The sequence below is a fragment of the Cibotium barometz genome, chromosome 49 (genome assembly GCF_041138505.1).
Source record: "Cibotium barometz isolate CiBa-2024 chromosome 49, ASM4113850v1, whole genome shotgun sequence".
Classification (NCBI taxonomy): Eukaryota; Viridiplantae; Streptophyta; class Polypodiopsida; order Cyatheales; family Cibotiaceae; genus Cibotium; species Cibotium barometz.
Genome location: NC_141094.1, coordinates 2,520,523 through 2,592,611, shown reverse-complemented (window position 1 = coordinate 2,592,611; position 72,089 = coordinate 2,520,523). Strand labels below are relative to the sequence as shown.

At 43.5% G+C, this 72,089-nt stretch overlaps 2 protein-coding genes across 3 annotated transcripts in view; both read left to right on the top strand.

Moving 5' to 3' along the window:
• LOC147610200 (uncharacterized) overlaps positions 1-168 on the top strand; it is a 4,452-nt gene extending 4,284 nt beyond the window's left edge. Inside the window, exon 4 of the mRNA XM_086785996.1 lies at positions 1-168. This exon is cut by the window's left edge and continues 507 nt beyond it. The gene's annotated coding sequence lies outside the window, so the exon portion shown is untranslated.
• Positions 169-31,779: 31,611 nt separating this feature from the next.
• Positions 31,780-66,601, top strand: LOC147610199 (S-adenosyl-L-methionine-dependent methyltransferases superfamily protein). Of its 2 annotated transcripts, XM_086786609.1 has the most exons (16): positions 31,780-32,487; positions 44,407-44,511; positions 44,636-44,702; positions 44,827-45,014; positions 45,749-45,997; positions 46,084-46,167; positions 46,273-46,320; positions 46,485-46,549; positions 46,749-46,797; positions 46,880-47,120; positions 47,470-47,585; positions 47,676-47,756; positions 47,837-47,911; positions 65,610-65,782; positions 65,864-66,014; positions 66,378-66,601. In XM_086786609.1, the coding sequence occupies exons 1-16, from the start codon at positions 32,149-32,151 to the stop codon at positions 66,576-66,578; spliced, it is 2,232 nt and encodes a 743-aa protein (XP_086642735.1). In that variant the 5' UTR covers positions 31,780-32,148; the 3' UTR covers positions 66,579-66,601. The 2 variants fall into 2 exon arrangements, with proteins under 2 accessions (XP_086642735.1, XP_086642736.1); XM_086786610.1 differs by lacking the exons at positions 65,864-66,014; positions 66,378-66,601 and having other exon boundaries at positions 31,781-32,487; positions 47,837-47,930; positions 65,610-65,746.
• Positions 66,602-72,089: the final 5,488 nt, after the last annotated feature.

The window sequence follows — 72,089 nt, the reverse complement described above, 5'->3', positions numbered from 1 at the left end:
GCTGGGCTGCCCGTACCTGCACGTGACTTCATATGTTATTAGCAGGGGGCTTGACTATATATCCAAGTAATATGTATGCCCAAAAAGACTACCTTACTTTTGGTTGAGGATTGTGCAGCATCAAGTACACCATAGGTTATTGCAACCAGCACAACCTTTTCCTTTCTACACCGTTGTCCACCTGCCCATGTGAACGTCATTGGTGCAATGCTTTTCTCTTTAGGCTGCCGTGTTAGGCAACCGATATCTTTGGGTTCTAAATCTTCAAGGTGGTTTTGCAGCAACTTTGCTTCAGCTTTGGGGATAAAAAATCAACATCTGTAATCTAGAGTTGCATGAAACTCATCTTAAAAATGATCCACTGTTGTATGAAAATGTTGCTATGTAATGAGTCTTGTTACCATGGAGGGGGAGTCAGCTGTAATTTTCTTATAGTTGAAAGGTTGGGTAGCCATCGTTTGTGGAAAGACCTGGAAGATGGAGAGTTGCTACCTTTATGTAGTGATGGGTTGAGCAGTAGAGAGGACCTCAAGGGCTTCTGGTGTGGGGTGTTTTCTACTGTACAGAGGTGTTTAAGTGATGGTTCTCATAGTGGTTCATGTTACTGAATGGAATTTAGGGTTCCATGGCTTGAAAAATTAGGGTTTAGGTGTTACTTAGCTTGTGGACTGGTTGTTTGCCCTCACTCCAGCTTAACTCCAACAATTAAGTGGTGTTTCTTAAACTGTTTTTTTTTTATTTTCTGACACCACGTAGTGTCCTTCCAGACTCATCGTTTCAAGTGTCTCCACTGTGCATGCTTGTCAGCTTCAACTCTTCTTAACCTGCACATTTTTGCACTTCCACATATCTAGTGTGATACTTGATGCTTGTGGCTCTTCTTTTAGTTATGATCTACATTTGCTGGGCTATTTGCTATATGCAGCATCCCTAGCATGGATGCATGTACCATTGGGATATGTATGATTGAATAGATGAGGTACTAAGCCCTCTTGATGGACAAAGTGATTGTAGGTTTAGGGATTAAATTTGGATCTTGGGCCAAGTTTGCTAAAAGACCGTATTGGTCTCCTTGCAATTTCTTTCTTTATTTGTGGAGGAGAAGACATATTTTCAAAGTTGTGTAAAGAACTGGACGCTCAACAAATCGGTTGTGGAGATTATGTTTTGGATGTTTCACATCTTGAGCACCTTGCAATCCATGGCCACAATCCATCCCCTTCCAAGGATGCTGCTCTCTTTCAATGTGCCTCTAAGCAAGGGTCACATAGAACTTACACGAAGCAGGTTTGGATCTGATAAAAAAACTCCACTTCAAAACAATCGATGGTCATAGATTGGGAATTATTTCCTACAATAATGGTTATTGCTGATGGTGTGGGGGGGCGGGTGGTCTGTGTCTCCCAAGACAACATGTTGCGGGGACAGCCTCGGTGTCAACCAAGGCGAGCCACGTAGCTAGGTGGTCTTCTTGGAGGAACTCTAGCTCAAGTCAAGCAAGTTCCACAGGTAATTTTGTTTCAGCCACATTGTGGAGATTGGTTGCATGTACAGGGATCTGTACGCTTGGGGGTCTACAACTACTTTCGGTCTTTTTTTTGTCAAGTGACTGCCTCGAGGAGTGTCCTCCGTTTTTTTTTTATCAACCTCTCACGTATGTTTTTTTCCTATGAGGGTGTCCTAGGTGAGAGGTCCATAGTAGTGTTCCAGCTTGCTATCATTAAAGTAACCTTCCATCTCAATCCCATCTAAGGTGGTCTTTATCTTAATTGCACCTTGAGGAGCGATTTTCGTCACTCGGTAATAGGGACCTTGGTCTCTGTACTTTAGTTTTTGTTTGATGTTCTTGACACTGTACACAAACACCATGTCTCCTACCTTTACAGACTTATCCTTGAGTTGGTCATCAACCCACTACTTGTACCTTAGTTTTTCAACCATCAATCCATAAGTGGATTACACTCTTTGCTTACTAAGTTGCTCTAAGACAACTAACCTCTTTGTGAGAGGATTTCTCTTAAGGTTATTATGTTTGGCCGCCGCAATTCAGAGACTTGGAACCAAGTTTTCCATTGGCATGACTCTGCTAAGCCCAAACGCGAGCTAAAAAGGTGTGTTGTTGATAGCCACCTTGTATGTCGTGTGGTAGGCCCATAGATCAGAGTGCAACTTATGCTCCTAAACACTCCTTAATGCTTCTACCTTCTTAGTGAAATAGTGCACAAAGTCTTATTTGTGCTTTCGGTGTGGCCGTTCGTTTGTGGTAGTAAGTTGTCAACTTTCTATACACCACAAGAAATTCCTTGAGGAAGAACTCCACCACTTCATTAATAAAATGTATACCACGATTGTGCACTATTTCTAGTGGGCGACTGAAAACGAGTAATCACATTCTCATAAAGGAACTTGGCAGTAGCTCTCAGATTTTTGCATTGCTTTAGCCTTGGCCCATTTTGTGAAATAGTCTATGGCAACAAATGCAGCAACATGGTTAATGGGACCAGTGAAATCTAAACCCATTTTTTAAAGAGTTGTTCCAAAAAAACTACTGGGGTTAGGGGCATTTAGTCCTTCTCGTGAACTTTGACAAACCTTTGGCATTTGCAAACTCAACTGCATCTCCAAAGAGTGTAGGCCACCAAATTCCACCTTCAAGAACTTTGCAAGCGGTCATATCCTTGGCAAAGTGTCCACCACCTATGTGAGACTCTGAGCTTATTCAAGAACAATAACAAAGTCATTTTCATGAATGGATTTTATCACTGGTTTTCCATTGACTATGAACCATAATGATATGATTTGGACCATTGTTGATAGGTTTAGCAAACAAACATATTTTCTTCCTTGTAAAAAGACTCTTACTGCACATCAAGCTGCACATTTGTTTGTTGAACAAATTTTCACACATCATGGTTTACCACAAGTGATTATTTTTTATAGAGATTCTAAGTTTTGCAGTGATTTCTGGACTACATTGTTTGATAATCTAGGCACTAAATTGGATTTTTTCACTGCATTTCATCCTGAATCTAATGGTCAAACAGAAGTGACAAATAGCACAATATTGGATATCACAACCTAAACAATGGGATAAGTATATCCATATTTTGCAATTTGCATATAACAACACACCGCATTCATCCACTGGAAAGGCACATTTTGCAATTATGTATGGAAAAGTTTTACCTACTCCTATTACTCGTTTGTCACACACTATTGAAGAGCTGCAGATCAATTCACCATTGATTTCACTTCCATTCATAATCATATTCGTAAAGCTATTTCTAATGAACAAGAGAAATACACTAAACAAGCTAATCAGAAAAGGAAGCACATGGTTTTTCAAGAAGGTCAATATGTTTTGCTTCGTATTAAAAAGAAACGTCGTAAAAGTATTGAGACTAATCCTGTTGTTAAGTTAGCTCGTTGTTTTTATGGTCCTTTTAAAATTACTCATAAGATTAATAACCTAGCATATAGACTTTCACTTCCTTCTCATTGGAGAATTCATAATTCTTTTCATATTAGTCTTTTGAGGCCTTATAGGAGACCAATTCCTACACATCCTGTATATGAGGAAGCACCTAGTCTTGTTGACCAAGTAGAAGAACTTCAACCTGAGGCTATTATTGACCATGAGACCACTACTACTTGCACAGGTACTGTATATAATAGATAACTTTGGACCTTCAAAAATCATCCTCGTGAAAATGCTAAATGGATGCTTGAGCGGTTTTTTCGCACCTATCCCAACATCATCCAATCTTACTTTCAAACACAGGCCGGTTGATATGATGCAACTGAGGACAGTTGCTATCCCGAGGAGGAGGGATGTCATGGTTTGTTCATCCATCCTTTTGTGGTTAATTGGGGACGCCTAATTACCACTATGTTCAAAGCATGGCACTTGGGTAATTCCAAATATTCCATGTATAGGACATATGAAATTAGGGATAGCTAGAGCTAAGTGTTGGATTTATTACTTATGTGCTGTCGTGGACTTGTAGCATGTGTTGCTAACTCGTAGTGTGTTTGAATGGACAACCTTGTAGGTTGGTGAGATTGATGAACCTTGTGCTCGTAAGCTGGATTAGCTGGGACGTGATGGCGGAGATATGGTGCGAGCTATTACCGGGATGGCTTACCGTAGTGTCTACTACGAGATTTTGTATTTGGTTGGCCCATTTTGATGTATTCGGGCATGGACCTATTGAGCCGCCCACTTTTGTTATATTGGGCGTGAATTTATTTATTTGCACGTGAATTAGCCCTTGGGGTTCTTTTTGTAATTAACCTTAGTGTTTGGATAGGAACACTTTACCTAAGCTTGTGTTAAAAGCAATCCCCATTTTTGTAAAAGGGCAAGCCCATTCATAAGCGTGCATCTATTTTTGGGCTATTTTTTATTAATAAAGCATAAATACTCAGGAAGTGGAAGGAAGCCGACACTTCTTGAGGAGGGATAGATTGCACCCAATGATTCTCTCTTGTGTTTTTATGCTATGTTATGCTTTTATGATTATTTATTAATTTTTCGGTTATGGTGGTAATTGGATTAAAGTGATGAACCAGTTGGTATTTGGTTGGACCTAGTGGTTTCACATACATTAGTATTATAACAAGTTTACAATACCGCTATTTTTTGAAGGTTACACATTTCATACAAGTGCAAAAGGTTTTTTGCAAGCACTGCTAGGTAAGTTGTCGTAAACAAAGAAGTCTAACAATCTATCATAGATTGTGAGAGAGAAGCTAGACAAGAATAACTTCCAAGTATGAAAGCTCAAGATGACCAAGTTTCTTATGGGAAAAGGATATTGGGAGTTTATCTTACAGGTGATGAAAAGGAGCCGGAGATTACTGAAGAAAAGTCGACCCCTCAGCAAGTGCATGTATATAAAGCATGGCATGAAAAATCTAGAAAAGTACTATATTAGTTGTTTTTCAGTGTGACAGATTCTAAGAATGTGCATATACAGGATGCACAAATACCTAAGGAGGCTTAGGAAACCTTGGTGAAGATGTATAGCACAAACACTTAAGCTCAAAAGATGTAGCTATAGTAGGATCCCCATAATGTGACTAAAGGAAAGCTAAGTATAAATGATTACAAGGGCTTGCAGATGCCCTTGCTTCTATTGGATCACCAATAGATGATGATGATATGTTGTTTTCTGTGACCTTGAATGGCCTTGGCAAGCATCACCAATGGGGACACCGTGGAGGAAGAGCTAGACAAATGTCATGAAGAATGTGTTGGCATCCATATGATCACGCATGAAGCTATGAAGGATGAAATATCATCATCATAGTAGAGTGTGTAAAAGAGAGAGAGAGAGAGAGAGAGAGAGAGAGAGAGAGAGAGAGAGAGAGATTGAACAACTTGAATGGTACTCATATTGTGAGAATAAAGGACCCAAATTGTTACAGGACTAAGGTACACAAAGAATTGATTAATCCACAAATTGATAAATAACAAAAATAAACCATAGATACCATAGCATAACTCAAGAGCATAAAATCAAAGAACACAACATTGGGTGCAATCTCCCCCCTCATGCATGTAGCTCCACTTCCACGACATGAGTATTTTAAGAATTGTATTCAATAAATAGCCCCAATGAGCTAACAATAGTTTTGCATACAAAATTGGGCTTGCTTTTCCACTTTTACAAAAATAGCTCAAATACTAGAGCTTGTTCACACACTAAGTGTAAATAACTAAACTCTTCTAAAATATGTGCTAATAATATAGCAACGCCATGCACAAGCGTGTATAAATAATATGTACAATCTTTTGGCACGTGGCCAACAAAATAATATCAGATAATAATATTCTGAGATGATATAGATAAGATCCTCCATGTACAACACGCGCACTACTCATCACCTATCTTACAAACGTAAGCACATTAGTTGTTTCAATTAATTACCCTTCTTTACAAGTAATCCCAATATAAAACATGGATAGGCATAAAAACAACTACACTTACCACTTGTTTCACTACGATGAGAGTATCATTAACACATCATCTAGCATGGTGTGTATTACCACTTATTACACTTTCAATTAACATGGCACATCAGTTGCATAAACCACTTGTTATGCTTCGACCGTATGCAGTTGTCTAGCATAGTCCACTGGTTTCACTTGACCACAATACAGTTGTCAAGCATGGCACTACTTGTTACACCTCAACAACATACACCCGTCAAACATGGTCTCAAGCTATGCCAATAACACTAGGTAACCAGTATTTAATGTGGGATATGATACCAATTCACTAGGATGGCACACTAGTGTGCAAGTGTCCACGTACAACTAAAGGGTAGACATTATGTAACACAAGTACATGCTTTTATAGGCACCAAGGCCTTTGTCTTTTGACCCTAAATAAGAGGATGTTCACACCTAATGTGTTCACACCATAAAGGACACTAGACTAGACTCCAGACTAACTCTGAAATATCCAACAAACCCCACTTTGGAGTGATGGTGGAGTTGCATGCATTACCTTCAATAGTCTCGTACACCAACTCAAGCAAAGACACAACGTGTTCCTCGCTTTAGACTCAAAGGCCAGTAAGCGTGGCTCAGAGGCCAATGGGCATGGCACAAAAGGCTCGGAGGCTCAACAAGCATGGCACAAAAGGCTTAACAAGCATGGTCTTGGCGAAAGACTCAGAGGTTAGGTCCTGCCTTAGGCGACAAAGATAGCCTACATTGGCATACCGAAACAACTCCCCCTCACCTAAAGCAGAGGCAAAAAGGGTATGATGGAGAGGAGCCTTTTAAATAAAGTATTACATAATCCAAAAGGATCCAAAATAAATAACTTAGATTTTGGGGGACTACCCGAGTAGAGAACCCTTGACTCAAACATAATGGGAAATATATAATTATATAATTATGGAGAGATTAAGATCCTTCCCTTGAGTCAGGAGCTCAAGCATGAATATAGAAGATGTTGAAGAAGATCTCATAGCAAAAAAGACGGGCGCTCGAGTGATGGATCTCATATGCGGAAATCCAAGCACATAAAAGGTGTCCATGTGCGAGCTTTGACGAAAACACCTGCGTTTTTTGGGTTTTCCTTTTGTTTTGTTGACGAAGAGAACCGGAATCTCTTGTTTTGTGAGGGGGCTGAGGCTAGTGTACCTGGCGGGCCAGTCGAGAGCGCAGGCGGGCAAGCACACGGAAGCGAGCCAGGCGGGCGGCGGCGGCACGGGAGCCCAGCCCCGAGAGCAGGTGGCTCAGCCAGCGTGCGGAGCACGGGGCAATCGTGCCGCCTAGTCTGGTAGGCTGAGAAGGCTACGTGTGGGCGACGGCAGAGCCCTCAAAACTAGTGCCACCGGGTTGCGCAGGAAAAAAACGCAGAGGTGTGCAGGATACTGGTTGAGAGGTCAGAGCCACCAAGATGAAAATGTTGCTACTGCTGGCGATGGTTGTAGCATGAAAACGCAAGACTTCACTTCAAAGAAAACGTACGAACGATGATAATGACAATCACAATAGATAACCATGTTGGCATCCACAGGATCACACATGAAGGTGTGAGAGACAGAGACACAGAGAGAGCGCACGCGCTCAAGTGTGAGAGAGAGATTGCATAACTTGAATGGTACTCATATTGTGAGAATTAAGGACTCAAGTACATACTTTTATAGGCACCAAGGCCTTTGTCTTTTGACCCTAAATAAACGGGTGTTCACACCTAGTGTGTTCACACCACAAAGGACGATAGACAAGACTCCAGTCTACTAACTCTAAAATATCCAATAGAATGGTCCTGTCAGGAGTCATGTGAGTAGTACACCCACTATATATCACCCAATCTGTAAGGTGTGATGTGGAAGGAATAGGAGAGTCAGAGGGAAGCTCCACAATACCAATGAAGACAGTCAGTCTCCTTGGTGGAAGAGGATTTTTGAGTTTGGTTGGTGGATGAAGAGGTTTAATTGGGGGGTCTCTTAGCAGAACCACATTCTCTCTTCTTCTTCTTGCAACAGTCAGGCTGAATGTGACCTTTGAGACCACAATAATGATAAGTAAGCTCCTTGTGAGAGGCATTGTTGGCAGATTTGTGGTCAGCTTTGTTCCTCGTGGAAACCTGGGACTGCCATTTTCTTTTGCCCTTAGGCTAAAGAAGGGTCTCAGAAGTACCCTGGCTGGTCTTGACTCTTCTTTCTCATGGCCCTATCCTAAAGCATACCAGCAATGGTATGTAGATCAAGAGTAGAAGGAAGAAGTGATATAGTAAAAGAAGAGAAAGTCTCGGTGGGCAATTTAGCGAGGAGCGATTGACAAAGTCCTCGTCGTCGTGGTAGCTTTGATCCCCCCAAAGAGACCAACTGCTTCTGAATGGTTAGGAACTCCATTAACAGAATCCATGATGTTAGCAGTATCGACAATCTTCAAGTTGGAGATCTGATTCTCCAAGGCTACGTTTTGAGTAGAGTTCTCATGGTGATACCTCGCTAGATGGTATCCTATAATTCTTCTGCAGTTTCCTGATCATTGTCATCAAATTAACGAGCAATAGAGGGTTTTATGTTAAAAAAGATAAAGACGTGAGCCCTTGCATCTTTGTCATCCTAGGCATCAATCGAGCCTTAGGAGAAGTAGCATCGGGAGAGGTATTAGTACCAAAAACAATACCCCATAGCCGATGATATCGAAGGAGAGTCTTCATCTGTAGTTCCCAATCAAGATAATTGGTTCCATCTAAGATGGATTCCTTCGGAAGTTGAGGAATGGATGAAGAGATGGCAGTCGATGTAGAAGCCATGGAATCCTCCTCTTAAATTTATAGCAGAAAGGCTGCAAGTAGGTACCGGGATGGTGCTCACTCCTCCCTAGACACTAGGTGAGGTGAAAGAAAGATATAGAAATGTACTCCTTTCAGAGATCAAAGCACAAGGGTGAAGATGGTAGCTAACCCGATGCACTATAAAGTAAGATACCACTAGTCCTCCAGGGTAGGGATAGAATGCAAAACAAAACGCAGCAAGGTACCACAGGAGAAATGCAGCAAGGTACCACAGGAGAAACGCAACAAAGAAGTGCTATCCAAAAGGCAAAAAATAGCCCCAAATTAATGTAGAAAACGTTGATTGGTGCTCGAAGTAAATCTCCAAAATGCAGCCACCAAGGGACCATAGGAGAAAAAAAATACAGGCTGAAAACTCTTCTTGCTTATCTAGAAGCACAATATCTCTGATACCATGTGAGAATAGGTGAAGGAATATTTCATTGGCACCTCAAATGACCAAAGAAAAAGAAAGAGAAGGAATAGCAATCCGAGAAAAACATTTGGTGGTTGGTTGCATTTGAGGTGCCGATGAAATCACACGATAAACTCAAATGGTACTTTGAAAGGAGTTCAAACCCAAATGTGATTAAACAACAATCTACAGAGATGGATCTAGAGGTGGATGGCATCAGCACATTCAATGTTAAGTGGCACTTCGCAGGTAATCTAAAGACATTGAAGTGCATGCATGGGTGTAAACATGGGGCAAACTCAAAATTCACATGCATGTACTGTTGCCACACTAGAGTTAAAGATGATAAAGGAAAAAACAAAGTTGATGCAAAGAAGAAGAAAAGAAAGGAATGAATGTAAAGAAAATGAGCAAGAAAGAGGGAAACACAAAGGCAAAAAGAGAAGGCAAAGCATGCACCAAATGGGCCAACAGGATCAATAGCTGCAATCAAAGTCTTCCCCCAGATTGGCATAAGACTGGGACACAATTCTTGATATCCCTCTTTGTCGTGTCCATCCATGTACGCTACATGCAAGGCTTAGGATACTAGACAAGCTTCTCATGTTGCACGTCAACTATGCATGGAACACGGAGCCGAAAGAGAGATGTGTGGAGTCTATTGCCAATTTTGTCAAAAGTGGGCTTACATGGAGGATCACTTAAATTCACAAATTATGCTAAGACCTCTAGGCCAAACACAAGATTGGCCTAGTAAAATTTGCATTGGTGGCTCAAAGGCAAGGCATCTCCTATCAAACCATGCGAATGTTGAAAGTCGTACAGAGTTTGAGGTGTGGAAGAAATGTGTGACTGCACGACACAAAGAAAACGAGGCTAAAATGGGATTAAAGCACACAAAGGTAGGGGTTTGCCTTTATGCTATTATTCCTCCACTTGAGAAAGCAAGACTTATAGAAGAGGAAGAGGTGAACACCTTCAAGAAGAGGATGGACGAGTTTATTACGGCCATGGTCGATGCATGGGAAGAAATGCATATTACATGGTAAGAAAGATCTTGCTAACACATGTACATCAAAATAAATTTATTTATTTTCCTTTTTTGGTGTTTTCCAACATATATTGTACACATATGTCCCTTTTTCTCAATGAATCCGGGTCACTAGCTCTTTGGAGCACACAAGGAATGGAGCGATCCCATTACCTCACAAAAGCAGTCTTCTTCAATAACACCAGGCATGTGGGGGAATCAGGAAGAGTAACGCCCTCCATGAGATGTTCAATTGGTTCTTTACAAGTCTGGGTGGAAGGAACACATGCAATCACAAAAAACAAAATCCCCCCTTACGTTCTATTGTAAAAAAGGTCATAAGTTAGTGAAGAAGCTCTACATGGGTAGCCTCACATGTGCGGGAAGGCTAGTGGTGGCGATGGTTTGCAATACGGTGTCGACACGGCAAGAAGTGGTTGCCAATGAACTCCATGGAATAAATTTTTGTCAAGAGTTATGGAGATGCATCAATAATAACTTCTAAATGGGTCTACTTATAGATAAGCCACTTATAGAGTTGTGATTTCTTTTCTTTTCTTTTTGGGACCAATAATTATGTATATATTATTGCAAAACCCACTTTACATCAAGATCCTTTTTACAGCAAAACAAACCCTTCTTGACCACACACCTCCCAATCACTACCCTTTACTTGTTAGCAGTTTACATAACAAGTTCCATCTATCTTCCTCCGTTACAAAAGAGGACTATGCCCAAAAAATCTGGTAACTGAACTGGATGCAATCTTCCATCATAGCTTTAGTAGTACACCCTCTAGGAGTTTGCTTCTCCAACACATCCCCTTTCTTAGACCAGATTCTGACTATAGGCCTTGTCCCCACAAGATATTCTACGAAGGCCTTCCATCATGGCTTCAGTAGTACACCCTCTAGGAGTTTGCTTCTCCAACACATCCCCTTTCTTAGACTAGATTCTGACTGTAGGCCTTGTTCCCACATGATTCTTTATGAAGGCCACAAATGTGTGATCCATCTGTTTCTCCTTAAGATACCATCTGTTTCTCCTTAAGATACCATCTCCTGGTTTTAGGGCCAAATTTAACCTGTTTAGGCTTCACATCCAAACAAACCTGCATCATATCAATCATATGTTAGGTTTCCCTAGTATGCACCCCAGGCAAATACAGAAATCAAGTGATGTCATTCTGCAGCCTCTGTATCATCTGAACCATTCCATCTTTATCCAGCTTATTCACAACATAGACCACATACCAGCACTTGTACACACACTTATGCATCAATTCTGTCACATCTAATCCAAAAGACAAAGCATTCTGAAACACAGTGCAATTCCTAGAAACCCAGATTTCCCACACAGATAGTAGGCTTTGATAATACTGAACAGTACATCTGCAACCTCCCCATTAGAAGGAGGCTACATATTTCCCACAGAAAGCAGGCTCTAATAATACTGAATAGTACATCTGCACCCTCCCCATTAGAGGACCATTTTCCCATAATCCAGTCCCCCCACTGAGTCTCCATACCATGCTCAACCCACCTGGCAATTTTCCCAGAAAGCATGCTTACCATCCTCCAAAGCAGTTCTACATCTAGGGCTGCATCCAGTGGTAAAGTTTTTCTACATTAGTTTAACCCCAATAGACAAGGCCCACATACATACTCTCCATAGGAACACCTAAAATTTAACAAGAATATGACACCCCAAAGCTCCTTCTATCTCTTTTTCCGGTAGCCAGGGCTCCACCTTACCTTCCAATATTTATTGCAATATTCCACATTCATTTCCCCTTTCCTTAGTTTGGTATACAGATCCTTAGTTTTACCTTTTACCAGTTTAGCCCCATTGACCCAAGCCCAGTCTTTAATCCAACAAGATCCAACAAGACTCATCAAAAGCAGTAGAGAACCACCCCAACTGATATGCATCAGCACTTGTCTCATTACGTCCCTTTCCCTTGTAGACAAATCAAATTCTAGGTGCAATTGATCAAGTTCTTTCCATCCCACAGCTATCCAATCCTAGCAGTCTTCCAGCCTCTTTAACCCTCTACTATTCAGTTTCCTTGCTGAGTAAGTATGCAGAATCCCTAATGGTGGGTTGAATTTATGAGACCACCATAAGCCCAAGCTGAGCATTGAATTCCCTGAGACCCTACATCCCCAATTCCAAGTCATTAAACTCAAAGATTCCTTCCAGTTGTTACACAACCTCTTGCATAAAGGGGAACCTATCACTTTCAAGGGGGCATAGGAGAACAATTTGTCCTTCCACCCCAATCCTTGCCAATTTCCTTTTGATTGATTGAACCAAAGGAAGCCTCCATTAATTCTCTTACCACCATCACTATCCATATTTCTTCTTGGAGTAGGCATTTGGGAAGGCACAGGGCAATCTTGCTGAAGTTTGAGTAGGTAAATGCACAATACCAATCAATCCCCCCTTCACTCTTAGGTACATACAACTTACCTCAAGCTAACCAAGTTAGAAATTTCCTAGTAACTTTGCCATTCCTCCACAAAAAATCTCTTATAGGACCCAGTATTCTCTTCCCGTGGCATTTTCCAAATGGGCATAAGAACATTATACTGGCATTCATCACAATGTTGCATATAGCTATTCTATCATGAAAAGGAATTTTGAACCCCTCCCATTTCTTTAACTTCCCAATGAATTTGTCTATGGCCCATTGTCTATGGCCACTGTCTATGGCCCAATCCACCAGTTGTTTATTTGTGACATCATCCCCAAATTGGACTCCCAGGTGCCTAACAATCTACCCTTTTCTAACAACCTCGTGCACCCCCACCTTTCTAAATCAAAGTCATTGTCTTCAGAGAGGCTTATGATTCTGGATTTTTAAATATTGCACCTGGATCCATAAGCCGTTGCAAACTCTTGTATGATGATTAAATCTTGCCTCATATTATCATTATTAGCCTTCAAGAAAAGTAATGAAACATCAACAAAGCATTGAATGACTAGCTGCTCACTATTTCTCAGCCTCAGCCCAATCACTTTCCATTTTAAACAGGCATCTTCCAAGGCTACTATCAAAGGATGAGAAGCAATAGCAAAAAGAAGGGGGGCAATATGGCAGCCTTGTCTCACAGACCTATTAATAGCAAATCCTCCAATCACTATACCATTCAACAAGACATTAGACTGACTTCCCCAGGTAAGAGTTCAAATACAAGTAGCCATTTTGGTTCCAAACCCAAGTTTTTCCATTACTCTTGCCACAAAAGACCAGTGAACTCTATCATAGGCTTTTTCCAGTTCAAGTTATAGCATGACACATTTCTAATGGGTTTTTTGGGCAATGTCTCTCCCCAGCATAGCTACAAATTTATTTTCATAAATTGATCTGCCTTTAATAAACCCATGTTGCCTTCTAGAGATAACCTCTTGCAATACAGGAGTGATCCTGATGGCAATAACCTTGGCAAGGATTTTATAGATAACAATTAATAGGGTGATTGGTCTCCAATGCCCAAATCTACTACATGCAATTTGTTCAGGTATCAACTTTACTAACCCTTTGAAGTCTTTATCCTAAATGCTAGCCAAATGCCTTGTTACAGACTTCCTAGACTATATACTTCAAAGAAGGCCAAAAGGCAATACAGAACTCCACAGTCAAACCATCCCAGCCTGGGGCTTTCTCCCTACCCAACTTCAAAAGTGCCACCCAACATTCTTCAATATCCACATCTCTCTCCAGCCATCTGGCTTTGTCAAAATCCACACTATGCTTAAACAGCCCAAGGAGTTTATTCTTAGCTTGAAACCTTCTCTGAGAGCAGTTTTCTTTAAGACTAAGAGTAGAGCCAAGAAATTCTACCCATTTTTTGGCAATTTTCTCAATACCCTCCAGTTGTTTCCCTCTCTCATCTAAGATCTTACTCATGACTTCTTTACTATTTTTCCCACTAGCAAGTTTAAATAGAAATATCTCATTCATTGTATGGAAAGGAGAAATCAAAATGCACGTTGTGTTATATCTGCACTAACTAATATTACGTTACAAAGCAGATCATCTAGTAAGTTATGCACGTTCAGGTTCACATAGGCAGTGTAGATGTATATCTAGGTCAGAAACCTCATCAACAACCTTGAGCACTAGCCTTGATAACCCACCATCTCCTAATCGTAATCTTCTGGTAGATAAGTCTTTTGTAGAGGATCTCCTGAACCCCCCCATCCCTATCGTCCCCATTATTACATAATCCACCTCTATTATTCTAATCACCACAGTTGAGGACCCCCTATCCCTAACCCTATCATTACCCCTCATCCCAAACCTACCAAGCCAGTGATTGAGTCTAATATGGTGGTTCCCCCATTGTGGAGGCTTGGAAATAATTACGATGATTGAAGCCACAAGTGAGGAGAACCACCTAGAGCAATATGGACTACACTCTCCATACTAGTCCCAGTAAGTGCACACATGACATCTTTTAAGGCCTCGCTTTTTTATTCAAAACCTAGGGAACATTGAGGAGACAAGGCAAGAATAGCCAGCACCAGCTCAAGCTATACGTCGAAGAGTGAAGATGAAAGCAAGCAAGCACAAAGTATCCAAAATGACCGAGGAAGAGGGCAAGGAAAGAATGTAAGCAATTAGAAGCAGCAACATGCCAAGCAAAGGAAGAAGAGGCCCGACAAGAAGAGAAGTGGTGTAAGAAGGAAGAAGAAGCTTGCCAAATTGAGGAAGAGCAGAATCGGAAGGAGGAAGACTTCCACCAAGGCACAGAAGGCGAAGCTGGCTTGGGGTCAAAGCACTCCAAGAGATACCAAAATATCAAAAAAGCATAGATTTATTGATGCCGAAGGCATCTTTCACAAGAGTAGTAAAAACGAGGTCATAGGCTTGGAAGACCATAAAAATGCCGTAAATCAGGAGGCCTCTGAAGAAATTTCGGTAGGGCTATTTAAGGACTCCGTCTTGTGCCACACCCATGCCAAGAAGGTCACTCTAATGCCCAAGGATCTATAGTTAGCTAAGCGTCTCTGCACTAATAGGTCTTTAAATCCCTACTCTTTCTAGTTGTAATGCAAACCTGGTCTCCTTCATGGGTAGTTACTATAAAAACAAAACAAGGCCATGCTCTTAAGTTCTAACAATGCCTTGTTGGAATTCTTAGTGAAGCCTTCTTTGCACATGCTTTTGTTGAGTGCTTTGCACTTTAGAAGCTCTCCAGCTGCATGGCTTGTGTAGTGGGCATGGACCACTCACAGCACTGAAGGTGAGAAGCTACCTAGGTAGTGTCCAAGTGCAGCATCTCTTCCAAACTTTTCTCAAGCTCCTCCTTTCCTCCCTAAAAAGGAGTCAATAAGCAAAGAGACGTGCAACCATATGAGTTTGTGAGTTTATGTTTCCACATCTGACATTGTAGTAGGAGAAGCTACATAAAGAAATTTACAACTAAGTCTTCATCTTTTTCAATGACTTTCATCTTGCTGATGTCGATGCTTCTCAAGCCATATTGGGACCCAGAGGTGAAACAACCACCTGTTTGTTAGTCACATCACTAAGTAATCTTCTATTCTTGTCAAGCTCTTGTGTAGACACCTGACCATAAAAAGGCTCTACTTCTTTGATCGTCGCGACCAACATAGAAGCAACTACCTCCTCAATAGAACGACTACCACCATATAATAGGTACTCCATAGACTTTGCAAAGTCACTATCATTGTAGTTGATGTTGAGTTAACCTATTGTGTTGGTGAGGATTGAAAGTGCTTCATCCTCCCTGAGGCCCATGGCCTTCTGAATATCATCCAAAAATAAAAACTCTTTCCCATCCACGATGATAGAGCTCAAGAGTTTGATATCAAGCTCCGGGAGAAGATCAACGATCTTCTCCCCCTCTAGCACACGGTTCTCCTCACGTAATTCTTCAACGTTTTCCTCTCAAACTCAGGATCACCTCCTCCAGCACACAGTTCTCCTTAGTTGGTTCTTCAACATTCGCCGCTCAAACACAAGTGCTAGGGTGCTCTTAGTTGTAGGATCCAAGATCTCCTTGCCATTCTGGTATCTCAACATCTTGAACTAGCTACACTGCTAGGTGATACTTGTTTTTTGCTTTCCCTTTAAGGATGTCATAAAGAGAATGCAGGGGTGAGAGAGAGCTTGAGTTCCTTGCAAGCAAACACTGCTAGGTGATACTTGTTTTTTGCTTTCCCTTTAAGGATGTCATAAAGAGAATGCAGGGGTGAGAGAGAGCTTGAGTTCCTTGCAAGCAAACACACACACACAACAAGAGAGAGCAAGACACAAGAGAGAGAGAGATGGATGGCTAAATTTTCTTCTATCTTCTTCTCTTCTCTATATCCATATAACTAAAAGATAATAGTACATACATAAAGGAAAAGTACTCTCCTACAATAACATACAAAATGGTCGGTCCATAGTATGAACCCAACTATATGAGCTGGTGTTATAACTATGCCAGAACTATAGTACTTTGAAGTGGTTGTCACACAACCTGTCATCCACTAGCGGCATATCAACCATAATCTCACCAACCGTGCTAGTGGCATAATTACGAAAGCTATCACCCAGGCGGGTCATCAATGTCCACCATGGCACTAGTTGATCTCGATATCTCAACACTCCCCCTTGAGCTCAACTCCACACACTACACTCCAAGTAAGCTCCTAAACCTACGGAGCTTCTCTGTGCCCAATGTCTTCATAAAGATAACCACCTAATCCTCTATGCTAACATATACAAGATCTACATCATCTGCTAGAACCTTCTTCCTCACAAAGTGATAGTGCACCTCAATGTGCTTTGTTCTAGCATGGTATACTGGGTTTTACTAGCCAACTATATGCTGCTCATATTGTCACAATAAATGACAAATTCCCTATCCACGGGCTCACCCATATCACGAAGTAGCTTCTAAAACCAAGCTACCATAATAGTACCCTTGTACTTTACCTCTGTACTCAATAAGACAACTATTGGTGGGCTACTTCTTACTGCTCCAACTCACATCAGCACTCCCAAATGAGAACATAAAACCACTGGTAGATCTTCTATCTGCAACACTACCAACCCAATCAACATCTGTGTACCCATGTAGATGTATCTCTATACTAGCCTTATAGAAAAGTCCATAATCAACTATTGACTTTATGTAACTAAGAAACCATCTAGCCGCATCTAATTGTGGCTTCCTAGGGTCCAGCATAAACTAACTTACAAGTCCAACACTATAGCTCAAGTCTGGCCTAGTAATGGTCATGTAGATCTAGCTACCCACTATGTGCCTATATGTAGTGGGGTCGTCCAAAAGCTCACTTGCATATGCGGGGCGGAAAGCTTTGTGTTCTACTCCAATGGCACTGAAATAGGCTTACAACCTATCATACCATACTTGACAACATGTCCAAGCCATATTGCCTCTGCAATAATAAAATGCCATGAGGTGATCTCACCACCTCTATGGCCAAGAAATACCGCAGCTCACCCAAATCCTTCATCTCAAACTTTTGCTTCAAAATCCTCCTGACATCATGTATGTTAGTTTGCATCACTATCACCAGTATTATCAAGTCATCCACATAGATAACTAATAGCATGATCCCTCTATCTGTCTTTTTCACATAAAGTGAAAAATCTGCATTGGCTATCTAAAATCCAATGGTAACAAGACACTTCCCGATCTTGTTTAACCATGCTCTAGGTGCCTACTTCAAGCCATACAAGGCCTTGCATAACCTGCACACAAAATCTGAGTGTGCATCACTCTCATAACCTAGTGGTTGCATCATGTATACTTCTTCTTGTAAATCACCATGTAAGAAGGCATTCTTTACATCCATCTGATGTAAAGACCAACCCTTTGCTGTAGCCATAGCAATGATAGCTCTCACGGTTGCCATTCTTACAACTAGGCTGAATGTCTCCTCATAGTCAATGCCATAAGTCTGCACATAGCCCTTGGCAACCAATCTTGCCTTATACCTACTTACTAAACCATTAGCGTTATGCTTGACTTTATACACCCACTTACATCCGATTGCATTCTTTTCCTTAGGCAAAGGCACTAACTCCCATGTTGCATTTGCATCCAATGATGACATCTCCTCATTCATGGCATCTTCCCATTTCTTATTTCCAAGTGCTTGCTCAAAACAAGTGGATTCCAACTCCTCTATCGCTTTAACCATGTAAGCATAATAATGGGTTATATATCCATCATATCTCAACATGTCACAACAGGGTACCTAACCCTTGTAGACCTACATACACCTAGATCACTACCAGGTATCCTCAAAACAGCCTTGGTTCTCCTTACACCAACAGTAACCACAGACGGAATGCCAAGCTCCTCTCATATGTGGCTCTGCTTTAGAGCCACATATGAGTGACCTAGTGACAAATCAGGCACAAAAGGTTGATCTACCTTTTCCTTCCCTTTATGTGTATCTACATCTCTCCTCAATCTGCCTGACCATGGACTGACATTGGATCCACTGCTAGAGGACCCTCCAAGTCCACTAAGCACCTGTGATTTACTGTTGTACATGTGGTGCAGCATTAACACTTCTTACATCTACATCTTTTGTTACCTTTATCGTCGGTGCATACCAACTACTCATCTCGTCAAAGAAGACATCTCTACTTACTCGCATCTCATGAGTGGTAGCATTAAAACATCTATGACCTTTATGCTCCATAACATAACCAATAAAGATGCATTTCTCTGCAATTGGATCCAACTTTATTCTTACTTCATCTGGAACATGCACATATGCAATACACCCAAACATCTTCAAGTGAGACACATCCGGTCTTATGCCTGTAAACTTATGTTTCTGTGTCATACCATGAAAGGCTGCAGTGGGTGTCCTGTTCATAATGTACATAGCAGTTGCTACTGCTTCTACCAAAAAATAATGTGGCATATTCTTTTCAGCCCTTAAGACGTGCCACTTCTGCAATATGCCTATTTTTTCTTTCTGCAACACCATTCTATTGGCGGAGTGTACCTGCATATAAACTGTCTCTTGATTCCGTTCTTTCTCAAAATCATTGAACTCATTGGAGAAATATTCTCCCCCACTATTTGATCTCAGGCATTTTGTTTACATGCCTTTTTCCTTCTCGACCAAGGCTTTAAATCTCTGAAAGTGAGGAAATACCTCACTTTTCTTCTTCATGAAATAAACCCACACTTTCCTAGTGTGGTCATCAATGAATGTAACATAATACCTGCAACTTGCAATTGTTATAGTCTTGACCGGTCTCCATACATCTGAATGTATAACATTTAATGGCCTTGCACTGACATGATTTTCATACATGTGGGAAAGCATGTTTGGCCTGCTTTTACCAAGCTACTCCCAAGTTGGCATGCTTCATAATTTATGCATACCATCAACCTTAAACTTTGGCAAACCTGAGAAAAATTTTGGGCCTTCATAGACTTCAGCCGCGCTATATATTCACATGATTAATCTGCTTATGCCATATGTCAATATATGCAATGACACCTGTTCCATGTATAAACATGGCTATCTTTACCTCATGCATGTTCACATCCAAAGTAAACATCCTGCCATTTCTGGTACACCCTTTGCAACTAAGTGACACTAATTTTTGAAGTCTTCCACAAAACGTCCTTGAGGATTAAACCTCACTTACAAACTCTGCTCAACCATCTACCCAAAAGAAACCAGGTTCTTTGCAATATTTGGAACATGAAGTACATCTTCCAAGTACTTCTTCATTTTGCCATCCTGCATAGAGAATGGCACTTTACTAACATGCATAATGGGATGTGCAGTATCATCACATGTTTCTACTGCTAACCCATTCCTAGGGTTAACAAGAGCTACCACCATTATCTCACATCAAGGAGTCAAGGTAGATACACCAAAGGGTCATACATTCAAGATATGAAGCAATGGTGTCCAAAGCTACAACTTGGATAGGTGCCCGTAATAACTAATGGTGTGACTTGAGTATTTAGTGATTCCTCAGTGATTCCCGCTTCAAGAGCTTGTGGTAGCAAGTTAGGATAAAGTCCTAAGTGATGTACTTCATGTATATATTATGAGAGTAGTCATTTTAATAGCATTAGGCCTCTTATGAGCCTAAAGTGCCCGAAAGGCCACAGTTTAAGTGAGTGTAAACACTTATGGCCATATATATAAGTGAATATCTCTCATAATACAATATACTCTCCCATTGTGCAATTGAGTCTTGCTCTTGCTAATATCTCTCCCTAATGCATATGCTAGTGAGTGTGTGTGAGTGAAGTGAGGTGAGAGGAGGGATGAGTACCCGTAGTGCAACGCGGAGGTGTGACAACGCTCGCGGGTTATGCATAAACATGCAAATCTAGGCATATACTCATCCACGCGACCACCCTCGAGCCCTAGGGTGCACTCATAAATACAGTGAAGTACCACATACCTTACCTTAATGTCCCATACCACCAAGAGATATGACTTCACTCCAATAGCACATAGCCCTAGCATGAAATGGCAAGAGACTATACACAATGCTCTATACAAGAGTACTTCCCTTGAGAGTGCCCCATGCCCCTATTATATAGGAGGGCCCTTAAGTGACTTTTGACTCTCCATTTCCATGTGTGACCCTTGGTTGCCTAACCCTAAACTCAAACCAAGGTTAGACCTAACCCTTGCCCCACTAGTGCATGTTCCCATGCTCCCATGTTCACATGCCTAGGGTAGGTTAGCCTCCTAGTATATGCACATAACATCAAGTGTCAAAGTAGCAACCACGAGCTGGGAGAGAAGGTGAGCCACACGGTGCCAAAAGCCCTACACTGTGGCTTTAGAGGTTGCAGTCATTGATGGATGCCCGGAATGATAATGGCATTAGAATAGGCAGATATTGTGACCAAATTGCAAAGATAGCCTCGCTTCTCGTGCTGAGCTCTCTTTTTTTGCCATTAGAATAGGCAGATATTGTGACCAAATTGCAAAGATAGCCTCGCTTCTCGTGCTGAGCTCTCTTTTTTTGCCACCTTTACTAGTTCCCCTGCCCAAGCTGCTAGTGTCGAGGACATTGCCAAACAGACGAACCAGCAATCGCAATTGAGAGGAGGCAATAGCGCAGTTGTGAGACACTAACCTTAGTGAGAAATTGTAGCTAATCATAGAGAGAGGAAGCAAGGCCTCGAGACACAAGTAATGATGCACGAAAGAAGAAATTGTAGCTAATCATAGAGAGAGGAAGCAAGGCCTCGAGACACAAGTAATGATGCACAAGCGTGTCATCAGGTTTTACACCCCCTGTCACCTCGATCCCACTGGGCTTTGGTTCCTTACGTAACATTCCTACCAATCTTATAGGTATCAACCCTTTCAACCCATGGATGCCCACACCTTGTTATACTGACTTGTCTAGGAAGGGAGGTTGCCCAAGGACTCAGTGAGTCTCTCCCAACAAGAGCACTCACATATGGCAACAGTAACTCATATAGAAATACGACCATACAAATTTCCAAAATTATGGGCAAATATGATGGCACAACTGATCTTGTTCAATTCATACAAATGTTTGAACAGAGATGTGAAGCCTTTGGAAACCCAAACTGCCCCACCAAGGTACATGTGTTAAACCTATGCTTAGAGGGAAAATCTAGTTGATGGTCCATCACCTTGATGTCGGTGATCAAGACCAACTTCAGAACCTTGAAACCAGCCTTTATCCATGGCTTTTCAAGATAAGGTGATCGGTGGAGTGCAGCAAAAGAACTCTATTCAATTGAGCATAACCCAAAAGAAACCATTAGAAACTTTATCCTTCAGATAAAACTCTTGGACTCACGATGTGAGTCATGGGAGAAATTAAATGATTCTCAATTGAAGAGATCTTTCATGATGGGCTTAAAGAAAAACAGCTTACACAACTTGATCATTGTATCCAATCCGAAAACATTCGATCAATGTTGTAACGAAGCAGTACGTTTAGATGACAACATGCCGGAAGATGATCATGCTAACGAGATGTTCCTCATCTAAACCAAGTGAATCAATTGCAAAAAAAAGATTGATCTCGGAATTTTCATTCCCCAAATTCTATGCAGTCTGACTTAAAGGCTTTTAATCAACATCTCTAAAAGAAGATGAGCTCCTTTAAAATGCCTCTACAAGTGAGGAGCGAAATGCCTTGTGCACTATGACCATCCCAATCCCCACTGTCCATACAAGGCACCTGTTTTCTATACTGCATATATTGTAAATCCTTTTGATCATGATACTAAAAAGTGTCCCAATTCATCAACAATTGACTCAAAACCTCCATCTCTCGTGCACCAAACAGAAACAATCCAAAGAGTAAAAATTGCTCAGGAAGCAGTTAATCAAACACTTCAATGTTTCTATTATCATGGACCTTACAAAGTGGCAGACTGCACAATTTGGAATACTTCCATGCCCATAGTCACTGACACTTTGCAACCCATGTGTGAACGATGTGGCATTGATCACATGTTCCAAGATTGCCCAAGACGAGTTGCGTCAATGCAACTAGTCTCACAAAAATACAACTCTTAACATCTTGAGTGTACAAAACGGGCAATTGTCCATGGTACCCTTGAATGTGCTTACAAGCTTACAAGCCAAGGCCCGAGAAATGAAAAAAAAGAACGCAAAAGACATTACCTCAACATGGGTAGAAGAACATGCTTTAAAGCAGAACCCAAAACAGAAAACAAAACCTTCTAAACCCAAGAAAAATAAGGGACAACAAACTATCAAAACCAAGGTTGAAGTAAAGGACACGGAAAAGGAGCCTGTGGAGGTCATAAACCCAAAAGAGCCAAAAGCTACACATGATGCAGAAGCAATATGTGACACAGGGTACAAAAGTCCAAAAGAAAATTTGATCTCGTCGCATGGGCAAACATAATGAAAAACTGACGATCCAAAGAAAGTTAAAAAATGAAACAAGTTCTAGTACGTCACTAAGTGAGGATGAAATAAGTTTTAACTCTTCACTCTGTGCATCTCATAGATCAATCAACCACCCCAAATTGAGAATCATTATCATATAACATATGTAGAATGCAAAAGGCAAGCTCAGGAGAGCATGCTTAGCTTGGTTGAATGTCTTACATGATCACTGGTTGTGATTGAGCCTAATAATGCCAAACCTAAAAAAGCAACCAAAATACAAAACCAAGAGGAGTACCACTTCCCCTTTCAAGAGGAAGACATACTCTCTACTACAGAAGAGTCATGCGAGACAGATTGCACGAATTATGCGGTTGAGAAAGCACGTAAGGAATTCAATAATTCCCTTACAAAATTAAAGCAGTCTCTCAAAACCTCATTTGGAGGAATACTCTTCTCTCATGGTGAAGCCAACATAACATCAGCACTTGCACCTTTAAGAGTTCAACATGAATTATACCAAGACATAAAGAGCTCCATAGAATAGGATTGTGAGGATTCGCAAGTTTCCAAACAAACCTCATTTAGAACTGTCAGAGGGTCAAGTGTGCCAGTGTACACATTGGGTACTCTTGAAAAAACTGAGAGCCAAAAAGAGGATGAAAGTGAATGGGAATATGAAACTGATACGGGATCTGAAGCTGAAACAAAAACTGAAACATCCATGGTTCCTCTAGAAGATTTTATCATGGTATGGTTTCCCTACAGGCAATGATATTAAGCGTAAATGCACGTTGATTAGCTCTCGAGTTAGTCATAACATCATGATGACAAATAGACACTTGGGTGTCATTCGGACAACATAAACTCATCCCTACGGACAATGGTCTTGCAAGAGCAGGCAATGGACAAAACATTGAAGTTCCAGGTTACTTTAGCTACGCTACTCAAACAATCGGTGGGGAGATGTGGAATTTACATTCTTACCCTACGATCTGGTTGGATTGGAATTTTCCAATAAAATCACCACAGCTCAAGCACAGCTTCATCCAACATGAGAACACAATCTCATGACTCTCAAGTTATGGGATTTGTTAGGTCAACCAACACTCACGGATCATCGTGAAAGGATTCCCTAGATTTGAACATGCCATGTTTGGGGTGCTTTGAACATATAATGTATATTGAAACTAACCCCCTTACTTGTAAGTTTTTTGCGGTTGAGTATGTGTTGGAAGTAGATTGGATCTAACTACTCCCTCTGGAGTTTCATGATCCGTAATTTGCTGGTAGCCAGAGGGCTTTGGGGCATCGTGTGTGCAACACCTCGCAATCAACAACCATTCCTGAAGAAGTTCCCCCCGCTTAACCATCTATCTCTAACAAGGAACTCAAAGGAAAAGCCCCGGAGCCTTGTCTCTTCATCGACAAACCTCACCAAAGGAGAAAACCGCATGCTCGAAAGCCTCATCATCGACAGCCACTCCACAAGAGACTCTAACCTCATCATCATCAATAATACCCATGAGTCTCAAACCTGCGACCTCATCGCCAACCAATGTGAAGGAGGTCCCAAAAACTTCCACTTTAACCAAAAAGAAAACTCTACCAAGACAGCCAAGATCAAGGTATCTTAATGGTATCAAGATGTGGGTGGAGAAGCAGATACTTGTAGCTCAAGGCTACTACAAAGGTTCCATTCAAATTTGGGTGCCTCAACAGTCAAAGCCTCTTCCTCAACGCAGCACTCAGAGACCAAGGAAAAAGAAAAGTACACAACACTGTCCACAAAAGCCTATGCGAGTTCCTCAAAGAACTCCACTAAGTCAACAAGTGTGGGTGCCAAAAAGATTACTACTACAAGCATACTACTAAAAGCACAAGGGTACTACCAAGGAAATACTTAATGTAGCAGCTGCTCTATTAGTACATATCCATACTCATGCACTCGAGAACATTTGCACCAAAGCCTCACCACAAGGGTACTACCAAGGAAATACTTAATGTAGCAGCTGCTCTATTAGTACATATCCATACTCATGCACTCGAGAACATTTGCACCAAAGCCTCACCATATCGACAACTTCCAGGTACGTCTCTGGATGGGGGGGCCATGGTGGGCAATGGTACAACCCATCGCCCGAAATTTTCCTTCAAATTACAAACCTCTCCAAACGACGCTATCATCTTCACAAATAAATGATCTTCAATCCTTAGTGAAGATATCTATATTAACCTCGTAAGTCGACGTAATTCTTTCAATCCTCGCTAACAAGTGGCTCCTTCAACATAGAGCAGTTCAATAAGAGTCTATATGACTCACTTCTTGTACTTCATGTATCTACTTCATAAGAGCACTTAAATATACATAAAAACATAAATAGCACATGGGAAGAAGCATGCAGGAAGAGGTCCTACTCAACAACATTTGACAAGAATCCTGCCACACAAAGGGACATCATCGAAGGCCAATTTCTTCAAATAATGAATGTCGCTTCAATGAATCAAATGAGGAACTGAGAATCACCATCTCGTTTTGATGATTATGTCTATGTTCCTCCGGATCTTCCCCTCTCTTCTCTCCCATTAATAACATCTCTTACCGTCCCCACTAACCTTGCTTATGATTGCAAAAAACAAAGTGAGCAAAAAATCCAAAAATAGAAAAAGAAAAATGCTCACACACATAAAAATGCAATCATTCGCAAAAAACCCCACCCCCCACCCCGTTTTTAGGAATTCCCAATAAACCACTAACCTTTTCATTCACTAACTAGCTTTTCTTATTTCTTCTGGAGGGACAAAGACCATTGAGCGTCAATCAACATTAAAGCCATCGACAAACCTTATCCATTTTCCCCACACAAAGGTCTTTAACGCGATCACGTAGGCACAATCGCCATCAAGAAGGGGGGGATGTTAACCCATTCCTAGGGTTAACAAGAGCTACCACCATTATCTCACATCAAGGAGTCAAGGTAGATACACCAAAGGGTCATACATTCAAGATATGAAGCAATGATGTCCAAAGTTACAGCTTGGACGGGCGCCCGTAATGGTGTGACGGAGTATTTATGGTGATTCCCGTCTCAAGGGTGTGTGGTAGCAAGTTAGGATAAAGTCCTAAGTGATGTACTTCATGGATATATTATGAGAGTAGTCATTGTAATAGCATTAGGCCTCTTATGAGCCTAAAGTGCCCGGCTGGCCACAGTTTAAGTGAGTGTAAACACTTATGGCCATATATATAAGTGAATCTCTCCTAACACAACATACTCTCCCATTGTGCAATTAAGTCTTGATTTTGCTAATCTCTCTCCCTAATGCATGCTAGTGAGTGTGTGTGAGTGAAGTGAGGTGAGAGGAGGGATGAGTACCCATAGTGCAACGCAACAGTGTGACAACGCTCACGAGGAAGCACGGTGGAATTGCTTCTCAAGGAGTTGTAGAGCTTGGAGGTTACGAGCTTGGCCATTGGAAAGATCCTCACGACGATAGTTATGGTTCACCAGGTAATCTCTTATTGGATGTGTTTCAAGGAGGGTTAGGGTGAGCCATAATATCTACATAACCTGGTTTTTTCATTTTTTACATATTTGTAAACCACTTAACCATGACTGGTAATGTGGTTAGAGGCGTAGAATCCACATACCATATATCTTGAGATCCTAACACGTACCTGCAACAATATTTTGGGCTTGCATAGACTTTAGCCACTATATATTCACATGACCAATGCACTTGTGCCATATGTCAATATTTGCAATGACACATATTCCATGCATAAACATGGATGCCTTTACCTCACGCATGTTCACATCCAAAGTAAGCATCCTGCCATTTCTGTTACCCTTTACAACCAAGCGACACTGATTTTTGAAGTCTTCCACAAAACATCTTTATGGATTAAACCTTACTTGCAGACGTTGCTCAACCATCTATCCAATAGAAACCAAGTTCTTTGTAATATTTGGAACATGAAGTACATCTACCAAGTACTTCATTTTGCCATTCTACATAGACAATGATACTTTACCAACATGCGTAATGGGATGCACAGTATCATCACCTATTTTTAAATAACTTGGTTTTTCAAATTTCTATGTCTCTAAAAACCACTCACCCCATGACTGGTCATGTGGTTAGAGGCACCAGAATCCACATACCATATATCTTTAGATCCCAACACATCTCCTGTTGTGGAACTAAGTATGTGCTGCATCACAAACAGTTGTTTGCTTCTATCATTACCACCCTCTTTACTTGATGGTACATAGTTGCCTTAAAGCAACTTTCCACATTTAATGTCATTTTGCTTTTTAAAGCAGTCCTTTTCCATGTGCCCTGATTTACCACAATAATAGCACTCTATGCTATTTGCACTTTAATTTCTTTGCCAACCACCTCAGCCTGTTATACTGTCACTGTATATGAACCAGTGACATATGTATACATTTTCCAACACTTGTAACATTTAGATTCTCTGCACAGATTGTCTTACAAGCCAAATTTTTATAGCAACTTTGCACCGAACCAGAAAGCCGAAATTGACACTTCACAAAGTGCCAGCAAAAAACTTACAGAGCCAAAACGAGGCCCGAAACATGCCAAAATGCGCAAAATTCAATTAACAAAGTTAACTGCACATAATATGGTCTTCTTCCTTTACCCAGAAGGATGCATCAATCTAAGACAATGAATTTCCTATCTGCCTATAGCTCTCATAGCTACCAAAGTTATTGCTCCAAAATCAAAGAGGAAAAGAGATAGAGATACCCTTACCCATGTACCGTATCCTTGCTTGCTTTGTTCTTGCCTCTTGCTTGCCTCCTTAGCTCTCACACGAACTAGAGCTCTGATACCATAAAGAGAATGTGAGGGAGAGGGAAAGCTTGAGTTCCTTGCAAGAAAATGCACACACACAAGAGAGAGCAAGGCACAAGAGAAATGGATTGTTGAATTTTCTTTTATCTTCTTCTCTTCTCTTCTCTACAACCATACAACTAAAAAGATAAGAGTACATACTATAAGGGAAAGTACTTTCCTACAATAACATACAATGGTTGATTCATAGTGTGAACCTAACTATATGAGCTAGCATTATAACTATGCTATAGCCAAGCAGTTCATCAATGTCTGCAACACTATTTGAGCTTTATATCTCAACACTAATGCAATAAGCTTTAAAACAAAATAAAAAACCATAAAGCTAACACATCCAAAGCTCTAAAATATTTTGTTTTTCAGTGTGTGACCTCTTAATCAACATCAGGAAATATTGGGTAATCCCAATACAGAATGAAGAGTAGAGTTAAGCCCTAGACTATTCCCCATCGGATACCAAATATATTCAACTCAAGAGCTTACTTAGCCTTTGTTAAAACAAGTGTCGTTTAGTCTTGCCTTAGAGTAGATATTGTAATTTACAGATGTGGGTGTGCTAGCTCATTTGTTGCGTCCTCACTCTATTGTCACACTGGAATGCTTCCTTTTCTAAGAGGGTGGAGGAAGATGTCTCTTTGTCTAGATGGAGGCAAGAAGAGAAGATCCTTGACAGTGATCCTTTCTCACAAGAGGTTTGTTGAATATGTGAGGTGGGAGAAGCCTACACTCAAATGTATTCAAGCAAGAAAACCATCAAGCATGCAAGAATTGACAAAACACAAGCAAGCAAGAAGAGAGAATAAGGAGAGCTCATAAATATTTTATTGTGTAATTGAACGAAAGTGCATTGCTTAATGTCAAAGTGACTTCTATATAAATGCCACCTTTCACACTAGGCAATGCAAAACTTAAAAATAGTCTCGGACCACTTTTTCTAGTCTTAAGTCTAAAAAATAATAGTAATTGGCATATCTTCAGCTTGTTAATCAACATGGGGTGACAAATATATAAAGCATATCTTCAGCTTGCTAATCAACATGGGGTGACACATATATAAATTAAATCGATGATTTATGTTCCATGTTTACCAATCTTATTCAGCCTAGTCTATGTTGAAAACTTAAATATTTCCCTTTTGGAAGGAAGTTAATATTTTACATTGACTTGTTCGCACATGCCATTATTAACCACATGCTATTTATATTTTAAATTAACTTGTTCACACGTGCCATTATTAACCACTAGTCCTAGCTAGATTGCAGAGGTGATGAGTAAGATGAATTCCTAAAGAAGAAGAAGAAGAAGAGTCCTTGCATGTACTCTTAACAAGTCTTTAATGTTGCAATAACCTTTTGAATCAGGTAAGAAGATTGAGAATTGAATGCTACTTGGCTTCGGTGAATTTTGCACGTCTCTTAGACATGTATTTCTGTGTGTTGCATTCAAAGGCATGCTTTTGCTTAAAGAAAGAATGGTCCTTAATTCATGGTGAGGCGTGGATTGGCTACATGAGCCCAATCTATTTGAACATTGCTAAGCATGTCCGTAACTCCCAAAGTGTTAGGGCCTATTTCCATGTACCAAAGGAAAATTACAACCAGTTGCAGAGCTGGTTGGGGATAAAAAAACCCATTATATATATATATATATATTGGGAACATAAGATAGTTATATTTATAAGATAAGGGTAGTCATTTACAAAAGACCTCTTTTTACTACTGTCACACCCATTTACAAAAGACCTCTTTTTACTACTGTCACACCCATCCTACTTCCAATCACTATTAAGCAGGTTATAAATTTGGTCCCACCTCTCCTCCTCCCAAACAAAAGATGAATGTTCCCAAGATATATGATAACCCAACTACATACATGCCACAAGCAAAGAGTCAGTAGTGCAACCCTTGGGAGTTTGCTCCTCCATATAGTCCCCCTTAGTGCATATCTTCAAATCAGGTCTCATGCCAATAGGGTTGTCAATCAGGGGCATTAATGTGTAAACTAGATGCGTCTCTTTCAAATACTATCTTCTAGTTTTAGGTCCAAACTTTGGGTACCTTGTCTTCAGGTCTTTCCCAATGTAACCCTACCACATTTCAAAATTTGTTAGGTTGCCCTAGTATGTACTAACATTCTTAGCAGGTTGAAAGCAACTCAACCTATCCCAGTTTGTAAGGCCTGAACTACCTTAGTAAAAGAATTATCATTCATTTTATTTCCTAGCTATTCTTGCATCAGACTGAGCTAGAGGAGGGGTAAATTTTTGAGTCTACCATTGGGATGATTAGCTACAATACTAGGTTTTAAGTCAAAATAGCACTAAAGCCTGAATTCACTCCCCCATACAAAACTATCCAATCCAAAAACCTATCTTTTCTCCAACACTTCAAACCAAATAGATTATGTTCCTGAACCGCATCACTAACATCCCCCAAGCCTTCACTAACCTACCAAAAGGCCAAGTTCTTCTTCTTATCGCTTAATCCCTTCACATTCTAGGTACACCCCTTCACTTCACATCTCCTATTCATTAAGGAACATTAGTCGATACCATATCCACTTCAGCCTCCTCTTCTCGAGCTAGCCCTTCTCCCTGACCCCTAGTTCCTTGTTGAATATCCCTCCATGCAGTCTCAACCTTCCAATTGAATCTTCCCATGGAAGATGTTTCACTATCGTCTACTCCTAACGGGCTAAAAGGATTAGAATAAAGAGAAGGTCCCGAGCCATCTAGGGATTTGCCACCCAATGCACTCTTCCCCTCAATTTTGTTTTGACTTTTTCTTGCCTCCCCTTTAATTTGCCTAAGACTACATCCCCCTTTTACTTAGTCCCTTACCTTACTCCAACCTTGCTCCTCAGACCCCCTTTCCTCCAATACCATCTTTCCCTTCCCCTTCCCTTCTTTATCGCGCCAAGTTTATCGTTGGTCCCAACTTTATCCCCTCCACTCGTTTCCTCTTCCTTCCTTCCTCCCCTCCCCACCCATCTCCACATTTTTTCCCAAGCCATAGTTTCTGGAAATGTGGCCAAAGCCACTACATCTAAAGCAGACCCTTGAAAAAACTCCAAATTTCAGTTTCAACTCCATCTTCCCTAACTCCCCTAGCTCCACCTCCAATACTTTAGGCATCTTTAGAAGAGTATTCCAAGTAACACAGACTTTGTTCGAATGTCGCCCATTGTCCTCATCGGTTGTGGGTGTAGATAAGAACTTGTTCTTCTTTTTCATCAGGTAGTCTTTAGCATAATGTCCTTCTTGATGACATCTGTAACATCTAATGACAGATTTTTTGACTTTTTGTTTTTAATGGAGCTATAAGTGTCTATTTTCTTGATTTTGTTAACTTTTCTTATTTCTAAAAAAAAAAAATTGCTCTCCAATCGGGCTGCACCTTCTTTGCCTCTATATCCATTTCATCGTCTTGCTCCCAATCCTGAGCTGCTCCCTCCATCCGCGAGACGCACGTCGGCCACCCAACCCCGTACTGGTGCATGCAATCGCACGTGCCCCTTAACTCAAGAACTCATGATTCTCCCCTTATGCCCCATTTTATATTTCTATGGGCGCTTAGAAAATCCTCCAATGGCTGTTTCAGAGTTTGAAAAAGCATTATATATGAGCTAAAGCCATGGTTGCCAACTATTGAGTTGGCCACGCTGTGATGCCAACGTGGAAAGTGGCCAACGTGACATCCACGTGGGACTGGTGACTCGAGGATCCCGAAATTTCTGAACTTCTATTTTGGGGCATCGAATCCGCCTGTTAAAGAGCTGCCCTTCAAAGAAGCACCTCTAACTCGGTGCCGAGGAATGCTCCCAACTATAGACCGCGAGCTGCTCAAGCTCTACCCTGGAGCTGCCGAACCCACGGCGAGAGGGTTTCTTTTTGTAGTCCATGTGAACAGATGTTGGCGAGATGATACGTTCTTCCGTGCAGAAATCCCCCCTGCCTTAGGGATGACATTCATGGGTTTGTTTTGCTAGAGATTATATCCGGGGATGACATTCTAGGGTTTCCTCTGCAGCAGAGTGGATCTTGCAGTCCTGTGACATTCCAGGGTTTCTTCTGCTGTGAGAAGAGAGAAACTTTTTGGGTTCTGTAAGCTAGAAAGATGGAGCCTCAGAAACCTTGCGATTTCAACGACCTGGAGTACTGGGAAAACTTCTTCAAGGTGAGAGACGGGAATCCTTTTGAATGGTATGGAGACTTCTCCGACTTTGCAGAGTTGCTTGCACAGCAATGTGGATTGGCGGGTTCAGCAGACCGATCGCTGAGGATTCTGATCCCCGGCTGTGGTAACTCTGAGCTCTCGGCGAGGCTCTATGATGTTGGCTTTAAGCACATTGTGAACATAGACTTCTCCAAGGAGGTGATTGTCGAGATGCTCAAGAAGCACTTGCGTCAACGGCCAGAAATGAAGTGGAGAGTTATGGACATGGCTGAGATGCAGGTAACCCATGTGCACCGCTTTTTTTCAGAAAAAAGAAGAAGAGTGGGCAGCTTAGTAGTTCTAGTTAGGTAGCTTTTCTAGTTTTGCAAAGGCGATGGAAAGATCCTGAACATCGAACATAGGGATTTTAACAAGGAGCATCAAATGGATTTTTTTAAATATTTAAACAAGGGTTAATAAGGATCATCAAATGGTTTTTTCCCCACACTTCAAGTGCTAATACACATCAGCAGGTTGGTACATGCATTAAACCAAACTGAATTGTTTTTTGACCTGCACTCTACAGAGTAGATTAGATGGTCATGGTAAGCCTCACTTGCATAAAGGTTTAAGGGACAAGGCCAAAAGTCAGAGATGCACTAGGGTAGTGCAGGTATATGTCTGTGATGGGAGATAGTAGTGCCTGGAGGTAATAGGCCTATGAATATGTCAAGCCCAGAACATTCGATACATAAAATTTTGGACAGAATCAAGATAAACCAGCTGGCCATAGTTTAGGGGTTAGAATCAAGATAAACCAGTTGGCCATAGTTTAGGGGTTGGCTTGGCCAAACACTCAAGGGTTGGGTAGGTGTAGAAGGGAAAAGGAGCCCAACACAAGCTCTTTATCAATGCGAAAAAGAGTGAATTGTTCCTTTCCGAGATTCACTATTTGGGGCACATTGTATCAAAAAAGTGCGTCAGGATGGATCCTGCAAAGATTGAAGCCATCTGGAACTGGTCTGAGCTATCTTATGTACATGAAGTATGAAGCTTTTTGGTTTTATTGTCACCATTTGGCCGCCTAAGTGGTCTTCCCCTATTTCGTGCTAAGGTACGGGAGGCCAGGGAGCTTTGTGTCGGCCGTACTGGGGCCGGGGCTTGCGTCACCTACGGGAGGCTAGGCCTCGTGCGCGCTGACATGTCCAGCTCACGGGTAGGGACTCGAGACGTCCACATGTGAACCGTGCGTATGCCCTCTCTTCTGATTGAGTTTGTGGCCATGTGAATAGGTGATAAGTATCGTTTCTAACCTTATTTAGATTTGCAAAGGTTTTATAACCTGAGGAGTTCACACTCACTTTAAATATTGGGACCCGCTAGCCGGTGCCCGAGGCCGAGTTCCTTAACTATTGTCCAGCTAGCTTGGGCACACTTTGCTTCTTTCTCATCCACGTGAGGTCATTTAATGGCTTGGGCAATGCCCACCCTATACTTAAGGGCACTGCCATGTGGTAGGAGGGGATTGCACTCCTTGCACCTCCTCTCCACCAACTCTCTCTCTCTCTCTCTCATGCCATCACACATTTGGTAGTTGGCGCATCCCTCCCTTGTTCTCTATTCTGCAAATCGACCAGCTTCAGTGTGTATTTGCTGTGTATTTGTTGTAGGTACCTACTATACCTATTGTAGCCGCGTGCTATACTTATTGTGCACCTATTGTAGCCGCGTACTATACTTATTGTGCACCTGTTGTAGCTGCCTTTTGTACCTATTGTACGTGTTGTGGTTGTGAGGGCAAAAGGACGAAAGGACCAGATGTATGAGTGATCAGAGTAAAACAACACATGATGAAATATGTGAGTGAGTCTATATATAATGGTGAATGAACATATGCACAAGAGCCCTTTGATGTGAGGTACTCTGAGAAGAAAGACCAGTGCGGAGGTAGAGATGATGTCGGAGGTGAAGCACGGTCGATGAAGAAGGCTCGTGTCGATGTGAGGCAAACCACTCCGAGAGGTAGTCGGTGTCGAAGGCTCGCGTTGGTGGAAGCAGAGGTACTTTGAGGTGGTAGTGGCAGCGGAAGATGAGGTGATGCAGGCTCTGGTGTGACAAGGGTGCTGTTGCACTTGAGGTGGTAAGTCTTGTGGGCTTGCCCACGAGGACTGTCGTGGTTGGGAGGTGAGTCATGCGTGCACCCCCTTCTTGTTTGTTTGTTTGTTGCAGGTTTTGAGTCATGTACCACGAGCGTTCCACGAGGAGATCCGGTGGGGATTTGACAGGTATAGTAGGTGACTACTATGTGAAAACAGTATTTTTCCCAACCCTAAAAAGGAGATTTTTTTTGGGTATTTATTGTTAGAAGTCATCTCCTGTCTATACATATACACCAGGGCCTTTGTTGTGGGTGTGCCCACCCTTATTAGGTGTTTTCTCATTTTTCCCTACTCTCCGTATTTTCCCCCATTTTTTCCTATTTTTCTTGGCTTGGGTGGTTGCCCTGTGGTGGCAGGAGGACCCTGTTGTTGGCCGACTGCATCAGTGTACATACTGGAGCTGGCCAACTGATTTGCATGAGTCGTGGACTTCACAGATGCTGGCTGACACCCCTGCTGCCTGCTGGCCGACTGTACACATCAGCTAGTCGTGGAGCTTTTTGTCCTATCGGCTGCCTTTCTATAGGCCGACTGCATCACTGAAAATGGCCCCACGGTCCCTTGCCAGTTTTGTATCATTCTCGGGATCTTCTTGTGTATATAGAGTAGAGTTACATGCCTCTATCACTCTCTCTCTCTCTCTTGTGCTGTTATTTTTTTCTGCATTGCGTTTTGCTCTTGTGTTCCTAGATCTGGTCATCATCTCCGCTGCGCATTCTGACATGGTATCAGAACCAAGGCTCTAGATAGTTCTTGGGATTTGTGTGAGCAAGAGGGGGACTGTTGTGTTGCTGATTGGTGGACTGTTCGGGACTGTTTGGGAAGAGGAGAAGCAAGAGGACGGCGGGCTGATTTGCTGGACAGCCACTTGCAGGTGTTAGTTCTTCTTTGTTCCCACCCACCCACCCTTTTCAGAGTACATCCCCGCAATGGCAGATCTGTTTGAGATGGCCGAGAGGCATGTGAAGATCCTGACACTCCCCACGTTCCCGGTGGACCGTCAGTTGGACGGGAACAACTACGGCATATGGAAGGTTATGATGGAATCTGTTCTGGAGTCTTAAGACCTCGCTAATTTCATCGTTGTTGGGGTTCCACGGTCGGAAGTAGAGGAAGGGGAGTTACTGTCGATGAAGAAGGACTGAGAGGCACAGGCACAGATGTGGGATCGTGTCAACGCCAGGGATTTCCTTGGAAGTACAGATGCGGGTTATGAGCCCTGCAAAGTCGTTGACGATGCGGGAGCATATTAACAAGCTGCAGGCTCTTCAGCAGGAAGTTCTTCAGGCTGGGAAGGAGATATCGTTAGAGGACATGGCCATAACGTTGCTGTCACACTTGTCCTCTCAGTACTCAGCATTTTACTCGTCTTTGATTACTAGTGGCAGGCTCAACACCATCACGTGGGAGGAGCTTGTGCCCATGGTCCTGGACCAGGAGGAACGATTCACCCCTCCTCAGGGTGGAGGTTCGGAGGCCTTAACTGGCCAACGGTCGAAAGGCCGTAACACGGGCAAAGGAAAGGCTTCCTCGGAGAAGTCTTCTGAGAAGAATTCCGATGCTAACCGCGAGAAACTAAAGGCAGAGAGGACCTGTAATGATTGTGGCGAGAAAGGCCACTATTGGAGGCAGTGTCCCAAGCGGAAGACTGAGAAGGGTGAAGATTCCTCAACAGCAATCATGAAAACTCCGGCTTTTATGCACCTGGAGGTGATGCACCTGGAGGTGATGGACACCGATGTTTCATTTTCTTCAAGCAGGGAGGAGATTGGAGGATTCTCCGCAACGGATACTCGGGAGTGGATTCTAGACAGTGGTGCTTCCAGGCACATGTCTCCTCCCCGTTCAGATTTACAGGATCTCTGCAGGTATTCTGGTCACATTCTTACTGGAGATACATCCACTATCCCAGTTCACAGTGAGGGCAGGTTGGAGATAGTTCCCGATGGCAGAGGGGGGAAGCATTCCTCCCAGGTGTTGTATGTTCCGTCACTTGGTTTTTATCTGTTGTCAGTGCATCAGGTTTGCAAGACTGGCGTACGGGTGGAGTTTGATGAGCATTTTGTTGCTCCCGAGGACAAAGCAACAGGCCAGGTGGTTTGGGAAGGCGGAGTGGAGAATGGAGTTTACAAGCTTTCAGCACTCTCTCTCCCCGGTCCTCGGGTTTTGTGATGAGTGGCAGTCTGGTAATGGCCACTTAAGTGTGGATACGCTGCAGGTGCAGGCTTTCCGGGACCAGATGGTGGATAGCTTGCCAGTAGATGGCAGCAGTTGGTAGGAACTTTCCAGTACTGATGTTGGTGGTTCTTGTGTTCGTCAGTCAGAGGAAACTGAACAGGTAACTTATGCTCTGATGTCTCGTAGTATTCGGGACAAAGAAACTTTTGTAGATGAGGATGTTCTTTCCACGGGGACCTTTTGGAAAGCCAAGCAGGTGGCAATTAATTACTTGCAGAAGGAGGTGGTTTCTCTAGGCTTTGTGGTTCCGGATTCAGAGGGGGTGGTTGACAGGTTTCAGAAGGCCTTGCGTGGTCTTCAGCAGGTTTCCAGAACTTGGTTTTGCACCGTAACAGGTGTTGATTCTTGTGAGCAGTGTGATGCCTCTTTGACTCAGAAACAGAATGGTTCATTGATCTGGTTGATGGACACCAGATTGGACGGGAGCTTCCTGATGAGACAGTTGAGCTCATGGTTGTGGATGACTCTTTGGGAGGCAGGATTGCGTTTCTTGTGGTTTTTGCGGCATGCGAAGGATCATGGACTCTTGTACACAGGAGGGGGATTGTTGGATGGAGTCCGACTCCACGGTTGGAGTGACTCAGTTTGGGGAGGAGATCCGAACACGAGGAGATCTACTTCCGGCCCAGGAGCAGTTTTTTGGAGCAGTAAGAGGCAGTCATCTTTTGCCTTGTCGATGATAGAGGCAGTGTACCGGGCTGCTTGTGATGTTGCTCGTGAGGTGGTGAGGTTGTTGAGGTTGCATTGCAGGATTGGGCTTCCACTGGTGGGCTTCCACTGGAGGAACCCATGGTCATCTAGAGGCACTTTGTTCGTGAACAGATCGTTGCTGATGACATCTTGCTAGAGTTCTGTTCGACGGAGGACAGTACGGTGGACCTCTTCACGAAGTCGCTATGCTATCTCAGGATTTGCTCAGGCGGCACCCCAGCTCCCTGTGGTTGGTTTCACAGCCAGGAGCTGAGAGGGGGTGTTAGAAGCATAGTTATCGCGGAACGGCGTTCCGCCTTCCTGGAATGCCGGAACGCCGCTCCGAAGCTCAAGGCGTGCCCGGAACGCGGAAACGGGAGCCGGAATGGCGCAGTTGCAGGGGAACGTGGCGGAACGGCTGTCGGAACACCGGAACGCTAGGGCGGAACGCCCGTTCCGGGCGTTCCGAAAAGTGCGCATTTTCGCTAAGTCGGCAGCGGCAGTTTTTATCCAGCATACGGCTTCTATTCGCTGCTGCGCCTGTTTTGTTGGCTGAGCCTGCTGCTTGAGTGCTCTCCCTACCACTCCACCCTTCCTCTTGGCTGCCCCCTTGGTTGCCCCACACTCTCCATTCCACCTACTATCCCACCCTTCCTCTTGGCTGCCCCACACTCTCCCTACCTTGAGCCTTGGCTGCCCCACACTCTCCCTACCTCCTCTTGGCCCCTCCTCTTGGGCCTTGGCAAGTTGGCCCCTTCTTTTGCTCGGGTGGCACTCGAGTCTTGAGCAGGTAAGATTTAAAATTTGACGCAATGAACATTGGATTTTGGAGATTCTAGTTTGCTGCGTTTTTTTTCCACTTTGTGGACACTTTACTTATGTCTCATGCAAGGGCATTTTGCATGTTTTTTTAATTTTCAGCCATTTATCAATTTCAATGGCACCTCCTCGTGGCATAGATGCAGAAAACAGATCCCCTTGGTGGAATGAGGTGGATCTTCAGATATGATAGTGCAAGAGGAGGAGGGTCACGCAAGTGGAAGTGCCACTTTTGTGGATCCATTAAGACTAGAGGCACGGATCGTGTGCGAGCCCATTTGTTGGGGGTTAGAGGCAAAGGCATTTCTGTTTGCCCTATAGTGTCAGGAGCAGATATCATACGATTGCAGGCACTTGGAGATAGACTTGATGCAGTAGGGAGTCGGCCCTCTGTTCTTGATCCGTGAGGTACATCATCATCAGCTACACCTGCAGGCGCGGCATCTTCAGCGAGTGCATCTACCCCATTATTTGGGGCTGCTCCACAGCCATCCGCTCATGGAACAAATGCTTCCTAGACCCAGGCTTCACGAGGTCCAGTGCAGGCTAGTCTTGTGGCATCATGGCACCCTGGGAGGAGGGCACAAGTAGATGCATCAGTGGCATGGTTTTTTTATGCTGCAGATGTTCCTTTGGTAAAGGCCCGCAACCCATACTTTGCAAATATGGTGAAGGAGATTGCTTCTTTCGGACCTGGCTATGCTCCACCCTCATCCGAGGCATTGCGCACTACACTTCTAGCCACAGAGAGGACGGCCATAGAGGATGCCTTGGGACCCATTCAAGATGTATGGCGTAGATGTGGCGTCACTATCATGGGTGATGGTTGGAGTGACACTAGGAGCCGCTCCATTCAGGGTATCCTTGCGTACTCCAAAGGATGTAGCTTTTTTATTAAAGCTATTGACAATTCAGAGGCGGGCAAAACTGCAGAGAGATTGGCAAATATTTGGAGTGAAGCCATTGATTACGTGGGTCCCAATAATGTCATCCAGTTTGTTTCTGATGGAGAGAACTCAAACAGGGCAGCAGGGAGGATCATTGAGGATAGGTACCCACATATTTGCTTCACTCCTTGCATGTCACATGGGCTCAACAATCTCCTCAAAGATATTGGTAAGATGCAGTGGGTGGAGCCTTTTATTGAAATGGGCAATCACATTGTTTCATTTATCACTCGCCACCACTACATTTTGGCTGTATTTCGACAGAGATCCCCAAAGGATCTCTTAAAGTATTCAGATACACGCTTTGCAGATAATTTCCTTATGCTAAAGCGTCTTTTTGAAGTGAAGAATCATTTGAGGCAGCTTGTAGTTTGTGAGGAGTGGGATGCATGGCGAGAGCGTACCTCAGTGGCAGGTATTCGATGCAGGTCCATAGTTCTTGATGACACTTTTTGGGACACTGTTGAGGTATTGTTGCAGGTTGTGCGGCCAATCATTCTTATGTTGAGGCTTCTTGATGGAGATGAGCCTTGCATTGGCAAGGTGTATGAGGGGATGGATAGGATGATTGAGAGAATCCTATCTCTACAGACTTTGGATGGGGGTAGGAGACAGGAGCTATCTCGTCTTGCGACAGGCAGGTGGATAGAGTATCACTCTGCATTAGAGGCTGCTGCATTTGTGGTGGATCCATAATTTCAAGGCAAAGGACAAGAGACAGATGCAGAGGTTGTGCAGGGTTGGGAGAATATCTTGAGGAAGCTTGTACCCAGTGCAGATGATAGGAGGAGGGTTCGTGAAGACCTTTCCTTCTATCGACAAAAGAGAGGCCTCTTCGCTTTGCAGGATGCACAAAATGATAGGTTCAAGATATCCAGTGCACGGTGGTGGGAGGATTATGGGGCAGATACACCATTGCTGCAAAGATTGGCCATTCGAGTGCTTAGCCAGGGTGCTAGCTCCTCGCCATGTGAGCGCTTATGGAGCAGTTTTGGGAACATTGCAAGCAAGAAGAGGAACAGGCTTGGTGTCCAGAAGGCAAATGACCTTGTATTTGTTAATGCAAACTTGCGTTTGCTTAACAAGTTCAGGGCTGAGTGTACTCCAGAGCCATTTATTGGATTTTGCCTTGATCTTGATGACAATGATGGTGAGGATCAGCCAGAGGGAGAGGATGATGTGGAGCAGCATGAGGATGAGCAGATTGAGGGACAGCCTGGACAGGAGGATGAGATCCCACTTGCTGATGATGACTAGTCTTTGACTCACCAGTTACCTTGGCCCTTGAGGCTAGTTTTGTACTTGTCATGCGATGTACTTTCTTTTTCAGTTTCTATATATCCACATGCGATGTACTTTCTTTTCAGTTTCTATTTGGAGTCTGGACTCTTCAAATTTTTAATGTTTAAGACTTTAAAGTTTAATCTTGGATATTTTAAATGTTTTGTCATTTTATGTCATATGCTGACATGTCATATGGCATGGCGTTTCCCGACGTTCCCGATCCGCTCCCGCTCTTGTTCCAGCATCCGACGTTCCCGTTCCGTGGTAACTATGGTTAGAAGTCATCTCCTGTCTATACATATAAACCAAGGCCTTTGTTGTGGGTGTGCCCGCCCTTATTAGGTGTTTTCTCATTTTTCCCCACTCTCTGTATTTTTCCCCCATTTTTTCCCTATTTTTCTTGGCTTGGGTGGTTGCCCTGTGGTGGCAAGAGGACCCTGTTGTTGGCCGACTGCATCAGTGTGCATACTGGAGCCCGACTGATTTGCATGAGTCGTGGACTTCACAGATGCTGGCCGACACCCCTTCTAATGGCCGACTGTACACATCAGCAAGTCGTGGAGCTTTTTGTCCTGTCGGCTGCCTTTCTACAGGCCGACTGCATCATTGGGGCCATATAAAATGGCCCCACAGCCCCTTGCCAGTTTTGTATCATTCTCGGGATCTTCTTGTGTATATAGAGCAGAGTTACACACCTCTACCACTCTCTCTCTCTCTCTCGTGTGCTGTTATTTTTTTCTGCATTGCGTTTTGCTCTTGTGTTCCCAAATCTGGTCATCATCTCCGCTGCGCATTCTGACATTTATTTGGGGGTTTTTTGTCTTGGCTGCTGGCCTACAGCCTTTAGGCTGACCGACCAGCACCCCCCCTTGGTATATATAGCCTTGCCTCATCACTTCACCAAGTGTACCACTTCATTGCACATATCCAGTACCATATGTTGCTATTGCTGCTGATTCTGTCGAGCTCTACACAACATACCTTCATCCTCCTCGCCTGACATTCAGCACATCAGCATTTCTGGTCTGGCCACACATCAGGACAGCAGCCCACCCTCTGCTACAGGCCACACCGTGGGACAGCAGCCCTCTCTACTACATCCTTTACATCAGCATATATCAGCGTTTTACTTCAGCATTCTTCAGCGTTTTACATCAGCGCTTACATCAGCACTGACATCAGCGTTTATCATCTGCGTTTACATCAGCCTTACATCAGCACACCATCAGTGCCTACATCAGCATTTATCATTAGCAGATCATCAGTGCTTACATCAACACATCAGCGTTTTCTCCACAGCTCATGGGACAGCAGCCCCCTCTGCTATACATAGAGCACTTCAGCATTTTTGCCTCTTAGCACTCACCATCGGGACAGCAGCCCACTCTCTGCTACATCAGACCATCGTTGGATGAGAGGTGGGCTCAAGTAACAAGATAAAACAATCACTCGCAGGCATAGATAACCTGGAGTTCCATAAGCATTTCTGTTACTTGAAAATATTCCGCCTGCCATCATAACACACCATGTGTGCATGGCCGGAATCCACACGGGCACCGCTCGAAAGTCCACAAATGTCCTGCCATGTCCTTGGACTCATATGCATCCACTCATATGATCCATACACATGCCCAGGTATAATACATACATGCATCCGCATGTTTCTAGGCCTGACACGCATCCGCATGTCCCTAGAATATAGGGGTTTGTGACATTCTCCACTCCGCTTTCCCAAACAACCTGGCGTGTCTCTCTGTCCCGTAGAGAAACAAAATGCTCCTCAAAATCCACCCGGAAGCCAGTCTTGCAAACCTCATGCACTGACAACAAATAAAAACCAAGTGTGGGAACATAAAGAACACGAGAGGAATGCTTCCCCCCTCTGCCATCGAGAATGATCTCCATCCGGCCCTCACTGTGAATCGGTATGGTGGAATTGTCGCCAATGAAATGCGACTTGACTGCCGCTTAAGATCCTGTAAGAAATCACGGGAAGGAGTCCTGTGCCTGGAAGCACCACGATCAAGAATCCACTCCCGAGTATCCCTGGCGGTGAAGCCAACTGCCTCCTCGCTCGAAGAAGATGAAGCATCGGTGTCCAAAATCTCCAAGTGCAGAAAGGCTGGAGTCTTTGCAGCTGAAGCCGAAGAATTAGCACTCTTCCCGTTATTCCGCTTGGGACACTTCCTCCAATAGTGACCTTTCTCGCCACAATCGTTATAGGTCCGCTCAGCATCAGTTTCTCACGGTTTGAATCGGGCTTCTTCTCAGAAGACTTCTCCGATGAAGACTTCCCTTTGCCCTTGTTATTGTTGTTACGGCCTTTCGACCGCCGCTGGCCAGTCAAGGCCTCAGAACCTCTGCCCTGTGGAGGGTTTGTAAATCGCTCTTCCTGGTCCAAGACCATTGGCACAAGCTTCTCCCACGTGATGGTACTGAGCCTGCCGCTGGTGATCAAAGAGGAGTAAAATGCTGAGTATTGAGAAGGCAACCATAGCCTCTGATGATATCTCTTTCCTTGCCTGGAGAATCTCTTGTTGAAGAGCTTGCAACTTGTTGATGTGCTCACCCGCATTTGAACTTCCATGGAGATCCTCTTCATGGGTGATACCCTGTTGTACAGAGAAGCCAAATGCTGCCAAATCCTTCTGGTGAGCGTCATATGCTTTATGTGATTGATCACCTGTGGTGTGCAATTTAGGAAGATGAAAGAACGGACGTGGGCATTTACACGATCCCATAACTATGCCTGAGCCTCCCGTTCCTTCTGTATAGAGGGTAACTCCCCGTCTTCCAACTCCAGCCGTAGAATCCCTATAACAATGAAATCAACCAAGTCATAAGACTCCAAAATGGACTCCATCATTACCTTCCATATGCTGTAGTTGTTCCCGTCCGACTGTTGGTCCACCGCGAACGTGGGGAGCGTTGGGATCTTCACGTGCTTCTTAGCCATCTCAAGCAAGTCTGCCATCTCAAGGGTTCACAAGGTCTTGTGAAGGGAGGGTGGGTGGGAAAAAAGAAGAAGAAGAGGCTGCAAATAATATGCAAGGTGGCTGTCCAACGGTGATGGCCGCCTTCTACCCGGTCTCCAAGTCCCGTACAGCCCAAACAATCTTCAATCAGCACCTCAAACCAGCAAACCCTCGACGTCCCACTATCTCCAAGCTTCAAGCCACCTGGGGCTCCGATACCATGTCAGAATGCACAACAGAAATGAAGACAATTGCTGTAGAGAGCAAAACGCAGATGAAAGAGAGAGAGAGAGAAGCTTTGTAACTTTGCTATATACAGTAGAGAAAATCTCGGAAATACACAATGGGAAGTGTGGGGGCAAGGGGCCATTTAAATGGCCCCAGGTCTGCTGCTCCGCCAGCCTAAAACAGGCCGACAGTAGCACGACCAGCCCTGGAATGCCCATGACCAGAAAACACAAGAGGCCCTGGTATAGTGTACGGACAGGAGATGACTGCTAACAGCCGGATAGCCCCAAAGACGAGAGTCCTCAATTTGGAGCATCCTCGATGTCCTCATCAGTAGCTTCCTAGATAAAAAACACACAATTGTACTGATAACAGGTGGGAAGGAAAGAATCGTGTTTCGTTTGAAAGAAGCGTTTCGTTTCATAAAAAATGAATGAAACACGTTTCTTTGCGACTATGGCAGAGCCTTTTGTTGACAACCAGCTTCTAGCAGTCCATATGAGTTAATTCTAATGGTAGACGATTGTTACAAAGTGGGCTGCGTCTCCTTTAAAAAAATCAAAAAATAGGGCAGTATGTGAAATTGAACCTTGAATAATAACAAGTTAGTCCACCTAATGAATAAGTGGTTGAACCTACGGCATTCTCGAGTAGGGTCGTACTCAACATGTGAAAATAGAACTTTGATAAGAGGTTGGCCAGTTCTACAAGGTTGTAGTGCATGGTGCTCGATTATTGATATGATGTGGTATGATTAGTAATTTTGTGAGGAGGTGTTTTGGAGTGTGGTGTGAACTTTCACAAACCTAAAGTGAAAAATAGAAAAAAGTGAGCCTTGTGCTCCTTAATTTTCTGGGCTTATAGTTAGTCAATCTCCAGTTTCCAGATGCTTCTTTCGATGTCGTCATCGACAAAGGTGGTTTGGATGCACTTCTGGGGGATCCAGGTCAGGAGACAACCCAAGCGACTCGGTTTCTTTCGGAGGTATCATCACAAACCCGTCATGATGTCTGTAACACTTTGTATGAGTTTTTCTTTGTGCATTTATTAAAATTGTTGTTTTTACAGAGGGCATCTGTTAAGGCTGATCATTATCTTGGTGGAACAGGTTGAACGGTTACTAGTCTATGGAGGCAGATATGCTTGCATAACACTGGCACAATCTCATGTGATTGGTATTCACTTTTTGCAAAGTCAATTCCAAATTCGATTTTTCATGGTTTGATTACAATAATTTTATGTGCTACATCTTCCATTCCATTCATGCTTTGTTTTTGAATTTGGAATGATTGTTGTTAGAGCTGCTGCTCTCAACTCTAAGGCGTGGCTGGGTTGTGAGTATCCATCGAGTGCCACAAATATCTGCAGCACACGGATTCAAACTAAGGCCTTTCTTAGTGGTGGCAACAAGGGATCTTCCCGCTTCTTGCTCTTTGGTTACAATGTCTTTTGATGCAACTGAAGACGCCGCTGATTATGAGGAGCAGGTGAGTGTTTTTCTGTTTTCTTCAACTGTTTTTATTCTTTGTATGATGTACGGTAACCTACGAGTGTCCACAGGGTTTTCGGAACCCCATTTTGAGCTCAAGTTTGTTACCCCAGCAGCAAAGTCTTTTCTTCTGGTATGCATAATCAGAACGTTTTAGTTGTTTATAATATGGGGTTGAGGCTGTGAATCCAATCCAATCTCCATGTGAGCACTGCTGACTGTTGTAAGATAGGGTGCTGTTCTAGACTGTGCAAGACAGGCAGCCCGAGCAGGCTGACAACCATGAGGGTTTTCAACATTCTTTCCCAGAGGCTACATCCCAGTAGCCCTAGTTTGAGGCAAGTTGTAAGCCTGAGAACAGCTGACAAGGGTGCCGATCCAGCCTCTAAATTTGAGTAGTTTGTGCACTATTGGTTCTCCATTCCCAGCCCCTTGGGTGTTCCCTTGCCAGCTCCTTTGTGAATGCAAAGTAAGTGTATTTACCCGTAGCTTTCTTGTGTTCTTTTTCTCTTAATCAGACAAGCAAAAGCCATCAACAACCAGTAAAGCTGTGCATGTGTGAATGCATTCTCTGTTTCTTCCCTTGGTTTGTAAAACTAACAAAGCTTTCCAAAAAGGATTGGTATTCATAAAGCAATGCTATTTGATGTCCATTGTTCATTGAAATGCAAGTGAATAATGTTTGCTTTAAGTGTCTATTATCTTCTCATTCACATGTGTGATGGAACACAGATGCCTTCTCTCAAAAAGATAGTCCAAAGAGAGAATTTGATCCGGACGTTGATCATAGATGCTAAGGATGACGAGGCATTAGCCACATCAACAGCAGATCCATTTGAAAAGATCATCCCAGGTCGTAGAGTCGCCAAAGTATTAGCCGGAAAGGATATCTCACACTCGAGCTATTCATCTGTGATTTTAGATGCACCAGAAGGTTCCAAAACGTCCCAATATAAATGCGCTGTGTTTTTGGTTCCAAAGGTCTGTTTTGATGTTCTGTTCTATTGTATACCGTTCACTTTACTGTAAAGATAATGCTTTTCTCTAATAAAGCCTTGTATATGCAGGGAAGGAGACATGAATGGCTTTTCTCTTCTGAAGAAGGACAGTGGCAGGTTGTAGAGAGTGCCAAAGCAAGCCGTCTCATCATGGTGAGCTGACATACTTGATGTGCGTTGCTGGAACTTTAGCTTTGTTTACAAGGGCGGCCTTTGCTAAGTGATGTCTATTGAGCAAAGTTCCTTATCATTGTGCAGGTTTTTCTTGATACAGATTTCTATTCTGGAAGCATGGAAGTTATTCAGGTAGTTAAGAGTGTATCCATGGTTTTACATCTAAGCCTGAATGCCAAAAAGCTAGGTACTTGTTTTGCATGAAGATTTCATTAAGTCATACGCAAGTTAGGCGTAGGTGCATTTGTCTTGAGAATTACGCTGACCAGTGAAATGGTTTAATTTTTTTCCCCCAGAATGATCTTTCACCACTTGTACAAGATCTGCTACCACTTGACTGTAAGGTTGGCGTAAGCATACCGTAAGTATAGATGGCACCATACTCCGTAATTAGCCTGTATTTAGCATTTCTTTTTCTTGCTTTTCTCTCTTTTGTGTTTATTGTTGTACTAAAAGACTGAGCCATTTCAAGAACAGCCATTGAGCACGTCGCTTCGGCTGTTGGAGGAAAGGCATGATATATTCCATCCACTCACTTAGGTAATTGCCCGTTGTTGCAGATACTTAATGTGCAGTGATGGAGTTTTGAAGAGAGTCATTTTGGAGGAGGTATAGGAAGAGTCTATGTATCGCTCTCAGATGGTTTTCAAAAGGTGTGTTGCTGTGCATGCTAATTTCGATTTTGATGCAGGTAGAGTCTTCTTTGACAGGTGCCATCCTTGTGGAGAATGTGGTACTCACGAATGAGAAGACCAATAATAATGCTCAACAAGAGTATTATCGTCGGCTTGCTTTTCGGCGGAATCCCAATATGATTCAGTCAGAGGCACTGCTCATAAAATTTCCGTCCAAAAGCCACAAGAAGAGCAAAGCTGGAGGCAAGGGGAGCAAGTCAATGAAAACAAAGACTGGTGATAAGGGTGAGCTCTCAGGTAATGAGCTGATACCTACTTATTGCTAGGCCTGGGATAAGGATTGGCTCTTAGCTAGGCCAAGTTAGAGTGGCTTCAGAAGGGAGCAGTGTGGTCGGGCCTGCCAAACAATCGGGTGCCCCTTCAAGGCTGCCCTCTCCAACAGTCCGCTCCATACAATCTATCAGGCGGCTTACAGGGAGAGGGGTGGGTGCACCACCTTTGGCCTCCCTTGGTATGTGCTGCTTCCTATTCCCCTCGTGGATGCAGACTACTATGGGTGCATGCTCATGAATGGATTCATTGAGTGGTTCCCTTCTATCAAATAGCCTTTTTTTTGTCTCTCTTCATCTTATTTTCAAATGTCCAGGTGATGATTTCCAAGTGGATCATAGCTTTTTGGCTAGTCCATACCATGCTGTAATGATAGCTGGATTGTCATTGATCGCATCAAATCTTGAGAGTTGGATTTCTTCACGTGAATCGGTACTCTCTCTCTCTCTCTCTCTCTCTCTCTCTGTGTGCACACATTTTTTGTTTCTCCTTGCTTGAAAGCTGAGATCTTGACCTGATTAGGTGAGAGTGGTAGTTGTTGGACTTGGAGCTGGGCTTCTTCCGATGTTCTTACACAAACACATGCCTTTTGGGAAGATTGAGGTAGATATGCACTGCAATAGATTGTTTCACATGGTTTCTCTGCTTCTAGTAGACCTCAAGTTAAATATGTTAACAAGCAGGTGATGGAGCTAGATCCTGTTGTTGGTGACCTTGCGAGGCGCCATTTTGGCTTTGTTGAAGATGAACGCATGAAAGTGAGTGTAGAAGTTTAAGGTACCCTCTTATTGTGTTTTGAATACAGAATTTGGAGCACCTTTGGGATCTTGTAAATTTTGGTGAGTTGTCATTTTTGCAGATCTCGTACAAGGTTAGAAGAGTGCCATCTTGTTACATGGGATGTATTTGAAACTAGGGTAATTGTATGAGCTATATATGCGTGCGTATGCTTGTGTATTTGCATGTGTGTGTGCGTGTGCATGTGCAAGTTTATTGCTGTGTTGTGCATCTGGATTCTGTGGACTGTAGATATTGTGCACAATGTCTTGACTGCTGTTGACCATGAGGTACTGATATGTGGAAACTTTGAGCCAATTGAAGTCTTACTTGAGCTGGATGCCTGCACGTCTCTTATTCGGTTGTCAAATCTCAAGTGACAATATCTGCAAGTAGGTTTGCGGTTTGTGGGATGTTTGTGCAGAAAAACTATGGGAATTATGCTAGTGCAGCCAGTAAGACCCAGCAATCCATCCACGGAGGTCAAAGATTGTAGGGTAAAGAGGGCATATGACTGATTCACTATCTCTCTCCTTCACAGAGTCCCTCACTTGTCAATGACCGGCTCATGTAGTGTTAAACTACTAGCACTCTGCAAGCGCTAAGAGAGAGAGAGAGAAAGAAAGAAAGAAAGATTTTATTAACGTCTTCCAAAAGACCGAACTCGGCCTATGAGACAAATCGGTGTACCTGTATGAGGTATCCTCTGTCATCCCAACAAAATGAAAAAGTACTGAACTAAAAAGCTGAATCTGGGTGTGCAATAAGTACAATGAGTGGGGGAGGGGATGGAGCTCTACTACTAGGAGAATGCAAAGCTATATGCATGGAGTATACAATCATGATATGCAACCTAGCTAGCTCCATCCTGTACCATACTGGGGGTATAAAATGGTATACATCAATGAAGGGGGTGTCCACAGCTCCCTGAAGAACATGCCTGGGTCTGCTCTGCAGCGAGCCAGTCGCTCCGCACCCTCTCTGTGAAATTGAGCTCTGATCTCTGTCATCTCTCTCTGGTATAGGCGTGGTGTCCGAAAGCCAGGTGTCCTCTGTCTCTTGCGGGCTCTTAGTGTCTCTGCTCTCTGGAGAGCAATTCCCTGCCGTGTAGGGGCTGGGAGTGGGATGGATCTCTGAAAAAATGTAGTAATCTGTGTCTGTCGTCCCCCCTCTGGAGCTGTCTGAGCCTGTAATGACGTCTCTCTGTGACGCTGTATGTCTAGAATGAATCTCTCAGTATGCGTTGGTCTGCTGCCTCAAAGATTTGGCGTAGGGAATGTGGCTCTCTGAATAAAATGGGATCTCTCTCTCTGATGGCTGTATATGCTCTGCATCTGCATACATAATGCTCCTCACTCTCCACCTCCTCTCTGCACAATCTGCATACCCTCTCCTCTCGGGGGATCCGTGCTGCTCTGCCAGTCTCGATCTCCAATCGATGTGATGAAACTCTAAGCTGACCAATAGCCACTCGGGAGCCGTGTGGTAAGAAGCCCTCCATGTATCTAGGCCTCTCTATAAATCCATCATCAGTGATACTCATGAAGTGATCTCTGTAGTATAGCATCTTTGGTGGAAGAGGTTGTGTAGGCGATATATATGTTTCTCGTGTATATAGAGCTGCCATAGGTCTTGTTTCAATACTCTGTTCCTCTCACTATGAGAGAGACAGATATGTGGTGCATCCTTGTCATACTGGAATGGTGGTAGATGATCCATGTCTAGGCCATGCTGTGAGAACCAATGTGTGACCTGTGCATACCATGATCCTCTCTCTCCTGCCTCAGCCAATTGTCTAGATGCCTCAAAAGCTCTGTATGACAATCTGTCCTGTGGCATCTCTCTGAATCTGTCTAGCAGGCATATAGTAGTCTGGAATATGGCCTCTACCATCATAGGAGGCGCAACAAACTCTGCTCGGATAATGTCATGAGGTACTGATGATTTGCTGCGTATCATGCGTGCCATCATGAGGGCCTGTGGTCTCTCTATCTGTGTCCACCAATGGGTAGCAAGGCCTGGTGCCCATACCGTTGTTCCATACATCAGTGCCGGTGTGACTAATGTGTCAAATAGCCACCCTTCGTCCGGGCTCCTGAAAATGCTCCTGGTGGCATTATCTCTCTAGCATAGCCAATGCTGCATATCCCCGTGTCAATCTAGCTCTGGCTGCTGAACCCATGGTGAAGCCTGTGGCTGCTGCAGAGAAGGTAACCCCTAGGTACACGTATGATGTCACCACCTCCACCTGGCGTCCTGCGAGAGTGAATGTCAGCTGACTCCTGCCCTGTCTCCATGTATGAAAGACCATAACCTTGGTTTTCCCAAGGTTCACAGGAAGACTCTGTGCAGAAATCATCGAGTGCATGTAGATGTGGCTGTAGACCTATTGGAGACTCAGACACTAATACAATATCATCAGCATAAAGCATAATATGTACTGAGGTACCTGCTAAATCAACTCCATCAATGGTGTGCATCGTCCACTCCGTCGCAGGCAAACCCTCTGCTAGTGCCCTGTTAAACAGGTGTGCAAGAAAAGGAGCCAAAGAATCTACTGCATATATGAGATGCTCACCTTGCAGGCCCATATGGCATAGTGACAGGGGGACGGCGGGACGGCCACGTGGGACGTGGGAACGCCGTCCCGAGCAAGGACACTTGCGTAACGGCCTGGGGACGGCCAGGGGGCGGTACGAACGGGACGTGACCAGGGGACGCCCGTCCCCCCGTGGGAACGGGGGGACGTTGTCATTCGAGGACGGGGACGGCTGCACAACGGCTACATTTCCAGCCGTTTTTTTTTCAAATAACGGCTACTAGCCGTTGGCGGCTGGCCGTTTGAGAGTTTGAGAGAGAGAGAGAGAGAGAGAGAGAGAGAGAGAGAGCCAGCTGCCATATACTATATAATGGGCTACAAGCTACTCCTCTTCTACTCAAGCCTTCCAAGACTTGAGTTCCTCTCCACCATCTCCCTCTCCTACTCAAGCTTTCCTCTCCACTATCTCCCTCTCCTACTAGACTACTTCAATCTTCCCTCTACTTCTTCTCCTACTCTACCCTCTAAGCTCTCTCCAGAGTCCACCCTCTTCTACTAGACTACTACTAAGTTACTAACTATTCATGGCATCCTCTTCTCGTGCGGGCAGATTTTAAATGTAATGTGTATCATGATTCATAACTTTTGGAGTTAGAAAGCTTGTTGTTATTGATTGATTAATCTTGATTCTTTACTCCTCTAAAATTAACAATTTTGAGTGCCGTCCCCACCCCCCGTCCCCGTTCCCTACCTTTAGCCGTCCCTGTCCCCTAGTAACTATGCCATATGGTCGGCGGCCCGTCCATACTGTAGGTGGCGGATAGCTTCCTTTACCATCGAGTGGGTAAAGAAGCTAGCTATGGTAGGTCGAGGCTCCTGTGGTGGCTGAGGTATAGGTGGCTGCTCTGGGGCGTGGTATAGGCCTGCATATGTGTGCCATGTCTGTGGGTCTGCAATAGGTGTCGGTGTCCGGGGCTCTCTGAAGTGCCGCCATGAGATAGGGCTATCTCTACTCATGAAGAAATGAAAGATCTCTAGCTCCTGTATCTCTGCGAAGGCCCGCCTTTTGCGGCGAGTAAGTCTCCTCATCTCTCTCCTCGACTCCTGCTCTGTGATGGCTCCCAAGGCTCTCTGTATGCGGAGCCGTGAGTATAGGGCTCTGCACTCGTCATTATACCATCTGTTCTGGGGCATAGTCCCAGATCTCGCAGGCTCTCCTGAGTGGACACGATGTGGGAAGCTCTGTAATGCAGCTATGTGTAGGAGTGATGCCAGCTGGGCTGTAATGGTATTCATAGGTGCCAGGGGATCCATGAGTAGGAGCCCATCCTCTACCCTGCCAGTGTATATGTTTGCCATGTCATGTGTGAAGTAGATGGTAGTGTGTGGCGTCGATATGTGGGGGGCTGGTGATACTGGTGATCCGGCTAGTGAAAATGCCAAGTATGTATGATCTGCCCCAATAGGACGAGGTGGAATGGAGAATGAGGTGACAAGCTGTGATGCCTCCAAAGACCCCATAATGTAGACACATCCACACACAAGTATTCCTAGCCCTAATCCTTATATTATGTACAATGAGATAAAGTACTTTTCCAAAAATACTGGTTTTAGATCTGATTCCATCTCTGCCAGATTGCCTGTGGACTTGTGTTTCAGATGGAAAAGCTCCAGGGATATGAGATGATAACATGCTCTGCCTCTCCTTTTGTTGGTTAACATTTTCTTGCAAGTTTGGTTACCCAAAATTGTTGGGGGCACTAGCCCAATCGAAGCTGTTTTACAGACCCCTTGACCTGCCTACAACAAGGTGACCAAGGCGATTGCTGCATCAGCCCCAAGCAGACCAACACGATGCATGCGTGAGACCAGGCGTCCAACTGTGTAGACCCATGGGGAGATGAGAGCTCTCTCTTGCTTTGTAAGAAAAAAGAGTCCCTCCCTTGATTTTATACCTTTGGCCCCCTTAAATTTACGTGCATATGTGATCTTCTTTCACAAAGAGCAATGTGGCGGTGTCACGTGCACCCATGCACTGTGGTACACAGTGACACATGGGCTCATCGTCGATAGTGCAAAAAACATGTACAGAAGTAGTACCTTGATAGGATATTTTGTTGTATGCCATGACTCCTTTGTGAGCCCCAGTCCGGGACATGTCAAGCACGAGCTACATTGGTCAGTCTCCCAGCTATAGAGGTCTGTCAGGTCAGTCCTCTTAACCCACTTTGGGGAATTCAGCAAGTACTCCTCATGTAGGTACATGTAGGTACATGTAGATGTCAGCCTTAGCATTAGAATGCATTAGAGCATGTTAGTTGCATCAATGTAGTAGGGGCCAGTCCTAAGGCCAGCCCCAAGGCCAACCCAAGGAGGGGACAGCCTTGCGATGGGTGGTAAACACCTTCAGCCAATAGTAAGACCCAGTCGACAGCCATCTATGTGGCCTGGGCAGCAGTCAGCCAGCAGCTAGAAGCCCCACGACTAATTCAGCATTTAATGCTAATTAATCCCAGTCGTGGCAGATTTGAACAAGTCGACAGCAGTAGAAACCAGCCGACCTGCATCCTTTGGACATATAAAAGGGTGAGCCTGCCATAGTCTAGAAATCATCAGATAAAAACTCAAGTATACATTCTCAGTCAAGCATGTGTGCTTAGGCAGCTTGCCTTTGCATACTTTCAGCATCCTTTGTGCTTTCAAGTCCAAGGCATCCGAAGCTCAGTCTCTTCCCAGAGTTCTTAGCACACCATCCCTCAGTCTTGGGCCGGTGTATTCTCTGCGAAGATAGCTTCACAGTTCGCCTACAGCTTATGCACACCTCTGCCCAACGTTTGGTCACTTTGTCCTTGCATTTGGCGGTCGGTCATTCAATCAGTTTGTCCGCTCAATCTTGTGGACACAGTTTACCTTGTATTCGGTTCTCCAGAAGAAATAAAGCAAATACTCTTGCTTGCAGAGGGGGGCCCTTTAGTGGGTAATTGGGACCCCATTTGGTGTCGTCTCGACTACTCTTTCAGTTCATGTATGCTATTTAAAGGATTGCTAAAGACTCACTAAACTCAGGTATAAAGAAGGCATCGTCGTTTCACACGGTCCTAGTTTGGTGTATGCTACATTGGTATGAGAGTATGGGAGGTGATTCAACTCGGCGACCTAGGGTGAGAGCATCTTGTGGATGGTAAAGCAGAGATCAGGAAAAACCACTCGCCCATCCACCATGGCATCAAGCTCCGAAGACATAAGAAGAACCATTCGAAGAAATGCTTCCACAAAAAGAAGATGAAGATAACCAAAAGTTAAAGGAGCAAATAAGGCAACTCTAGATTCAACTCGAAAGAGCCCAAATGGGAAAAAAATTGGCAGAATGACAGGCAACCTTGGCCTAATAAGAGACACCCAAAGAACAAAGTTCCTCAATGGAGCAGTGGTGTCGATGAACGACCGAAAAAGAAGAACGAGACCGTGAAGCAAGACTGGCCAAACAACTGGCAGAGAAAACCAAACGCAAGGCCAAAGAGGAGCGATTGCGGGCAGAGCTTGAAGCAAAGCGAACCATGAGCAACATGCCTGAGAAGACTTGAGGGACCAAGATGGGATGTGTCCTAGTGCCATATCATTTGGACGTGGACGGGTTCACTCTGGGCTTGCGTACCAGAAAGGTCAATAGTTATAATCCATCCCAATAAAGGGAGCCATGAAAAGAATTCATCCCATTAAAGGGAGCCATAAGTCCATAAAGCCATCAAACTGAAGAATGCAAAAGATGACCATATATATATAACCATGTCATATATTGCAGTCCTTGAGCATTGTGCTCACAATAGAGATGACCTCTAGATTCTAGGCTTCTCAGCCATGAAAAGAAAATTTATTGAAACACATTCAAGAAAAACATACAACACTTCTCCTTGCATTTACACACAAGGATTAGGTGTTCAAAATACATAAACCATGAAGAATAAAAAAGTAATAGCTTTGTAACCTCAAAGAATACTAAGCTCTTCTTCTTTGCCGAGAACATCATGAAGCCATGAAACAAATAGAACTCCATTATAGCTTGCTTTGAGCTGGAGAAGCAGCTTCCATAATACAAAGATAGAAGATAGACGGGCACTTACAAAGAGATTGTAAGCTAATTGGTGTCTCGAGGGAGGGCTTGAGCAACCGAGAGAACAAGAGAGAGCTTGAGCCTTGAGAGAAAATAAGCAAAAACCCTGCAAAACAAACACAAACAAGACATATTAGCAAAGCAGTGAAATCACACACACACACACACACACAATCAACAGCAAGGGCAAAGGAGAAGGGGTACCTGAGCTAGCTAGAGTCTCAAGGGAGGGCTTGGAGCATGAGAGAGCAAGGAGAACTTGTGAGCTTGCAAAACAAACAAAACACAACATGTTAGCACACACACACACACACAGACCACAGACCACAACATGTTAGCACACACACACACACAGACCACTAGGAGAGAAAACCTTGGAAATAATTCACTTCTCTCAAACCTCTAAAAATGTAAAAACGTAATAAGTCCTCACTCCAAAAAACCATAATGTTTACTTCCAATTATGCTTGGTACTGCTATGTATAATCCTTCCAATGGCCATAGTATGCACCTTAATAAGATCGTTCTCACATAAGAATGAGAGAAAGCCTTATGCTTTGATACCAATGAAACTCGCCCGGGAAGCGCGGGAGTGGGCGTGCATCACTTGACCATGAGCATAATTAACATTTCGGCATTTAATTGTCAAATCCCGATAGGATCTCCTCGTAGAATGCTCCTGGTACATGACTCAAAACCTGCAAACAAACCAAACAAACATGACGGGGGTGCAGGTCTGACTCACCTCCCAACCTTGATAGCCGTGGGCAAGCCCACAAGTCTTGGCTGTCCCCACCGAGCCACGAGATGAGCTAACTAGATGGACTTACCGACCAATCTCTACCTCGTTACCGCCACGAAGCTACCCTCGTGGGCCTCGAGACTGTTGTCGGCCTCGGCTGCTTGAAGCAGGTGCACGTCTGCACTAGATCCAGGCTCCTGACAATAGAGCTCTCACAAAGACACGCGAGACTCTATATCCCTAATGACTAACCTTGGCCACCCTTTTATAGGCTTTTGGTCGGTTATTGAGCGTCCACACTTGGGTGCCTGCCTGTCCATACTTGGGTGCCTGCCCATTAGTCTATCCCTAACTCAGCTCGCCAATCAGCCTGCCTAGCTCCAAGCTTTCCCAAACCTCGAAGCTAGTCTTGTGTGCTTGTAGCACACGGTAGATACACACTGTGCACATGACATACTCCCCTTCCTCTAAGAGCTCACTCTTGAGCTCACTAAAAAGCCAAAGTAATCTCTCTGAAGAGTAGTCAATGTCTCCCATGTAGCGTCCTCCTCAACACGATCCTTCCAGGTGTTGTCCTTCTTTCTCCTAAGCAACACAGGTGCACCCCAAGGTGATTTACTTGGACGGATATGGCCAATCGTGAGATAATCTTCGAGTTGTTTAGCCAACTCATCTTCCTCAGCTTGGCTCATTCTGTAAGGTGGAATACTAACAAGATGAGCACCAGGGATCAGGTCAATACGATGATCTACTGCCCTTTCAGGTGGTAAACCCGATGGCAGTTTCTTAGGAAATACATCTTGAAACGAATCAAGTATCTTCTGTAATTCTTTGCTTTCAAATACACTTAATTTATTGACATCCATAGAAGGTATGAGAAATGAAGAAAGTGGAATCAATACACAATGGAAAGCAGTAGACAAAGAAGAATTCATTATATTGCCAAAAATCAACTGTATTTACAAGAGGTCCCTGACCTAAGATACTATACTGGGTGTTCCTATGTTCAAAAGAAAAAATATGACTAGACCAATCTATCTGGACTTGAAGAGTCTTAAACCACTTAATCCCTAATAACAAGTCTACATGTTCTAGGTGCATAATATAGCATTCCAGAGTATCTTGGTAGTCCTGAATCCGGATCGGTAGCATCTCCACCTTTCGATCCCATACTTGCCGACCCGCAGGTAGGCGTACCTCATAGGTATGATCGTTGGGTGTTGTGTCAAGACCCAATTTCTGCACAAGTTTGTAAATAACAAAGTTGTGTGAGCTGCCAGGGTCTAGAAGAATGTGGATTCTATGGCCATTCACTTCACCATAAACTCGGAGAAGATCATGCAAGCCAAAAACTTTAGAGTTGAACAGACAATCAGAACATGTACTAGGGCGAGAAAGTACAGTAACTGACGTATCTGTCAAAGACAGCTGGTTAGCTGTCTTTGGCTTGGGTCCTGCGTTGGTCTTTGCACCCTTTTGCTTCGGGCACTCGGTACGCATATGTCCTTTTTCTTCGCAGATGAAGCAACGTTCCTCCTTCTTGAGCTTCAAAGCCTTAAGGAGACGTTTCTTCTTCGTTGGTGTCGAAGTTGAATTCTCGAAAGTTGGGTCCGAAGACTTTCCTTCAGTCGTGCTAGCCATTGGTGCGGAGAACTTCCTTTTGTGCTTGTTCCCCTGCTCGGTAATGGGTTTAGACTTGGAAGAGACCATTGTATCACCATAGATACGAGCGGAATGAATGGCTTCGTCCAAAGTTTTGCATTTGTTGTTTTTAACTTGTAAACGGTATGAGTCGGGTAAACCGGCTACGAAGAAACCCAAAAGAGTTGTGGGATTCATCTTCGTAGCTTTCATTTGCAAGTCCCTAAATTTCTGGAGATAGACCTCATAAGTGAAATTCTGCGAGGTCATGGTCAAAGTAGTAAACCGGGCAACAACATCATAGTCATCCTCTTTCTTGAGGAATTCTTTCTTGAAGACGTCTTTGAACTGTGCCCAAGTTGTTGGTTTAGGGTTGAGTTCCTTCCACCAAAGCAAAGCTTTGTCTGAGAGGAAACCTGCTGCTGATTGGATCTTTTTCCCATCGTCATATGGATGGAACTGGAAATGGACTTGCCACTTATGTAGCCAAGGGTCCACTATCTCCTTGGTACGTTGCTTTTGCTTGCCCCCGAACTATTTCGGAGTAATATTGGGGCCTAAAGCAGATGCCAAGGTATCCATACCCGAAAGAGTAGATAGGGTAGTGGTCAACAAAGAGATGGAGTTCTGTAAAGCCTGCATCTGCACGGCGATTTGTGCTTGACGTTCCGAGGAAGAAGCTTCGAGAGCAACTTTAAACTCTTGGAAATTTGATTTTGACACATAATCGTGGAAAAGATAGGCATCGGTGACTTCCGTAGCCGGCAGGTCTTCACGTTCGAGAAAGGGCTCTAACTCGTATTCTTGGGTCGACATCTTGAAGAGGGCAAGGTGAGAGAAAATATTTATCTTGCACAAAGAGAGTGCTAGAGAGCTTTATAGCTTGAGAGATGTGTGGCAAGAAGCCCGCTTAAGGGGAATATATAGGCTTCCCCAAAAGCATGTATAGCTTTAAAACTTTGCTTTTGTGTTTTGTTTTGGTATATATATATATATATATATATATATATATATATATATATATATATATATTCTGTTTTCTTAAAAAAAAGGAAAAAAAACACTGATAAAGTAATAAGTGGGTTTTTAAAACCCTTTTACTAAGGTTTAGCAAAAAAATCGAAAGTAAGAATAAACTAGGCGTGGTAAAAAAAAAACGAAAGCTAAAAAAAAACCTCAACGCGTTTGCTTTTCGCGTTTTTCTGCTGCACTCGCATGCTGTCTGCAAGCATTTTACAGAGGAGGCAGAGTGGTGATACTAGAGAGACGCACCACCTGACGGTGCGAGACCTATGGGACCAGTCTGAGACTTGCAGTATGGAACTCCAACGGAGGATCGAGACTGGATGTGGGGGCCTTTGAGGACAGCTTCAGAGATAGGGACATCATCTTCTGCACGGAGACACATCAGGCCCTAGGCACCACATTACCGAGAGTGGCGGGATACAGATGGGAGACGACTTGTAGATAGGAGGCCCGTTCAAAGCATGGTGGTCGCGGATCTGGAGGAGTTGCAGTTCTTTTTAGAGAGGAGCTTCAGGCACTCATCCATGTTATGCGCCGTGATGAGAGCGCGAGGTACATGTGGGTCAGAGTGACGAGATGAGGGTAGACCCCTATACATTGCTATATGTTACTTTCCACCCAGCACATCTCATTATGCAGCGCCCAAGGGGCAATCTCCACATATGATTCTAGATGAGGACATATGTTAGTTCTCCAGGGAGGGAGATGTTATCATACTTGGGGACTTTAATGCTCGAACGGCTCAGTACCAGACCTCCTTCTTTGACACTTCGGAGGAGATGTTGAGAGAGATAGATGTGGAGGAGATGTGTTTGACCCGGAGATCACAGGATGAGGTGGAGTGTACTGAGTATGGGAGATACCTCTTGGAGATGGGGACTGCACATGGGCTGGCCATTTTAAATGGCCTAGAGAGATATCCACTTGCCAGTGGCTTTGTATCTGTATGTATCCCGGGATCTCAAAGAATTTATCATCGAAGAGTCTCAAGAAGTGATCTCTATAGAACTCACACTTCTTATCTATCTCTGATAGAGACATCCATGTCTGGTGTATGTGTAGTCCGAGTAGATCTACCTGGATGATCTAGTTGATCTCTTGTCTTGAGAGATCAAGGTAGGGGGAATCTAGGCTATACTGAAACAGGGGGAGACGGTCCATCTTAATGCCATGTGCATGAAACCACTCGACTACCTCAAGAGTACCATGCATGTGTCGGTAATGGTGGTGACCGTGTCACTGAGGAGGAGGGCAGTCCAGCTCGTCTCAATCGCTCCTTCTCACTGTCGCAATATAATTGCATAGAGGACTCTAGTGCTAGTCGTGGGAGGCGATCTCTATCAAGCGTGCATACATGCTGAATATAAGTGACAGTTTGAAAAAGGGCATCTGTAACCAGTGGGGCCATCCCAAACTCTGCATGTAGAATGTCATGTGGTACAGATGGCTTACTCCTGATCATGCATGACAACATCATCACCTGTAGCCTCTCTATGCTCCTCCAGTGATCCTTCCCTAGGCCTAGTCCCCAAAAGGCTGCACCATACATAGCCGCTGGTTGTACTAGAGTATTAAAAAGCGAGCACTTAGTGCGAGGTTCTTGGAAATGTGTCTGGATGTGTGGGAGAAAGAAGAATTAGGGTTAGGTTAATTCATGTGTGGGAGACATACACAGAGAGAACAAGGGAGAGAGAGAGAGAGTTGTGGGGATAAGTCAACTCATGAGATGAGTGTGTGACTCCCCTATCACACATGTATATTGCACTAGTACACATAGTGCACTTAGTACATTAAAAGTACTAAGTGTACTATGTACTATAACTTATGGGCTTGTACACACTATAAGGGTGGGCATAGTGCCTTTACCCCAACAACCTCCCACTTAAAGGCAAAGTGCCCTTAAATGAAGGAAAACAAAAAATCAGCATGTACATGATAATATACAAGGCCATATCAAGGCTGAAACTGGCCTCATCCAATGCCCATCAAGTGTCTGCAATGAGCAAACCGCTCCGGAGGCAAACTCTTTGTCAACAGATCAGCCGGGTTGTCATCCGTATGAATCTTAACAAGCTGAATTTGCTTGTTCTCTATCACCTCTCTGATGAAGTGATACTTCACATCCACATGCTTCGTCTTTGCATGAAAGACAGGGTTCTTTGCCAACTGAATGGCACTCTGACTGTCACAATGCAACAATGGAACATCCCCTGTATATCCCAAATCAACCACTAACCGAGATAGCCATAATGCCTCCTTGCAAGCCTCTGTGGCTGCAATATACTCGGCCTCTGTAGTAGATAAGGCAGTGCACTTCTGCATCCTGGATATCCATGACACAGCACCTCCTGTGAATGTAAACACATAACCGGTAGTAGACTTCTGGTTATCTGGATGACCGGCATAATCCGAATCCAGTGTAACCATGCACTAATGCATCCTGTTTGCCAAAGCAAATGCACATATCCTGTGTGCCCTTCAGGTATCTCATGACACCTTTCACTGCTTCCCAATGCTTCTTGCCAAGGTTGGCCATGTATCTAGAAACCACTCCCATTGCAAATGCAATGTCCGGCCTAGTAGCAACCATGGCATACATGAGACTGCCACAAGCTGAAGCATACGGAATCTTGGCCATATCAGCCCTGTCTCTATCTGACTGTGGGCTGTCCATAGCACTGAGTTTCACATATGGAGGCAAAGGAGTACTAGTCTTCTTCCCCCCGTCCATATTGAACCTCTGCAAGACTTTGCCAATGTATTCCTTCTGAGACAAATACAACACTGATTTCTGTCCCGAAGTATCCGCATACCCAAGATGTGATTTGCATCACCCAAATCCTTCATATCAAAGGTTTGATGCAGCCTCTGCTTCAAGGCATCCATCTCTTTACGAGATTTCCCGGCAATCAACATATCATCAACATACAAGATGAGGATCAATAGACTGCCATCCAAAGCTTTCTTGGTGTACAAGCAGTGATCTATGTCACTTCTCCTGAATTTCTGTGATTTCATGAATGTATCAAATTTATGATACCATTCTCTTGGTGCCTGTTTGAGCCCATAAAGACTCTTTTTCAACTTGCATACAAGCTTCTCCTTTCCACTCACTGCATAACCCTCCTGTTGCATATATATCTCCTCATGGAGATCACCGTGAAGAAAAGCAGTCTTCACATCCATCTGAATCAAGTCCAGATCATCATGCGCAACCAAAGCTAACACAGCTCTAAGTGTGGTCATTTTGACCACTGGTGAGAAGATCTCATCAAAGTCCACACCATATTCCTGCTTGAAGCCCTTAGCCACTAACCTGGCTTTGTATCTTGGCTTTGCATCTGGTGCAACTTTGAGCCTGTAAACCCACTTGCATGGCAAAACCTTCTTGCCTGCAGGCAAATGCACCAACTTCCAAGTTCCATTTTTTTGCAGAGAATCCATCTCTGACTTCATGGCACGCTCCCAAAGAGCCTTGTTTGCCCTCTGTAAAGCCTCCTTATAACATGAGGGCTCCCCACAGTCAGTGAGCATCAAGTAGTCAACCCCTGGAACAAACCTGTCAGGGGCTCTGGAGGGTCTTGTGGACCTCCGTACCCAATGACCATCATTTGCAGGTTGCTGTCCAGCCTGCATATCACCCATTGGTGGCTCCTGTTCCATGCCATAAGGCTGAAATATCATGCCCGGTATTTCTTCTAACTGTGGTATATCCATAGGGATACCTTCTGCCATCTCTGGCTGTCCATTTGGACCATTTTCAGCACCATTTAAGGGCTGGTTTTCCTGCTGTAATGGCTGATTTACAGCCCTTGGTTGTTGTCCATGATGTCCATCATCATCAAAGATGACTCTGCTAGGCTCCTGTTGCCTTGCAGGCTCCTTATACATGCATGTTTCATAAAAAATGACATCATTGCTGCGTATGATCTTTCTATTCACGGGATCCCAAAGTCTATACCCCATTTCACCTTTGTCACCATATCCTAGGAATATGCATTTGTGAGACTTAGGATCAAGTTTGGTGCGCATTTCCCTGCGTATGTGCACGTACGCAACGCAACCAAACACTCTCAAGTGCTTGTATGACGGAGGCTTCCCTGTCCATACCTCTTCTGGCACTTTCCCACCAAGCCTCGTGTTAGGTGACCTGTTTATAAGATGAACGGCTGTCATAACAGCTTCAGCCCAAAAACCATGAGGTAATGCAGCATGTGACAACATAGAACGGACCTTCTCCTGTATGGTCCTGTTCATCCTCTCTGCTGTCCCGTTTTGTGGAGGATCATAAGGAGTAGAGAGCTCCCTCTTGATGCCTTTAGCATCACAAAAGTCCTGAAACTGTTTGGACATATACTCTCCACCATTGTCGGAACGCAAAGCCTTCAGTGTTTTGCCAGTTTGATTCTCAACAAGAGCAACAAACTTCTGAAACACTGAGAATGTATCACTCTTCAAACGAAGAGGATAAACCCACACCTTGCGTGTGGCATCATCAATAAAAGACACAAAATATTTTGCCCCTCCCAAAGAAAGCTGAGGCATCTCACATACATCTGTATGCACAAGCTCTAACTGAGCATCTTTCTGTCCAAGAGCTTTCTTGTGGGGGCACTGTAGTTGCCTGCCATATATACAATGCTCACAAAACTGAAAACTTGAAAACTTTAGAGAAGGCAAGTAACCCAAACGAGACAATTGCTCCATTCCTTTGACACTCGTGTGTCCCAACCGGCTATGCCACATAGAGATTTCCGGCAGCTCGGTTGCATTTACATTAGCATGGTGACAAACACTGCATGCATAAAGTAAAGAGTGTCCACCTTAGAGCCTCTGGCAACAACCAGTGAGCCCTTACTAATCTTCCACTTTCCACGACCAAATGTGGTAACATAATCAGCATCATCAAGCTGTCCAGTAGAAAGCAGGTTCTTCTTGATCTCAGGCACATGCCTGACATCATGGAGCATAAGCTGTGAGCCATCTGAAAACACAAGCCTCACATCACCTCTGCTAAGAATCTTGCATGCATGGTTATCACCCAAATAAACCACTCCTTCATTGCCAGCAGTATACCTGACAAACAAGTCTCTGCAACCTGTGACATGAAAGGAGGCACCTGAATCAATGATCCATGGGTGCATACCATGACCACCTGTAAGAAGTGAATGGGCATCAAGTGACGCGAGGAGAGTAGCCAGCATGAAGAGAGGGTAACGCCTCTCTCATCCTCACACTGTCGCGTGTTGCAGTCCCTTCGCTTTAGCGACTGGATATCAGGCGGTACGGTACGACCCCTTCGCAAGGGGCGCAGCTGCACCACACAACTCCAGCCAGTAGCGTAACAAAGGGCAGGCGAGCGAAGGCGTTGGCGAACAAGCGCTGGCTACTAGGCGCTAGGCGAAGGCAAGCGAGCCACTGAAGTGAGCGAAGAAGAAGCGTTGGGCGGACAGGCTGGCGGGCGGACCTCATCGCGTGTGGGTTTCGCTCCTCGTCACCTTCTCCGTCGACTGCAGGCGTGTTAAACGCTAAGCGTACATACTCAGCTCGTTTTGCAGCTCTTCTACGGTCAATTTCCAGCTCTGCACCCTTGAGAACAAAACCCTAAAACCAGAGCTCTGATACCAGTTGTGTGGGAGAAAGAAGAATTAGGGTTAGGTTAATTCATGTGTGGGAGACATACACAGAGAGAACAAGGGAGAGAGAGAGAGAGTTGTGGGGATAAGTCAACTCATGAGATGAGTGTGTGACTCCCCTATCACACATGTATATTGCACTAGTACACATAGTGCACTTAGTACATTAAAAGTACTAAGTGTACTATGTACTATAACTTATGGGCTTGTACACACTATAAGGGTGGGCATAGTGCCTTTACCCCAACACTGGAAACACTCTCTCCCCATACGGTCTAGGGAGGCATGTCCCCTAGCAAGTCAGTCGGTGGCAGCTGTGGTCATGCAGAACAAAGGGCCTGTAAAAGTGACTCCTAGATACACATACTTCTGCACAATCTCCACTCGGGCATCTCTGTATATGAAAGAAAATCGTGAGGCGATTGCATAAGATGTGTTGAAGACCATAACCTTGGTTTTGCCCAAATTGACCGTAAGGTCTCTCTCCCTGCAAAATCTGTCCAATGCATTTAAGTGTTTCTGTAAACTCTCGGCTGAATCTGAGATCAAGACAATGTTGTCAGCATATGCACTACTGTCTGAGCCAATGGTGAACCTCTACCTCCGAAACTATCCACAAATACTGCGATCTCATCAATGTATAGGCCAAAGAGTGTAGGTGAGAGTGGGCAGCCCTGCTTAACCCCAATAGTGCCGCATATATTTCTAGAGGTCCCACCGGGTGCACGTACTCGGCCTAGTACCGCCTCACATAGTGCCATCACACCCCACATCATCTCATGTGAGAATTGGGGCTCCTGCAAGCAGCCTATCAGACGGGATCGAGGGACGGAGTCAAAGGCTTTGTGGAAGTTCACAAAGCAGCAACACACGTGTCTCTTTGAGGGCCTTGCCTCCTCTATGATAGCCCGTAAAGTAAAGATATGGTTGAGCGTGGAGAAGTTTCTCCTGTAGCCTGCCTGGTCTGATGCTCTGTTTCCCATTCTCTTTGCCATAGAGCTCATCATGTCCTCTAGTACTGCCCCATAGATTTTGGCCATTGTGTGACCAATCATGATAGTCTTGTAGTTACCTGGGTCCGTGAGGTCTCTTGCTTTGTGGATGGGGACAATGGTGTTGGTAGTCTAGGAGGGTGGGAAGCCTTCAGAGAGTGCTCAGTTAAAAAGATTGGCAAGAATGGGAGCCAATACGTTGTGCCCGTGGGCAAAATGTTCTGTGCAAACTGAACTCGAAATCTTAAAAACACAGAAACCCTAAAGGCTTAAATTTCAGATACCACTAGAAGTAAAAACCTCAGATGCAGAAAAATAAAACCGTAAACACAAAGAGGAATCTAAAATAATAAAAAAATCGTGAGGCGCAGAAATCCTAGATGCAGGAGGGCAGGGAGAAATCCAGGTGTAAAGTGAAAGTAGAAACAGTAATGATGCAAATATCCTTCAAAAGACAAACTTTAAGAAGTGTAAAAATCTTAAAACTGTGGAAACCTTAAAAGCAGAAGGACTATATGCAGAAACATGAACTCTAAAAGGGAAAAACCTTAAATGCTTAACCCTCAGAAGTAGAGGGAGGAAGGAAGGGAAAGTGAGCTTCAGCTAATATGGTTTAGAGAACAAAGTTGATTCAGAAGGTGAGCTACTTAGTATTGACAATATGGAAGTTCATGGTGTAGAGTTTTCTATTTAATGTTTAGTATTGATTTGACACTTGATTAAAACTTGAATCTTATTGGAGCTCGTTTGAAAGTGAGAGAACTCAGTTGATTCAAAAGGTGGGATACTTAGTATTGACAATATGGAGGTTCATGGTGTAGAGTTTTCTATTTATTATTGATTTGACGCTTGAATAAAATGGCTTGGTACTAGGTAGTAGGTTGATTGATGCCAGGACAGTGGTGTTATCTTTACAAGTGAAAATCTAAAAATTTAGCATTTTTGGCTCTTTGCAATGCTGATGTGTGTTCACCTGATGGCGTGTATGACAGCTTTGCATTGGTGATGGGTTGACTGTTGTAAATAGAGGGGCCAAGGCTAGTGATCAAAATGGTCACCTTTCACCTTCCCTTCAGGATGACCTGAAAGAAGACATATTAGAGGATCATGACCAAGGTGACAACCTTCATGTGTTAATTATTGATGCGGACTCGGAAAATCCCAGGTAAATGAAGGGCATGGTTCTGTTGCATTTTTCCTGATTTGATTTGGAGAAATGAAATGACATTTTAAATCTAATTTCTAGCTCTGGGATGAGCTGTCCACCTGCGGAGTTTCTGGAGGAGTCCTTCCTAGTGGCTGCAAAGGACAGGTTGTGTGAAGGTGGAATGTTAGTGATAAATGTTGTGGCTAGAGCTAAAGCTCCACATATTACTGTGCCTGAAAGGTTGAAGAAGGTGATCTCTCTCTCTCTCTCTCTCTCTCTTTCCAACGTGCATGATAGATACACTCTTGTTATATTACCTCGGTCTCATAGACCCTTGTGGTCTTTTGTAAGACACCTGTGGGCATGCATGGAGGGACCACATATGCATCGTATGTGGTCCACTGTCTGCTGGCTTGGCTATGATGTTAAAAGACTTCTCTGTCTCTCTGTCTCTCTCTCAAATCTGTGCGCGCACGAGCATGCAGCTAGGGCTGTGCTCACGCGGTTGAGAGAATATTGCAGTGTGAGTGATTGCCACGTACATGTAGTTTAGTGCATGCCCACTTTGGACTCTTCATGAATAGAAGCTTAAATGAAAGCTTTCCTTTCACAGGCGTTTGCTGAAGTTTATGGTCTGGAAGTTGATGAGGATGTGAATCGAGTACTGTTTGCCCTGCCTCGTTCAAGTGGCATCAGCGGCAAGGAAGATGTTTTAGAACTAGCCTCCAAATTAAAACAACTGGCCTCAAATTTCGCTCCATGGAGCAATGGCCCAAATGTACAAGAACTCGCTGCAAAATTGACTCGCTATTAATGGTATATAGTTTTGACGTCTAACTCTCTCCCTCTCTCATTGGTTTATGCACCGGGCTCCTAACCGAGAGATCCTAAGTCCAAGTCCCATTCCTTGCACTTGGGTGCGGTCACATGGATTATTTGTGGTTGGGTATGAGATTAAAAGAATCAATTTCCCCTCTCTCTCTCTCTCTCTCTCTCTCTCACACACACACACACGCGCGCGCGCGCGGAGTTACAATTTTTGTTTTGTAGGCCATTTTGGCCTCTCAATTTTTGCTTTCTTTCTTCTCTCTTATGTTGTTATTTATTGTGAAGTCCTGTTGCGAAAACCAGTTCCTACTCCTATACATCAGGGTTCTATTCCAACTGAAGATCTTATTGATCGAACAAGGAGTTGCTGAAAGTAATTAGAATTGGGTTTATCAACAGCATTATGTGGCTGTAGCAACGATGTGTCACTATACCATGCCATTGCGTAGGCTGTAGATGTCCTCGAATGCATGGGGACTAAGCACTTGTGTGCTTTACTGGTCTTCATCGCCTGTTAGAGAGTGACAAGCTTGCTGCATTTGTGTTTTGTGTTCGGAAGGGAGATTTGTGATGGTAAGAGAGGGGTATGCAAGGTTTGTGATGGTGTAGGTTGGGGCTGGTTGTGACTGACCACTTATTCTAGTGAGTGGGTGCTTGAGAATAGTCACAAGTAGGGGACTTGTACTTGTCGATGTAGTGCCAAATTCAGCGATCAGCCACATGCAGATTCTTCAAATTGATCATCTCGCTTTTCAACCATGAAGTGACCTGGCTACTGAATCTCAACTTCAACGTCGATTTGGGCACACATGAAGCTGGGGTTCTCTCTTATTCCAGTGAGTCAGATACATATCAGCTCACAAATGTGAAGATATGCTTGACACTAATCTTTGGGTTCCCCACTACTATTTATGTCCTGTTATAAGGAATGCCAGGAAGAGGAAAGAAGAGGAAAGACATACGTATACGTTTATGGAAAGAGCACATGTTTCGGCCATCTAACTTCCGAGGATTGAATCTACAGCAAGAACCTTGTTTCATTGCTGGGCTTCTGAAGCCTAGGGGTTGTTGAAATCACCTTGGGAGCGATAGTGGGAGATTGACCAAACACTAGATATGTAATGTCATAAATTTTTTAAGTGTCAAGAAATCTTGAATGACCAACAACATGATATGCCACCAAGTGTAATTGCAAATAATCAATAATCTAACCATTATTTATGTATAAATAATTAAGCTAAGTATAGTACTTAGCTCTATGAAGTATAGTAAATCTACATATAAATAATAAAGCTAAGTATATTACTTAATTGCATAGTCCCTATATGAAGCTTTTGTAATAATGAATCAGAAGATTGAAGTCATCTAGAAATTAGTCTGTCATCAATGTGGGGAATTACAAGAGCTAAAATTGATGCCACACTGACGGTTGAAGGAACTTACTCAGTGAGTGCAATCTTCCACAATAAGCTCATTGTTGCGTTGGCTAGGAAAGGCTTCATATATAAACTGTTGAAAAAAGAGGTTGCCTACCACTAGGATGAAGCATGCCAAGGAGCCTTCTAGCGAGCAAAAGCTGTTCAAAGTACCAGGTATCCATTGGCCAGAATGGGATTTAAAAGTTCACGTTTTATGAGGGTCAGCACGTCCTATTATACCAGCACGTCCTATTATACTTGACAAGACAACCTTAACTTCTGATAGCCACGGATGCAAGAGTTTAATTTTAAGGTTTAATGCATAACCTCGGAACTTTAAATACCATATTGGACCATCTATCACAATTAGGCTTGTCAAGATGAGAAGAGATCCCTTGATAAAAGGATTAGGGTATGTTTGATTGTGGCAAGACAACTATGTGAAGATGAAGTGCTATGAGAAGGTGTGCAAGTTTACATGAACAAGTCCCAATGCTAATCAAGAGGTAAAAGGGTTAAATAAGAGGATGTTATCATGGTATAAATATAGTTAACTTGGAAAACATATTTCCTATTATACTTAACAAGGCAACCTTAACTAGTTGATAGCCACATGGATGCAAGAGTTTAATTTTAAGGTTAAATGCGTAACCTTGGAACTTTAAATACCATATTGGACCATCTATCACAATTTGGCTTAGGAACAATGCAAGTAATTGGGCTAGCTACTTAACGCTACATTGTTTAATATATATCAATTTTTGGTGCCAAATTTCGAAGGATTTAATCAAGATGAGAAGAGATCCCTTGATAAAAGGATTAAGGCATGTCTGATTGTGGCAAGACAACTATGTGAAGATCAAGTAGGTGTGCAAGATTACATGAACAAGTCGCAATGCTAGTTGAAGCTCATCAAGAGGTAAAAGACGGTAAAATAAGAGGATGTTATCATGGTATAAATATAGTTAACTTGGAAAACATATTTCGTAATGGACATGAAGGTATTAAAACTTGAATAAATATGTTAGGTCTATACATGGATAACCATTTTTTGAGCAAAACCTAGAATACCTCTTTTAGATCCTTAGCTGATCACGGAGGTATGTGAAACAAGAACTTCCATATGCAATCCCAAGCCCATAGAAGGGTTCTAACCAAAATGGAGGATGGGTGGGTGATGCTCTACCTTCGAAGAAAGGATGAATGGTGGATTGTATATCTTTTTTGCCTCCCCAACTAGAGTACACCTCGTAGTAATCTATTGCGTAAGAAAGTCCTTCCATGGCTTATTGCCAGGAAGAAATCCTTCGCCAATTATCTTAAAAAGTAATGCCTTACACTCCATCTATGGGTCTATGATGTTCAATCTGCCCTCAGTAGTGGTTAGCGGTACTTGGTTAACCATCAAGGCTCTATATGCCAATTCAAGCTTCCATCTTCTCCAATTCTAAAGTTTACTTTTAATGCTCATGAGCACATGCGCGCAAACTATTGTGTAGTGGAGAGATGTCAATGCCAGCTAGGAAGCTAAGGTATCTAGCAGTGCATCCTCTCCCAATCCAAGTAAAACCCACATCCAAGCCCCAATTTGCCTATGCAGAATCACTGATCCAAAATCCCATTGACTTTTGCCAATTAATGGTGGCTCTCTCTACCAAACAAAACATCTCCAAGGATGTTCAGAAGGCATAGAGACATGCCTGTGAGGCCTCCAAGAACATCACGGTATCATTTCCTTACTTTGAGTCCAATAACTCTTCCTCTATACATAGAGGTAATTTTGATGAACACATCATCTATGATAAGTCTAGGCATGCACTCCCAAACTTTCTATGCAACATCTCTTTACGTATGCGGGGCCTCTATCAAAAGCAATATCCGATAAAAATATGATGCAATATTCCTGACCTTATCTGGCTGTGTTTGAATCTCTCCATGTGAGTTCACACATTCCCTAGTATGGGTAGGGCCACTTTTACCACGATTTGTATCATTAGCATGACACAAGAACTCAACCCTCGCCTATCCCTGGCCATCTACAGCTGTGTGCAATTTAGACAAGAGGTCTTGGATTTAAGGAGATTGTGGATGCTCCTCAAGTTTCTTCTAAAGCACCACAATCTTACACACCTGATAGCTCTACTTGATATGCTCTCTCCTTGTCTAGTGCTTCTTGTTTCTTGGGCCAAAGCAACAATACGATAATATTGGTCGGTTCTCTCTAGGGCCAATGCAACTCTTGCCGACAATCAGGATTATCACACATGACCTCCAAATCTCTTCATTTGAAATCTCTACATCTGGACAGATAGATTCAAGGCTACAGAGATGTTTGAGTCCTTGGCTTCCTCGGGTACAAAACAACCAGGCAATGATATGAGTTGGTTGTGCTAGGCACGATAGCAATGGTGCCTCCCTTATCGAGGCCTCGGTCATCCACATAGAACCTATCAAATCATGCAAAGATACATACATAACCCCTTCCATAGTTATGCCGTGAGTAAGATAAAGAGTCAGGCCTCCTTTGGAAGCCATCCTCTTTCCTAACAATCCCTTCCATAAGGAGAGCGTAAACGAATCTCTCCCATGAGGATCTCTCCAAGGGTTATGGTCTACCCTCACATCTACCCTTCTTTTGTTGGAGGGTTACTCAACCATGTTGAAATCCCCTCCAACTACCCGATGATCTACTTCGGGAAGGAGCTATGTGATGGTGTCCCAAAAGGTTCTCACATAAGGTGCATAAATATTCAAGATGCCCAATTTTTGACCCTTATGCATGACCATCATCCAATGTGCTCTAAGTAGGTGCTGAATGAGTACATGGATAAGGTTAACTTCATCTCTTTCACTTTGCTTTGAAAGCAAATCTTTATAGGTAGCCACTAGGCAGAGCATTAGGCATGCACAATAGTAAGGTACATTGTCACATCTTGAGGCACCCTTTTGTGGTGAAGCAAAGGGGAATTATATTGTGTGGGACTTTCAAAATTTGGATTCAAGGCCATTTCGGGCCTTGTTTTGGCTCCGCAAGTTTTTTTACGGACATTATAAAAGTGTCGATTTTGATTGTGTATGCCCAATTTCTGGTTCGATGCAAAGTTACGGTATAAATTTGGTTTTATGATAGTCTATGCAAATAATTTGAGATTTTCAAGTTATTGGTAGATGGATATCTGTTTGATTGTTTCATATATAAGTACAATAAAACAAGTTTGCTTTACCGTTGTTTGGAGATCGCAAGTTTGCAGATAAGTGCAAAAGTTTTTGTAAGTTCTATTTCATAAGTTATTGTTGCAAGTAATCATGTCTTACAGTCTTATTCCATATTGTGAGCGAGAAGCTAGATAAGAATAACTTCCAAGCATGGAAGTTCATGATGAGAAGTAATCTCATGAGAAAAGAATTTTGAGAGTTTATTTAAGATGACTAGAAGGAGCCAAAGCTTTTGGAAGAAAATGTTACTCCTTAATAGATATAAGACTTTTAAGTTGTGGCATGAGAGAGCCAACAAAGTGATGAATTGGTTGTCTATTTGTGTGTTGGAAGCTTTGATTGGCATGAGAGAGCCAACAAAGTGATGTATTGGTAGTCTATTAGTGTATTGGATGCTATGATTGGCATGAGAGAGCCAACAAAGTGATGTATTGGTTGTCTATTAGTGTGTTGGATGCTATGATTGGTAATTTTTAGGATGTAACGACACATAAAGATGCATGGGATGCCTTAGTTAAGTTATATAGCACAAGTACCAACATAAGGAAGATGCAACTAAAGCAAGAGCTACATAATGTGCAACGAAATAAGATGAGTATCACTGATTAATCATTGAACGTCGAAGGGATTTCAGATTCCCTTGGCTATTAGAGCTCCTCTGGATGAGATAACTTGGTGTTGGTCATATTGAATGGGCTTAGCTAAGAGTATGATCAGCTTCGGACATCTATTTGTACTCGACAAAACTTTCCAAATTTTGAGAATCTTATAGCCCTTCTAATCACTGAGGAGTAAACCATCTTGTGGAAATGTGTAGGAGCATGTCTTCTACATAGACGTAGGTAGAGGTAGAGGTTGATCAT

Excerpts from the sequence above, each read along its gene's own strand:
- LOC147610199 (XM_086786609.1), top strand. The coding sequence starts at position 32,149 with ATGGAGCCTCAGAAACCTTGCGATTTCAACGACCTGGAGTACTGGGAA. Across the intron at positions 44,512-44,635 it reads CGACTCGGTTTCTTTCGGAG|GTTGAACGGTTACTAGTCTA; the intron begins GTATCATCACAA and ends TTGGTGGAACAG. Across the intron at positions 46,168-46,272 it reads AAGCAAGCCGTCTCATCATG|GTTTTTCTTGATACAGATTT; the intron begins GTGAGCTGACAT and ends ATCATTGTGCAG.